The sequence below is a fragment of the Macrobrachium nipponense genome, chromosome 17 (genome assembly GCF_015104395.2).
Source record: "Macrobrachium nipponense isolate FS-2020 chromosome 17, ASM1510439v2, whole genome shotgun sequence".
Classification (NCBI taxonomy): domain Eukaryota; kingdom Metazoa; phylum Arthropoda; class Malacostraca; order Decapoda; family Palaemonidae; genus Macrobrachium; species Macrobrachium nipponense.
The window spans coordinates 81,965,768-82,023,267 of record NC_087210.1 but is presented as its reverse complement, the minus strand read 5'-3'; the positions used below and the strand labels follow the sequence as shown (position 1 = coordinate 82,023,267).

Sequence of the window (57,500 nt, the reverse complement as noted above, 5' to 3'; positions counted from 1 at the left end):
TGAAACTTAACTATTATGAGATTGCGTTCCAATATTGTAGCACCAGTCCGCTTATAGTAGATTCTCATCAGCCGTGCCGTGCATCTGATGTCTAGGCCAGTCCCTTACGACGCTCCTGATTGTCTGTTGATAAGCCAATGACAGGGCTGGAAACTCTCAGTCTCTCTCGAGAGAGTTCACATAGGCAGGATGTACGTAAGTTCCACCTCTCCTGGGGGATACTTTTGAAAGACGTACCCTCAGGAGAGGTGGAACATACATCCTACCCATGTGAACTCTCGAGAGAGATTGAGTTTCCAGCCCTGTGATTGGCTTATCAGCAGCCAATCAGGAGCGTCGTAAGGGACTGGCCTAGACATCAGATGCACGGCTGATGAGAATCTACTATAAGCGGACTGGTGCTACAATATTGGAACGCAATCTCATAATAGTTAAGTTTCATTAAAGACAATTTACATAATATGAAAATCAACCTACAAGCGCATAATTTAGGCCAAAGGCCAAGCACTAGGACCTATGAGGTCATTCAGCGCTGATATGGAAATTGGCAGAAATAGGTTTGCAACGTGTAACAGGAGGAAAACCTAAAAGCAGTTGCACTATGAATCAAGTGTAAGGGATGGAAAGAAAGCTGGAAGAAAGAGAATATGAATGGAGGCACAGTAAAAGGGACGAATGTGGTTGTAGCTAGGGGCAAAAGGCACGCTGCAAAGAACCTTAAGTAATACCCACAGTGCACCACATGATGTCCACTGACGGCACTATCCCACTAAGGGGATTATTATTATTATTATTATTATTATTATTATTATTATTCAGTGGAGGAAACCTATTCATATGGAACAAGCCCACCACAGAGGGGCCAGTGACTTGAAATACCAGCGTCCAAAGATTATTATTATTATTATCATTATTATTGTTGTTGTTATTACTAATATTATTATTATTATTATTATTATTATTATTATTATTATTATTATTACTACTACTACTACTCAATACTTGAAACCTATTCATATGGAACAAACCCACCACAGAGGCCACTGACTTGAAATGCCCCCTTCCACAGATTTTTACCATTATTATTATTATTATTATTATTATTATTATTATTATTATTATTATTATTATTATTACATTGACCAAGCCCACCAAAGAGGCCAATGACTTGAAATTCAAGCTTCCAAATAACATGGTGTTCATTAGGAGGAAGTAAGAGGAGGTAAAGGGATATGCAGAAAAATAACAAATAGGACAGATTTAAAGAGTTTAAAATTAGCTTGCCATCACCAACAACAAAATAAAAAGCCCATCAATTTTCAACTTGGAAACAGCACAGGTGCGAGATCAGCTGTCCTGCGGTGTCGCAAATGGTCCACTCGACCTCTGTCAAAGAAATGGATTTCACCTCTGTTCCTTTCTGCCAACAGTTTTTTGACAGGGTGCACTGTTCTCTCTCTCTCTCTCTCTCTCTCTCTCTCTCTCTCTCTCTCTCTCTGTTGAATTGCTAAGTACAAGGAAGACAAGATAAAAATGTAAAATATTCTTACCTTAAAGATGTAAGGTCTGTAAAGTAAGAATATTTTACATTTTATTTTGTCTTTCCTGTGTACTTAGCAATTCAACATCATGCGGTCCTGTGATTTCAAGCATGCATGCATATTCATACACACGTACAAACATATAGTACACACACACACTATATATATATATATATATATATATATATATATATATATATATACACACACATATATATATATATATATATATATGATGTATATATATGTATATATACTTACATAGCTATATACAGGAAAGCGTGATATATATATATATATATATATATATATATATATATATATATATATATATGTATGTGTGTGTGTGTGTGTATACTTATACAGGTATATGCAGAAAAGCGTGAGAAAGAGGAGCTTCACGCTAAGTCATACACCTATTTCTGCACCGCGGCCGCAACCTCTTTATTTAACCGAGCTTTATATATATATATATATATATATATATTATATATATATATATATATATAATATATATATATATATATATATATATATATATATACCCTTACCACTAATCATCTTCACCTGCGCTTTTTTTCCATTCTCCCTCTTTCGCTCTCTTTTATAGCCGTGACTCAAATGGCTTGAAAATATTACTCGGCTAAATCACGGGGAAAACGCTCGTGGTTTCAAGGCTGAGAGAGAGAGAGAGAGACGAGAGATGAGAGAGAGAGATAGAGAGAGAGAGAGAGAGGAGAGAGAGAAGAGAGAGAGAGAGAGACTTTTACTTGAAACGAGATTACACAAAAACAACAACAACACCACTTTTCATCTTTTACGAATAAACGAAAATGCAAATTGTTTGAGACCTTAAAAGTTTTATATATTTATATATATATATATATATATATATATATATATATATATATGTGTGTGTATGTATGTATGTGTGTGTGTGTTCTAAAGGATACTTAAGAGGTGAGGGCCATCCTAAAAACAATGAGCGTGAAAACTAAATTGAGGACTTTTAAAAATAAACAAAACACTGAAAATACATACTTATAAGAAGAGATGAACAATCTATTATATATGAAGGAGAATCAACAAGACACTAAAAAATGACAAAACTGCATTTTTATAAGGAGAAAAAAAAGAGAGAAAAAACGGGACTTCCATGAAGTAAAGTTCAATTTGAAAAAATTAAACCATCCTGCCCAATACAAAAATTTTTTTTTTTTACATTTATGAGTATGAATATAGGTGATTTTTAAACTGCTGGCATAAAAAAATTCGGTAATTTATTCCCTAATAAAAATAACAGCTGTAACTATTATTGCGTCATCTTAGATAAAAATTCATATGTAATTTTACTGTTTTTCAGCGAAAAAAAATCAACGATTTCAATAAACTCAAATGATGAATCCTCACACGATAAGTATTTCCTAATTATTTCAACAGAACAACACTCAATTTCCACAAAATAAAAAAAAATAAATAAAATACTGTCTATCACGCCATTACCTTTGTATTCATCTCGATGGTGAAAGTATAAAGTCTTAGGGGAGATATAACTGCAAATAATTACGGCTGTAAAAAAATAAATAAGAACTATGGCACAACTAAAGAAATTCAACGAACAGATTTCTTTAAAAAGAATTCAGTACCTTTAAACTGGTGTGTGTGTTTGTGTGTGTGTGTGTGCGTGTCTGCACGCACACACACACACACACATATTATGTGTATAGTCTAATAAATATATATACTAACACAGTTGTGAACTTAACCATTTTGGCGATTATGAGACTGACTAATAATAATAATAATAATAATAATAATAATAACAAACAAGCGCCAAACAAATCTAAGAATCAAGTGTCGAGTCTCAGTAGAGAATAAACCACTCGACCCTTATGAGAAATTCTCTCTATTTAAACCTGAGGTAATGGATTGAACTTGGCGCATTATAGGCTGGTGAGAGTCACTTCTTAAAATAGAGGGGGGAGGGGAGGGGGAGAGAATGTTCTTGGCCTTTCTCCTCCTCCTCAGGCGTTCTCTGGCCTAAAATTCTCACGAACAAATGAACTACGCTCCCCCTTTGCCACGTATTTAGCGCGAGAGAGTTGCTTACGGCAGAGTAATGCAATGACTAAATTACCCGCGCGAAAATAAATATACATGAAGGCGCGAAAATTATGACTAACAATCGCACGCGAAAATAAATATACATAAAGGCGCGAAAAGTATGACTAAAGAACGGGCGCGAAAATAAATATTCATGAAGGGGCGAAAAGTATGAATAAAAAACGCGCGCGAAAAATAAATATACACGAAGGCGCGAAAAGTACAAAAGTCTAAATATGCTAACACGAGAATGTACTATTGTGACTAAAATTTTCTGTCAAATTAAAAAAAAAAAAAAAATTCCTCGCCTCTATGAATTGAATTGTTTTCTACACTAAGGGATTCATTTTTCAACTCGGCAGGTAAAGCGTCAATTAAGCAGAGACTGGTGTGTTTTTTTTTTTTATCTCAGGAGTGAGTCATCCCTATTAGCGGAGTCGTGATATTAATCACACAAATAAATAAATATATACACACACACACACATATATGATGTATTTAATACTTTGCCTATAATATTACTACTTGTATTTGAAGACTGAGCATATATATATATATATATATATATATATATATATATATATATATATATATATATACACACACACACACACGCCCCTATAATATTAGCGTAAGTGCGCATGCGCGTGTGGAATAATTAAAATGCCACATCTCTGCGTTTGTGTGTATATATATATATATATATATATATATATATATATATTATATATATATATATATATATATATATCAAATGCTCACCCCTTCCCTTTTCTGAAACATGGACAATTCTCTATCTAAATATATTACACGGCTCTCCCTCTTTGTCTGTATAACAGATGTCCTCTCTCTCTCTCTCTCTCTCTCTCTCTCTCTCTCTCTCTCTCTCTCTTCTGTGTGTGCGTTCGCGCAAGCAGCAATCTAAAAACAAACAACGTCCATATCCCCGATACACACATTTCCTCAACAAAGGAGGCGCTGCACAACTTCGGCGATAAATGTGACGCCTCGGAGGGGACCGGCCATGGCGGGCCAGAAATAAACGGAAGGCGGAATTCTCTCTCTCTCTCTCTCTCTCTCTCTCTCTCTCTCTCTCTCTCTCTCTCTCTCTCTCCTGTCCGCTTACAGACGGACGCAGCGGATGAACACGGAGAAAAGAAAAAAGAAAAAGACATACAAGACATGGAATATTATATGGGAAAACATTTCAGAATTCCCTCTGTCCGCTAACAGACAGACGCGACGGATGAACACGGGAGAGAGAGAGAAGAAAAAAAATAAACACAAGACAGGGAATAATATTCAAGAAAAATGTGAGAATTCTCTCTGTCCGTTAACAGACAGACGCAACGGATGAAAACGAGAGAGAGAGAGAGAGAGAGACGAGTCGACGAGAGAGAGAAGATGAGGAGAGAGAGGGAGAGGAGAGAGGAGAGGACAATCCTCCCCCCCGAAGAAAGATAGGGAAGATTATATGGGAAAAATGTGAGAATTCTCTCTGTCCGCTAACAGACGGACACAACGAATTAAAACAGATAAAATAAATACACACAAGGGAAATTATACGAGAAAAATGCAAAGAATAAGGCGCCAAGTTATAAATAAAGCGGACGAATTAAGTCACAATCAAGACGATGAAAAAATTAAATAGGGTGACGCCCAAAAAGAATGAGAAAGGAAAAATAAACGAAGGGAGACAATCTGATAAAAATACGAACATAAAACGGAAAACGTCGAAATTGGGAAATAAAGGATACAATAAATTAAGATCAGTTTCTTACAAAATATTACAAAAAACAAAAAGGCAAAACGCACCAACACAAAGTAATGAAAGCGCAGACACAGGGAAAAATGAAATAAAATATAGGCAAACACAAAGCATGAAAATATATATAAAAAAAATATATGGTATAAAGAAGTCCAAAGATATTTAATTGGGGTTTTTACAATAATAATAATTAAAAAAAAAATTTTAATGAAACATGGGACACAAAATATAAGCAAAATAATTAAAATCGTAACATTACTCAGAGGTAAGAAAATTATATCAAAATAACACATGACTAAATAAAATACGTAAATTAAGTTACTAAATTTTTTTTTTAAATAATAATAATAACTTTTTTTAATGAAACATGGGGCACAACTAATTAAAATCGTATCATTACTCAGAAGTGAACATTAGATGAGTGAAAATTATATCAAAATAACACATGACTAAATAAAATACGTAAATTGAGTGAATCAAAATTTATAATGTAATACTACCTAAAATATCCCAAAAAATCAATATTCAGTAACCGTTAAAAAGAATGAAAAAAATAAAATATTCCAAAAATGAAACTTCATGTGGCCATAAAAAAAATAAAATATTCCAAAAATTTAACTTCAGGTGGCCATAAAAAATAAAATATTCCAAAAATGAAACTTCATGTGGCCATAAAAAAACAATATTCCAAAAATGAAACTTAATGTGGCCATAAAAAATAAAATATTCCAAAAATGAAACTTCAGGTGGCCATAAAAAAATAAAATATTCCAAAAAATTAAACTTCATGTGGCCATAAAAAATAAAATATTCCATAAATGAAACTTCAGGGGGGTATAAAAAAAATTCCAAAAATGAAATTTCATGTGGCCATAAAAAAAAATATTCCAAAAATGAAACTTCAAGTGGGCATAAAAAAAATATTCCAAAAATGAAACTTCACGAGGCCTTAAAAAAATAAAATATTCCAAAAATGAAACTTCAAGTGGCCGTAAAAAAATACAAAAATGAAAATTCAGGTATCCGACAAAAATGATACAATATTCCAACAATGAAACTTCGGAGAGCCGTAATAAATTATAAATGATATACGTTATTCCAAAAAATGAAACTTTAGGTATCCGTAAACATTAAATAAATAAAAAAGGACAAAGAACAACTGGATGCCATTACATACATTTTGAAAGAGAGAGAGAGAGAGAGAGAGAGAGAGAGAGAGAGAGAGAGAGAGAGAGAGAGAGAGAGAGAGAGAGAGAGAGCTGAGGCTCGTCCCCGCTAGACCATTTCTCTTCAAAGAAAATAAAAGCAGCGTGATTTATGAACCCGAAGTCCGACAGTTATTAGCGTTTGACGTCTGCTGGATATGTATGTATGTATACTCCTGCTGACTTAATTACGGGCAATATTTTTTTTTCCTAACATATTACATTTGTTCTTTTGTGTGGTCTTTAGTGTTTTATTCATTTTACATACTTTTTAAAATTTATTAATCTATTCTTTTTTAATTAGTGAGATCTCTTCTTACTTCTTCCTCATTAACACCTTATTCTTCTTTATTCTTTGGCAGCTTGAATTTCAAGACAATGACCCCTATTGTGGGCTTCTTCCATATGAATAGGGTTCATCTTCTGAATTTATAATAATAATAATAATAATAATAATAATAATAATAATATAATAATAATAGGACTGCGTCAACATCGAGAACAGAGCACTGGGGCAATATCTGAAAACCAGTGAAGACGAGTGGCTAAAGAGTGCATGGGAAGAAGGACTAATAAAAGTAGACGAAGACCCAGAAATAAACAGAGACAGGAGAATGACAGACAGAACAGAGGACTGGCACAACAAACCAATGCACGGACAATACATGAGACAGACTAAAGAACTAGCCAGCGATGACACATGGCAATGGCTACAGAGGGGAGAGCTAAAGAAGGAAACTAAAGGAATGATAACAGCGGCACAAGATCAGGCCCTAAGAACCAGATATGTTCAAAGAACGATAGACGGAAATAACATCTCTCCCATATGTAGGAAGTGCAAAACGAAAAATGAAACCATAAACCACATAGCAAGCGAATGCCCGGCACTTGCACAGAACCAGTACAAAAAGAGGCATGATTCAGTGGCAAAAGCCCTCCACTGGAGCCTTTGCAAGAAACATCAGCTACCTTGCAGTAATAAGTGGTACGAGCACCAACCTGAGGGAGTGATAGAAAACGATCAGGCAAAGATCCTCTGGGACTATGGTATCAGAACGGATAGGGTGATACGTGCAAACAGACCAGACGTGACGTTGATTGACAAAGTCAAGAAGAAAGTATCACTCATTGATGTCGCAATACCATGGGACACCAGAGTTGAAGAGAAAGAGAGGGAAAAAATGGATAAGTATCAAGATCTGAAAATAGAAATAAGAAGGATATGGGATATGCCAGTGGAAATCATACCCATAATCATAGGAGCACTAGGCACGATCCCAAGATCCCTGAAAAGGAATCTAGAAAAAACTAGACGCTGAAGTAGCTCCAGGACTCATGCGAAGAGTGTGATCCTAGAAACGGCACACATAGTAAGAAAAGTGATGGACTCCTAAGGAGGCAGGATGCAACCCGGAACCCCACACTATAAATACCACCCAGTCGAATTGGAGGACTGTGATAGAGCAAAAAAAAAAAAATAATAATAATAATAATAATCATATTAATATTAATATTTTGTCAACAAGGCAATGGAATAATTTGATTAAAATAAGGAAATAAATAAGGCAATCCAAATATCATTATTATTAAAAAGACAAAAAAATTAATAATAATAATAATAATAATAATAATATAATAATAATAATAATAATAATAACAAATTTTAATAAGACAATGAAATAATTACATAAAAATAATAAAATGAATAAGGCAATACAAATATCATTATTATTAAAAAGACATAAAATAATAATAATAATAATAATAATAATAATAATAATAATAAATTATAACAAGGCAAAGAAATAACTATATAAAACTTAACAAATGAATAAGGCAATCCAAATATTATTATTAAAAAGAATTAAAAAAAATAATAATAGTGGTTTCTTCACCTTTTAATACATCGTTCTATTTGGACTGCATTATTCTTTTGTTTATTTCTCGGGCATTCTATTTGGATTGCCTAATTAATTTTCTTTATTTTTATATACTTTATTTTGTTGCCTTTTTAAAAATATTCTTCGTACATCAACTTCATTTTCCAGCTTTCTATTTGGATTGCCTTATTCAATTTTTTTCATTTCGCATGATTCTCTTTGGATTGCCTTCTTCAATTTGCGGGGATTACATTATTCAATTTTTTTTCTTGTCACATCATTCTCTTTGGATTGCCTATTTCGATTTTTTTTATATCTTTCTACTTAAATTGCATTATTCAATTTCTTTTTATCTTTCTTTTTGGATTGCCTATTTCGATTTTTTTTATATCTTTCTACTTAAATTGCATTTTTCAATTTCTTTTTATCATTCTCTTTGGATTGCCTTATTCGATATGTTTAAATCTTGTACGCGGATTCCATTATTAAATTTGTTTACCATTATTTTTGGATTGCACCATTGAATTGTTTCTTTCCTACATCATTCTACTCTGAATGCCATTTTTTATCCTCCTAACCCCGTCCCCCCAACTTTTTTTTTTAAACGTTTCTACCACCTGATTTTAATAACAACTTCAACCATAACTCCACCGGAAGCTGGGTGACGTGAAGGACCTTTGATGCTGTGACTTTGGTGTAATTAAAAGAAGTAGGGACTTTTATATAAATAAAAAAAAAATAAGTCAACCCATGTTCGTCCTTCTTTAGCGTCCCAGAGGAGGGTGTCTGTGAGAGAAAATAAATTGAATAAAACTGGGGAAACAAATTCTCTGGAGCTGCAAGGCATAAAACACCTTCAACATGGGATATGGATTTATATGAAAATAGTATTATTATTATTATAATTATTTTGTTAAAAGTAATTGCTGCCTCAGCTGCGTTAACTTTATAAAGGTTCCTCTGTATTTTTCTAATCATAACAATAATTAGAAAAACAGGGAAGAACCTTTATGAAATTAACGCAGCTGAGGCAGCAATTACTTTTAAGAAAACATATTTAAAAGAGGGTTTAACTCCAGAATATTATAGTTATTATTATTACTAATAATTATTGAGTCGCTGCCGCTTAAATTGCAGATAAACGAACGGTGTGGATTTTCGATTAAATCAGATATAGTCGCGGTCACGTGATACAAATGCCCATACAGCTATCTGTTCACTTAACGAACAAAGCATCTATATTTAATATATATATATATTATATATATATAATATATATATATATATATATATATATATAATATATATATAGCAACAAAGCCTAAATCTATCCACATTCCGTACCGCAGCTAATCCTTGCCAATACCCACGAATGAATCCTTTGGGTACATTCGAGTACAAATATCCGAGTAACTTCTTGAGAGAGAGAGAGAGAGAGAGAGAAAAAAAAATCTACACCATTCTCATCTGCGAGGTCATTCCTAAATACGAAGCGCCCGACGACAAGGAACTACCCACAATACAACTCGACTGTGGGCGAGAAGGCCTTTCATTCCTTGAATACCCATTTCACAATCATAACACCGTTCCTAAAGGGTACTACTATAAGTCCCAGGATTAGAGAAGTGTGTGTGTGTGTGTGTGTGTGTGTGTATGGGGGTGGGGGTGGGGGGGGGGAGCTGAAGTTCGCACGCATAGTATGGCCTAACCAGGCCATCTTATCACCTGACACTCTGCTGCAGGGTTAAAGGGGAGGGTGAGGTGGAGGGGAGGGGGGTGGGGTGTAGAAGGGGGGGGGAGGGCGGATCTTCTTCGCCCGCCTTTTAGCGGGAAACATTCCTTTTAGCGACTTTTCCCTCCGGATCACCACTTCCAAGGTGTAAGGATGTGGAGTCCTTTGTGGGTTTGTGAACCAGATCCTGAGGAGGAGAAGGAGGAGGAGGAGGAGGAGGAGGAGGAGGAAGAGGAGGGGGGGGGTGGTTTAACAAGATTCGAAGATCTGAGAATAAAAATAAATAAATAAATAAATAAATAAATAATAAAATTCTGTTTTTTTTTAAAGCTATTATTCACACAGCTCTGTTTTCAAAGTTGGCATGTATATGTGTATATACACATATAATATACACACATATATAAACAATATCAAGCCACTTCCCAAAAAGGGTTTCTAATGGAAGAAAGACGAGTGCATGATGCATTCGGGTTTTCTGTGCCTTAGATAAAAGAAAAAAAGAAAAACCTTTGGCACCGAACCAAAATGCACAACAATGGCTGCAATCGCAAGCACTTGGCAAGCACAAAACGTTCGAAAGGAACTTACTTCACTTGCGGGTGGGAGAAGGGAGAAGGGGGAAGGGGGTGACAATGGAGCTGGATACTAAGAATATATGTTTAAGCTAATACAGAGCTTGGGAAGGATGTTGAAAAAATACTTGGAAATGTCTTCGAAACAGGCACTGCTGCTAAAAAAAAATAAAGAAAAAAAAAAGAAAAAAAAAAATTATATATATATATATATATATATATTATATATATTGAAATAATACCCTTAACAGAGGAAGTACGTAGAAAGTATGCTTTAAAATCTGTTCAAAATAACCACTAGAACAAAAACAAAAACAAAAAAATTCTTGAAATAATAAATACCCTTACAGAGCGACAGACAAGGAAGTATATTGAATATATACTTTAAAATGTGTTTCAAATCAAGAACTAAAAAAAGGAAAACAAAAATTGACATCTTGTTCTTAACACAGTTGACAAATTTTAAGTTTTAAAAGGGCAGGCTTTTTAATTATTCCAAACTTATTGCATGACATCAATACTACTGAACAAAGTCTAACATTAATACACAGCTACCCATTGGGTATCGATGACAAAAATTCTCGTTGCACCTTTAAAAAAAATATATATATATATATATATATATAAAATATTATATATATATATATTAAATTATATATATATAAAAAATTATATATATAATTTATATAAAATTTAAAGAAATAAAGTTTTACGCGACACAATCTAAGTGTCACCTTGAAAGATATCCTCTTCAATATCAGTATAAACAAAAGCCACATATTTTATAAAAAAAATGAAAAATTAAAAAATAAAAAAAGAACCAGCGCACGTTACAGCGAGGCAAAAAAGCAGAACAAGTAACAAATAGCTTCGGCGAAATCGAGTTTTCTGTATGAGCGGCGGCCCATGAAGCTTTCAGCCTCGACCGGGTGGTGGCCTATCTTTTAGACGTACGATTACAGCTAGCTTTAACCTTTAACCAAATAAAAAATATTGAGGCTAGCGGGCTGTAATTTTGTATGCTTGATGATTGGAGGGTGGATGATCAACATACCAATTTGCAGCTCTTTAGCCTCGGTAGTTTTTTTTTTTTATTCTACAGAATAACTGAAAAAAAACGCGAGAGAGAGCACTCATCTGAAAGCGGATCCCGCAAAGATAAAAGTGTCAGCGACAGTCCATAAAACATCTCTCGCAGCGTCGTCTATATCCGGAGAATATGAAAACGGACAAAGGCTTTGCGGCTTATTTTACGACATTTTATGCCTCAATAAACGAGAGGACGGGGAGATCAGTTCCCGTGGCACTCGCGCGGCACGGAGGGAGGAACGCCAACGCTTCCCCATAATGCATCTGATCCTTGCAGCTGTAAGGGCGTCATTAGATTAAGGACAACTTTTCGTACTGGCACGGGCTCTTGCTTCGCAGCAGCCCGTAAATGCTGTGTGTGTGTGTGTATAAGAAATTATTAAAAATAAGAGGGTATAAGGGACACGCTGTATTCTATGATGATCCGAACGAGATTTGACAGCATTATTCAGAGCACAAAATTCACACACACACACACACACATATAAATATAATATATAATATAAAATAAAGGTATAAACCACGAAGGAAAGTGAAACACTGGAGTAGCTCCAAGATCTTTCGACTCACGTCTGTTAAGTAAAGGACGTTGAGTCGAAAGATCTTGTAGCTAATCCAGTGTTTATCTTTCCTTCGTGGCTTATACCTGTATTTATGCATATATATATATATATATATATATATATAGTATATATATATCTATATATATATATATATATATATAGTGTGTATAACGTATAAATACGTGCATATATATACATAAATACATACATACATACATATATAGATATATATAAATATATAATTTACTGTCTTCAATGAAAAAGCAAGCAAAAGACCTTCCACAATATCAAGCACAGAAAACGCCCTCATAAAAAGGGCCAAAGAAGGTAATCTCAGTCTCTCTTCGTTGGTCATAATAATACATCGAGGTCACTTCCTCCCCGGAGTTGTTTCATTTACAAAGTTCCTTAATATTATGGCTACAATGGAGAGAGAGAGAGAGAGAGAGAGAGAGAGAGAGAGAGAGAGAGAGAGAGAGAGTATGCATGAAATTTGGGTCGTACGGCCTAGTGCTGACATTTTGGGTGTGTGTGTGTGTGTGTGTGTGTGGGGGGGGGGGGGGGGGGAAGGGGGGGTAAGGGGGGGGGGGGGGGGGGAACAGTCTCCTCGACGTTTTATTAGAAATTTACTGGATTAGTTATAAAAAAAATGGCTAGTCAACGGTAGAACAGTTTCTTGTATTTTTTTTTACTCTTGAGAGAGAGAGAGAGAGAGAGAGAGAGAGAGAGAGAGAGAGAGAGAGAGAGAGAGAGGTAACACCTGTCCCTTACTTTCGCCCACATAAAAAAAATAGTTTTTTTTTTCTTCTAAATCTCTCTTTATTACTCTGGTCTTGAAAAAGATATGAATCTCATTACAGAGACTGTTCTTTGTTGCCTGACTTACTAAATGAGAATCCACACCACAATCTACCACAATCACGATATCATGAACTAACTTCTATAGTTCCTGAGCGTACCTGAGGCGGACGTGAATACGAATTTATTCTTGAAAGTTTTGGTAATAAATCTAAACACCGGGGCACCTTTAGTGCTTAAGATAGTGATAAGCGGGGAGTTGGAGGGGATTGACAGCAAACTGGAAGAAAGGAAGCAGGAACGGGGGTAATGTAAAAGACTGTAAGCTCTAAAACCACTTAAATACCAAACTCTTCTGCGTTCCTACTTTTATCTTCAAGTGCCAGTTAGGATAAGGGCCTTTAGATTAATAATAATTATGGAGATCATCCTTTAATGTCTAACAACCACTAAAAATTAATTATCAACATATGAACTATTAAGATCAGCCAATTTCGTTTATTTCGAATCCAATATCAAGGATCTCAAAAGCTCTCAGTATTCACCATCTTGATGAACATCAGCGTCACATTCTGAATTATTATTATTTTTCAGAAGATTAACCCCTACTCATACGGAAGAAGTCCACCAAAGAGGCCAATGACTTCAAATTCAAGCTTCCAGAGAATATTATGATGTCCAAGAGAAGGAAGTAACAGGCAGTAATGGGAAATACAGAAAGAAGAGGTAGTTTATTAAAAAATAAAAAAATAAAAAATTAACAAATACTGAAATAATACTATAGGTAAATTATCAAAGAATTTATATTTTGATTATTACTCACAGGTCCTTGACACAGATCATTATCATAAGACTTGGGATTCATTTTAAGGATTTAAAAGTCCAATAAAATCGGAGTGCTTATAAACATAAAATTTAAAAATATAGAGGAATGATCTTAAGCAAACATCCAACCTTTCCCAAACATTAAGGAAAAACTCATTCACACGGTTTCAGTATTCTTACGAACAGACAAAATGACCGAAAAAAAGGACAAGACACTCACCTAAGGACAAACCCCTCGAAGAATTGCACAATTCTTCCAAAACCTTTCCTCGTGCCAGACGAACGAACAAACCTCGAAGACGCAACCGCGATCCAGGCGGATGTGGAAAATATGGCAGTGGAGAATAACCCTAAAATATATCGTTGTGGCCAACATGTCTCTAAGTACCTCTTAATATTCATGAAATGAACAAGATGAAAAAAGTTAAGGGGATGGATCCACTTGCACAGATCTGGGGGGGAGGGGTAGGGGTAGGGGGGTAGGGAGGGGGTAGGTACGGCCTGGAGAGACTGAGGTTGGTTGAGATGGCCGTTGGGAGTGGGGTAGGGGGGGGAGGGGATGGGCGGGGAGGAAGGGCTTGGGGAAGGGGAGGAGGGGTTTGGGAAGGGGTAGAAGGGGGGGGGGAAGTTAAAAGTAGTGGAGGAAGCTTTCCATTAACAAAAATCCCCGGAGCCTTGTGGGGCAAATCCTTGCCATTTCCAATACTGCTACATTACGCGTCTTTTTTTTCTTCTTCTTCTTCCTCAGCATTTTCCTCCTCCTCCTCCTTCCTCTCCCTTTTCCTCATCTTCCTCAGCCATTGGATATTGCTGCACTTGAATATTTAGAGGTGAATTACATTTTGGCATCATGTAGGAGATCGCCGGAATGTCTGTCGTTCAAAGACTCTTTCTTGAGGCGGTTTTGGGTCTTTTTTTGGTATTTTTTTTTCTTTAAAAGGCACATTGTTTACAAAATTATCTATCTATGACCTTTCACATTTGCTAAATACATTCATAATATTGTATATATACATGCATATACATACATACATACATACATATATATATATATATAGTATATATATATATATATATATATATATAATATATATATATATACATACATATATATATATATATATATATATATATATATAAAATATATATATATATAGATATAATATATATCTATAGATAAGATATTATCAAATACTATTTTATATATTATATATATATCTAAAATTATGTATATATATATATGTATAATATATATATATAGAGCTTATAGAAATAGATACAAATTACAAAATTTTCTAAACTTGAATCAATTGTCAAAATTAAAATAGCAATTACTGCACGCATTCTATTTCCTAAAAGAACCGTCGAAAGAAAACTGAAAAAAAGCACCTCATCTCTTTTCCCTGTGCTCTCTCTCTTCTTCCTCTTCTCTCTCTCTTCTCTCTCTCTCTCGTCTCTCTCTCATCTCTCAAGGAAATAAAGAAGCCTAGTCATTTAATTATGGCTATAAGGAGGACCTGAATATCCTTTCGCATAACCTCCCAAGTCTCGAGATAAAATCCATTGACACGAAAGACGGGAAGAAAATTCTGTCAGAAAAAAATATGTCTTTTTTTCACTTATTTGTTCGTTTTTCTCAGCCCTAAAATGCTGATTGAAGATACAATAATCAAGGACGCGGTCTTCTGCTGAACCCAAACCTTCAATAAGTCACGAATTTCTGTAGAAAAGTAATTTTTTTCTTAAGAGTGCCTGTAGAACGAAGATCTATCAAGAGATTCCGACAAGATGGGAGCTAATGGCCCTCCATTGTGGCACTCTAACGATCCGAAAGCATGTTACTCACACACCGCTGAGAGAGAGAGAGAGAGAGAGAGAGAGAGAGAGAGAGAGAATTTCTAAGTCTCGGTTTTACGAAACCTTCAAAGCAAGCGAGAACCTGACAGACATATTTACATAGAAAGAGAGAGAGAGAGAGAGAGAGAGAGAGAGAGAGAGAGAGAGAGAGAATTCTGAAGCTTCTGTTATACAAAACCAGGAGAGAGAGAGAGAGAGAGAGAGAGAGAGAGAGAATTTTGAAGATTCTGTTATACAAAACCAGGAGAGAGAGAGAGAGAGAGAGAGAGAGAGAGAGAGAGAGAGGAGAGAATTTTGAAGATTCTGTTATACAAAACCCAGGAGAGAGAGAGAGAGAATTCTGAAGCTTCTATTGATACAAAATGAGAGAGAGAGAGAGAAGAGAGAGAGAGAGAGAGAGAGAGAGAGAGAGAGAGAGAGAGAGTCGTCACATTTCACTTTCATATTCGTATCTACCAGTACATTTCACCTGACCTCGTGTCATAAACTCTCATCGCAGCAAGCAATGGCCGTAAGTTTCGTGACAGCGAATGTATATATACAAGATGAACACACACACACACACTCACAAACACAAAACTTACGTACATTCATTCGCAGCAATTTAGGCTTGTTGTAAGGGGAGGGGTGGGGGGGGGGGGGGGGGGGGGGGGGGGGGTGGAAGAAAGGGGGGAAGGGAGAGAAATTCCAGCTGTGACAACACTGTCATATGTGAAGCGGACAGTAAAACATGATCAAATCAATTTCGGGAATGTCGTCTGCCCAGCGGGAACCATTATATAATTTTCCTTTACAGCTTGATATTCATATGACGTTCGTGTGTGTATATATGCACTAAAACACACGCACACACACACACACACACACACACACACACACACACACATATATATATATATATATGTATATATATATATATATATATATATATATACTATATTACAATATATTCATTATTCCGAGGTAGAGGGAATTGGACAATAAAGGACATTTAGATATATATTGTATATATATATATATATATATATATATATATATATATATATATATATATATATAATGTAGTATAGTATAAATATAAAATGTTCAATTCCCTCTACCTCGGAATTAAATATATATATATATATATAAAATCATACTCATATAATGCGTGTGCATCCTTCAAGGATGAGGCTGCTAGCCTCACACCTTCATCCTTAACCCCAGCACAAATTGTTACCCATTTACATCTGGGTAAACTGGTGTGCGGTAAGCAAGGGGGACTAGTCATTGAAATAGCAAACGTCAATATATGTAAATATGTAAAATAAATCTTTGAATCTTCAAGTTTAAATTTACAATTCTTCCGAATATTAGACTCATGGATATATATAGGCGCATAAAAATTAAATATTGTATGTATATTATGTCTGATTTTCTAGGATTATTGACTTTATCCACCTGTATTACCCACAAAGCTGATACTAGGAAAATTCTAAATTTTATTAAAATGTTACAATCAATATGGCAAAAAATAAATAAATAGGTAGATAAATAAAAAAATAAAATAAAATATAATAAAAAATATAGAAAATGGTGAATTCGAACAGCAATAAATTAAGTTTTAAATGTTTATTCTTGTAGCCCAAGTTACGGCAACCATCCTTTCCTGAACCTTGTAAAATATACGTTTGCTTTACGACAGTTACTTCGGAAAAAAAGAAAAGAAAAACTGCACACAATCTGTAACACTTTACTACCCAAAGCCTGGAGTGTTCTAGTATTTATAAAGGCTTCATTTTTCTGAAAGAGATAGTTCCTCGCTGGACGAGTGGTTTTCGCGCTCGGCTGCCAATCCGGTGGTCCAAAGTTTGAATCACGGCTAGGCCAACGTGGAATCTGAGGAATTTATTTCTGGTGATAGAAATTCATTTCTCGATATAGTGTGGTTCGGATCCCACAATAAGCTGTAGGTCCCGTTGCTAGGTGACCCACTGGTTCCTAGCCACGTAAAAATATCTAATCCTTCGGACCAGCCCTAGGAGAGCTGTTAATCAACTCAGTGGTCTGGTAAAACTAAGATATACTCTTCTGGAAGAGATTCTGCCTCTGAAAACGAAGACACACACTTGCAGTATTACTTCCAGCCACAACTAAGTTCGTGAGTCAAAAAAATAATAGGAACCACTTCCGGGAGATTAATCTGCCATCAGGCCTTGGTCCTCATCATGATGACTTCTATGGAGAGTCAAGCTTGAAAACAAGCTCTTTAGTATTCATTATATAAGGCCTAACGAGGCCTATCTCGAATGGGGTACTTAATTTTATCTCTCCTTCCCCAGACTCTTGTTTTGTCCAATTATGAGGGACTGCGGAGCCAAATCTTGATGACCTGAGTTGTGAGGTAAATACAGAATCAGGTCATATACACATACATACATTATATATATATATATATATATATATATATATATATATATATATATAACACGTATATATAAATGTGTGTACGTACTTTCAGCATTAGCCCGTTCCTAATAACAGGAGATGGCCATATAGAAAAGGCAACGCAACTATCATCTTTTACTTGCTGAATCGGGCGCGAAATCGTTGTGTACTCGTAAAAATTCTCCCACCCCAACCGCACTAGCCTCGATCTATCCAGTGCCTTCAAGAACATACTCTTCTATTAGACAATGAAGAGTCCTTTCATTCTTACGACATATCTAAACCATCTTTAACGTACAACTATTTTCCTGTAAAGGAAAGTTGGCTCAACAATCCCTTCATGCAGTCCTTTCTTTCATTTCATTTGCACTTACAGTATCTTTACAATCTTTTGCTCTCACATGCATATCCCTCCCATTTTTTTTTTATCACAGTCCTCCAATTCGACTGGGTGGTATTTATAGTGTGGGGTTCCGGGTTGCATCCTGCCTCCTTAGGAGTCCATCACTTTTTCTTACTATGTGTGCCGTTTCTAGGATCACACTCTTCTGCATGAGCCCGGAGCTACTTCAGCCTCTACTTTTTCCAGATTCCTTTTCAGGGATCTTGGGATCGTGCCTAGTGCTCCTATGATTATGGGTACGATTTCCACTGGCATATCCCATATCCTTCTTATTTCTATTTTCAGATCTTGATACTTTATCCATTTTTTTCCCTCTCTTTCTCTTCACTCTGGTGTCCCATGGTATTGCGACATCAATGAGTGATACTTTCTTCTTGACTTTGTCAATCAACGTCACGTCTGGTCTGTTTGCACGTATCACCCTATCCGTTCTGATACCATAGTCCCAGAGGATCTTTGCCTGATCGTTTTCTATCACTCCTTCAGGTTGGTGCTCGTACCACTTATTACTGCAAGGTAGCTGATGTTTCTTGCACAGGCTCCAGTGGAGGGCTTTTTGCCACTGAATCATGCCTCTTTTTGTACTGGTTCTGTGCAAGTGCCGGGCATTCACTTGCTATGTGGTTTATGGTTTCATTTTTCGTATTAGCACTTCCTACACATGGGTGAGATGTTATTTCCGTCTATCATACTTTGACATATCTGGTTCTTAGGGCCTGATCTTGTGCGCTGTTTATCATTCCCTTCAGTTTCCTTCTTTAGCTCTCCCCTCTGTAGCCATTGCCAATTGTCATCGCTGGCTAGTTCTTTAGTCTGTCTCATGTATTGTCCGTGCATTGGTTTGTTGTGCCAGTCCTCTTTTCTCTGTTCTTTCTGTCTTTTTTCTCTGTCTCTGTATATTTCTGGGTCTTCGTCTACTTTTATTAGTCCTTCTTCCCATGCACTCTCTAGCCACTCGTCTTCACTGGTTTTCAGATATTGCCCCAGTGCTCTGTTTTCGATGTTGACGCAGTCCTCTAATATAACTTAGTAGTCCTCTCCCTCCTTCCTTTCGTGTTATGTATAGTCTGTCCGTATTTGCTCTTGGGTGTAGTGCTTTGTGTATTGTCATTTGTTTCCTGGTTTTTTGATCTATGCTGCGGAGTTCTGCCTTCGTCCATTCCACTATTCCTGCGCTGTATCTGATTACTGCACTGCCCATGTGTTTATGGCTTTATCATATTTCCGGCGGTTGAGTTTGACTTGAGTATCGCCTTGAGTCTCTGCATATATTCTTTCCTGATCGTGTCCTTCATCTCTTGGTGTTTTATATCTCCTCCTTCCATTATTCCCAGGTATTTGTATCCTGTCTCATCTATGTTGTTTTTGATGTTGCTCCCATCTGGTAGCTTTATCCCTTCAGTTCTCGTTACTTTGCCTTTTTGTATGTTGACTAAGGCGCAATTTTTTCTATTCCAAACTCCATCCTGATGTCCCCAGATACAATCCTTACAGTCTGGATTATTAGGGTATCTATTTCTTTGATGCTCTTACCATACAGCTTGATGTCGTCCATGAACATCAGATGGTTGATTTTGTTGCCTCTTTTCTTGAGTTGGTACCCGGCATCCATCTTCTGTAGTACTTTTGTCATGGGAATCATGGCTACTACGAAGAGTAGTGGGGACAGTGAGTCGCCCTGGAAGATCCCTCTCCTGATATTAACCTCTGCTAGTCTTATTCCAGAGCTTGTAAGTATTGTATTCCAGTTCCGCATTGTATTTTTGAGGAAGCTGATGGTATTTTTCCTCTCTGCCCCAATATATTTTCAGGCATTCTATTAGCCATGTGTGTATCATGTCGAAGGCTTTCTTATAGTCTAATTATTATTATTATTATTATTATTATTATTATTATTATTATTATTATTATTATTATTATTATTATCATTATTATAAGGTACACCTATGTTTATATATACAAACTTACAGGAGCTATTTACTTGAAATTCAAGTTTCCAACTCATACGATAATTTATTCAATGAACTAAGTCATTGAAGAATATGCTAATCAAAGTTGCATGAATGCTGTAGCAACCATCACAGCAACACTACTATTACGCCCGGTAGCAAGCTGATACACAACAGAACGACAATAACATAAACAACCACAACAGCAACAACAACACAGTTAACAATAACGAAAGCAGCGTCGAGTTTATCGTCCACATAATTTCTGCTTCGAAAATGCATGATACAATACCTGTCACAAGAGGCCGCGGTATTCCGAGACATAAATTGCGCGGGACTGTTTCGATTTCCCGAAACCTGTCACTCGGGAGGAACCAATTAAAATATCGGAGGAGGAGGAGGAAGGGGAGAAGGAGGAGGAGGAGCAGGAGTCCGGCAGCGGCGGTGAGCATTGCAAATGATAAGAGAAGTTGCACAAGATCATTTTTAAACTTTTCAAATACAAAATATAAATTGTTACTGCTTGAGACATTTTTTAAGGAGGTATATTTCTGCATATATGCACTTAGGAGTAAAGGAAAAAAAGATTTCAGAAAAAGAAAATGACATTTTATAAAAAAAATTTCTATGATTTCAGAAGTAGAAATTATATTCTTTATATATATTATTATTATTATATTATTATTATTATTATTATTATTATCATTATTATTATTATTATTAATATCATTATTATTATATATTCAGAAGACGAATCTAATTCATATGGAACAATTATCACTGAGGCCACTGACTTGAAATGCAAGTTCCCAAAGAATATGGTTGTCCATTTGAAACAAGTAACTGAAGGCGATAGGATATAAGGAAAGAAGAAATCAGTTATTAAAAAAGCGAAAATAAATGACCAAATTATTTTTTAAAAATGCCAAAAAAATGTAAATAAATGAATAAAATACAAGGAGGATTCTTAAGTAGAAATGCACGGCATCTTTGCTTGAATTTTGAGGTTCGAACTAGTTCAGATTTTTTTTTTCTCTCCTCGAATCTTGGCTAAGACACCAAGATGATGACACCTCCAAAATCACTTCACGACCATTTGGTAAGAGAAGATTATTTCTCTCTCTCTCTCTCTCTCTCTCTCTCTCTCTCTCTCTCTTCTCTCTCTCTCTCTCTCTCTCTCTCTCGATGAAATATAACTGTACAAGCTTTTGTCATTGGAGAGTACTTTCCTTTTAACAAAGTTAGGACTCGAATAACCCTGACACACTGCAAAAATTATCAATCATGCAGCCAACTTCTTTTCTGTTTTAAAATCTTTAATTTTTTCAGTGCCCTAGAAAAAAAAAACTCACGATGAGGATTGAAAGAATTGTTCCCTCAGTATTTTAAATTTCCATTTCATATTCTTTAGAATGAATATATATATATATATATATATATATATATATATATATATATATATATATATATATATACATATATATATATATATCTAACTAGTTCGGTTACACCTGCAACATACAACATGGGTTAAACAATGCATACAACGAGAGAGAGAGAGAGAGATAGAGAGAGAGAGAGAGAGAGAGAGGTCGATCCGCCCACCGGACGAGTAGCAAAAGGAACCTTCAACCGCTCACAATCTAAGGGTTCCACGACCCGTTGGGAAAACCTGATTAGGAACCTAATTAACCAGCTCTTGTTAAACATGCTGGGAGGGGGGGGGGAGGGGTTATTTGCGTTCATTAAATCAACAGTATTTAATCACTGCCGCGTTCATTAGACCGATGGCATTACAACAGACCCTTTGAACTTATAATTACATATGGAGGGGATAAAAGATGGTGGGTGGGGGGGCCGGGGGAGGAGAGAGAGGGAATAAACAGGAGGGAGGGAGGGGGAGCGGTATGGGGGGGGGGTTTGAATCAAATAAGAAGGGAATGAGTAGGGGGAAGAAAACCACAGACAGAAAAATATTTCTATTTGGTTGACTGACATTTCATTTCTTTGCTTTTGAAACTTCCAAAGTTCAACTTTCCGAAGGGACTGTCATGAAGAGTGATGTTTTACACACACACACACACACACACACACACACATATATATATATATATATATATATATATACGTGTGTGTGTGTGTGTGTGTGTGTGTGTGTGTGTGTGTGTGTGTGTGTGTTGCTATTAAATGTATGTCTAATTAATGTCAAATTCACGGCACAATTTCGTAGTAAGATGAAAACCGTTGAAGCAGTAATCATTACATACGACCTTCGCTGAATTATTTATTCCCTGGATGAATGAACGAGATAAAAAGTGAATTTGAAATAAGAAAAGTATTAAAAAAAGGCTGTAGAAGTATATTACCCATAAATTAGGTGGATGGATCCAGAAAAAACCGTGCTGGGGAAGGAATATGAATGAAAATGAAACGACCCAAAATGAGAGTGATGACGGAGTGAAAAAAAAAACAGGAGAAAAGTAAGAGAATGATGACGGAGTAGAAAAAAAACAGGAGAAAAGTAAGAGAATGATGACGGAGTAGAAAAAAAACTAGAGAAAAGTAAGAGAATAATTGACAGGAGTGAAATACAACAGGAGAAAAGTAAGAGAATGATGACGGAGTAGAAAAAAAACAGGAGAAAAGTAAGAGAATGATACCGGAGTGGAATAAAACCGGAGAAAAAGATACAGAGAATGATGACGCGTAGAGAAAAAACTAAGAAAAGTAAGGAGGAATAATGACGGAGTGGAAAAACACAGAAGAAAATAAGAGAATGATTACGGAGTAGAAAAAAAAAAAGGAGAAAAGTAAAGAGAATGATTACGGGAGTGAATAAACCGAGAAAAGTAAGAGAATGATGACGGAGTAGAAAAAAAAACTATAGAAAAGTAAGAGAATGATGACGGAGTGGAAAAAAAATTCAGAGAAACGCAACGGAAATATCTATTTGATTTTCAGGAGTATTTGCTGACACGAAGAGTCTTCTGGAAACAGACTTTATAAGCTACAAACTGTGAGGCAAGACCGCGCACGAGGAACACCGGATGCGGAGATCTGCGGAAGAAGCGCTATAGGAAGGCTCCGTAACATCTAGTAGGAGCCAAGGCACAGCGCCTGCAACATAGCTAGTGAAAGGTGGGCGGGGGAGGGGGTGGGGGAGGGCGGGAGACGAGTGGAATATGTGAAGGAAGGAAGGAGGGAGGCGGGGAGGAGGATAAATGGAAGGAGGAGGGGAAAGGTTGGCATGCTGGTTATGTGACTCCTGCTGGTGATGCAGTTTGTTTGGGTGTGTGTATGTGTGTTTGTGTGAGGGACGTCACGGAAACAATGGTTAATATAACAGGAGGGTGTATGCAAATGAATGAAGCATTTCCTCCTCCTCCTCCTCCTCCTCCTCCTCCTCCTCCTCCTCCTCCTCTCCTCCTCTTCTCTTCTCCTTCTCTTCCTCTTCTCTATCTTATATTTTTATAATCAGCGCATTTCAGCAAAATACGGAATTTTTTTTAACAAGTGGTCGATTACACAGCAACGCTTCTACCTTGAATTTATTCTTCCATACAAATGTACTCCATAAAATTTACTTCGTTTAAACCTTGTCGTGAAAAATACTCCTAAAACTAAGCTTTCTTCACCAATAATCAATAGATTCTTGACATGTATTTAATGTCTCATAACATAAATATTGTGCAATTAATACCAACAGCTGTTGTGTAACCTGACCATTTTATAGAAACTCTACGTACATTATCCTCCCTGTTTCAATTACTCGTGGGTTGAATATGGGGTTTCGAATTACTCTTGGAGGAAAAAAATAAATAAATAAAACACACACACAAGTACAAAATCCTTTTGTCCCGAGCCCCCTGGAATATGTGTCGCATGGAATAAGTACTCGGTGACCTCTCCTGCGACCAGAGCGTTTCCCGTTAGCGGGGGCAGCGTTACCCTGGAATGAAAGCAATACCTTTAACACACCAACGCATCAGGAATTGATTTCGTCTGTCTCCACGCTGTACAACCTTTCGTAATATTTCAATGACTTCACAACTCCACCGGATTACGGAAAATAAGAAGCCAGAGAGAAAGAGAGAGAGAGAGGGAGAGAGCTCTGTGCGAGTGTTTATATGCGTGAAACATACTGTAGCAGCCGTTTATATAGCTATGGCCGAGCTCGAATGAAAGTGTGTGTGACCCTATAAATCCCGTTCTCTCTCTCTCTCTCTCTCTCTCTCTCTCTCTCTAGTCTTCCATCGATTTATTCTCCGCATCCTTTTGTTCTCATTTATGGTTGGAAATAAATCTTAACATTTCAATACGTAAAATTTATCTCTGAATTTTTGTTTTTCTCGTAATAACAACAAAATAGAATCCATCTTTGGTCTTGTTCTCTTTCACTGGTTTCCATTCAGCTACAGATTGTGTATATTCTGCCAAAGTCTTTTAATTCCTGTAGGTGAACTCACAATAAAATAAATTACATAATTGAAAATATAAGGCATTTAGTCTTTTCGTTGCTAAGTCAACGGATTTTTTTTAATGAAATATAAGAAATTCTCAATGAAATATATACAAATGTTTTAATGAAATATAAGAAATTCTCAATGAAATATATACAAATGTTTTAATGAAATATAAGAAATTTTCAATGAAATACATAAGGTTTCGAAAGTAAGGAAAATGTGAATAGAATAGACGGAAGTTTTTCATTAAAAATATGTATGTTCAAGAAATGAAAGCTAAAACAATCTAACATAAAGGTAAAAAGAAATATTCCAGAATATTTTAACACTGACATTCTCTGAGAAGGTCACTTTGGTTTCATACGAAATTATCATTTCAATTACGTTATCAAGATAATCTTCAATCTAATAATCATGAACAGAACCTCGAATAACAGCAAGATGAAAGAAAGAAACGCGCGCGAATCCATTAAACATTCCTCAACCGTGAACGTTCCTCTAATAATAACATCAGCATCTAACGTTAGCTGCAAGGCACAGAGTCTTAGACGATGGCAACGAGAGCAACTTAAGAGTACCAGCATTGAGGACAGTACGTGGGTGTACTACTGATGTGTGTGTGTGTGTGTGTGTGTACATGTACAACAGCGTACGCGCTAACTGGTGGCATTGTGGTAGTGTCGAAACTCGTCCGTATCTAAATCCACACATACACACTCTCTCTCTCACACACACACACACCCCGCATACACGCTCGCCACCATCACCCCACACCACAACACTCATTCTCTCATGGCGTCTGCCAGTAACACACTGCAACCCGAGGAAAAGAAGTCCTTCCTCCGACTCTTGTACCACACTACCGACTCCTACCTCCCTCCCTACCCCTCCCCGCCCTCCTCATCACCCTCATCCTCATATGCTGCTGCTGCTGGTGCTAGCTAGACCCACATCCCCTCCACCACTGTGGCCTACTATTGGATACACACCCAATCTTCACTATTGCCTCTCTCTCTCTCTCTCTCTCTCTCTCTCTCTCTCTCTCTCTCTCTCTTCCCCTCCGTCCTTCCTTCCTTCCCTGGGCTTAAACGCATATCCTGCAACGGCAGGGAGGTATGTAGGAGAGTCCTGCCGGATATAATATGGGCACTAGTACTACTACTGCTACTACGCGGAGCAAGTGAAATCGTGCGGTATTGGCAGAAGCTGCTTCTTCCTCCTTCTCGTCTTCTTCTTCTTCTTCTTCCCCCTCGAGATCGCCTTCCGTCGCTAAATCTTACTTTCACCTCTCTCTCTCTCTCTCTCCACCTAATCCTCCTCCTCCTCCCCTTCCCTTCCCCCCTCCCTCTATTAGCATATCAACGAGAACATCAAATCTACAATAACCATCGAAGACACCAAAAGAAAGAGAGAGAGAGAGAGAGAGAGAGAGGAAGAGGAACTTTGCTCCTAACCGATAACATTTAATTCTCAAACATCTCTTTTTATTTTATGACGACCGACGATATCCATATGAACACGCTCCTCTTCCTCCTCCTCCGCATTTCCTGAACGCTACTGTCAGCAGGAACGGAGTAGTACTAGTACTAGCAGAAACAGCAGTCATAAAACAGCAGTAGGAGAACCAACAGCAGGAGAAACAGCAGTAGGAGATCCAGCGGCACCAGCAGAGGCAGCACTATCGCGCGCCACCAGCACCAGCAAAGACCGGGGCAAGAGAAGAGGAGGAGGAGGAGGAGGAGGAGGAGAGCTGGAGGAGTTGTCCGTGGCGACGGCGTAGTGGGCCATACACATGCACACACACACATACATACACGCACACGCACACACACGTACACACTCACAACCTGCCTGACGGCGGGCCTGCCGCAGCGCCCCATCAGCCCTCTCTCCAGTTCACCCCGCCAGTGCCTCGCCGGCCATCGCACCGTCAACATCTCTCTCACTCACTCACTCGCCCACGATCTCGCTCTCACTCTCCCACATCTACTCCTACTCCTACTTCCTCATCAACCAATCTCTCGTGCTTCTCCTTCTTCCTCACAGTCTCTCTCTCCTCTGTACATAGTACTACCTTCCTTCGAGGCTTTCTCTCTCCCTCTCCCTCTCTCTCTCTGACGAAGACGCCTTCCCGGCTATCGCCGGCGGGAGATATATAACCTACACTCGGTTTTGGCATGACTGGTACGGATACCAGCAGCGTTGCCTATCTATAAACCCTCTCACGGTACTCGGCTCCCTCCCTCCCAACCCCTCCTCCTCTCTCTTCCGAGGAACCTATCCCAGAGGCTACACCTCCACCTCCTCCTCCTCCTCCTCCAACTCCTCCCTGTCATCCCGAAGTTCTCCTCTTGTAATGTGGTGATGGTGTGGTGGTTGGTTGTACAGTAGTACTACTAATAGTACTAGTGTTGTTGTTGTGGTGGTGGTGGTGGTGGTGAACGGTGGGGGAGGGGAAACCATTACGATATTTAGCGTGTGAAGGGGGAAGTGAAGGAAGGGCAACGGCCCCCCCCCCCCCCCCCCTTTTTTTTCAGTACTACGGCGGCACCACACCCCTTCCTTGCTTGGCGGAGTCGAGGAAGGAAGAAGGCCCTACAACCACTGCTGCCGTCGCTGTCTTCTCTTCGTAAACCAATATCGCTAAGCACAAACCTCAAATATATATATATATATATATATAATATATATATATATATATATATATTATATATATATATATATATAATTTTGAGGAAAAACTAAGTAAAATTCTCCGAAAAACGAGTTAGAAAAACCAGAAGAGAAATGCCACAAAAGGCGCTGCATCAAGCAGGGACGAATGAACCTTAATTAAAAAAAAAAAAAAAAAAGAAAAAAAAAAAAAAAAATAAAAAAAAAAAAAAAAAGAATCAAACTCGGGAAAACAAGAGAAACAAACAAACGGACGAACGAAAGAATGAAGTGATAGGTGGTGATGATGAGGATAACGTGACAAGCTGCTGCTCTCGGTCTCTCGTCTCGCAATGCGACTAGTGCAGGTGGAAGGGACAGCTTATCCTATATATGGCTCGAACCATGAAATCGATCACTCGCTGGAGAGAGGTGCGGACGAGGACGAGGAGGAGGAGGAGGAGGACACACATTGTTGTCCTGACAAAAGCTTCTCCTCCTCCTGCTTTTATGTTTCAGTTTCTGCTTTCTGGAAGTGACATGAACGTTCTGCATAAAATTCCAAACCGCCCCCAACTCCCCCATCCTCTCTCTCTCGCTTTTTCTCTCGTTTACGTGATTTCGTACTAGAATAGACATATCAGTCACATTAAGTCGAATTTCGCAGAAAATGCCAAAAATGTCTATGCTGAAATTAACATATCAACGATTTTAAACTCCGTTCCATAAGTCTGGTTTAGATAAGTGGAAAATTTGAATTATATATCTTAAAGAACACTCTCTAGTAAAAATATACATCGTAAATCTCAGTATTACTTGAAACTTATTTTATGTGTCTGAAAATTCAGAACCTTTACAAATCTTCGATTCAAAACTGATGAAGCACTCAAGTTTAAAAATAAATGTTTCACTATTGCAAAATTAGACAGAAACCCCCCATGAAAAGGTACCACGAATTTGGGAAAACAGTTTTGCAAGTATTGCCAGAACTCACAAACGTGTATGAATACAGACAAGTACAATAGATTGGTAAATGTAAAGTATGCATGCCTAGGCATATATCCCTACATGTATTCATATATTGTAGGTATACATACACACGTACACTATAAGTGTAGGAAATCAGCATTATAAATATCTCTACTTCTGTATAATTGTGTTTTTGAGAGAGAGAGAATGTGGTGAAAATATAAAATGAAACACTACCCAAGTAAGGACCATTTTAAAATGAAACCAATAACAATGGAAAAAATTGTATGGTTAGAAACATTGCACAGGATATATTCATAAGTGCAGAAGAGAATTAGGGTGTCGGGAAGGAATATGCTCCATGAAACGTCTTGTTCCACTTTAATAATGCTCTCTCTCTCTCTCTCTCTCTCTCTCTCTCTCTCTCTCTCTCTCTCTCTCTCTCTCTCAGTATTGTAGGGGGCTATAAATATTCAAGGCATACTAGTGACCTGGTTAGACTGACACTTCAAAAAACAAAAAAAGTCTGTGCCGCGTAACCCTTATTCATTTCATAGTGTATTCCTCGCGGGTTTTGTAATAAGAGTACTATTAAATGCATTAATATGGCTTGGGGATTCACGGTAAAATTATTATTAGATTCATTCTAAGCAGATGAAATTACGAATGTTTACTCTTAGTAAAGCGAGCACAAACACAGACAAATTATATATATATATATATATATATATATATATATATATTATATATATATATATATATATATATTCATGTAGGTGTGAACAATTGTCATATGCCAAACATAAATCCCCCCCCTCTCTTTCCCCCACACACACGCCCCCATACACAAACAATCCTCATGGCAACCGTCGTTAACGAAAACCCATCACGATCACCATCCCGCAACACCCCACCCTGCCCCCCATCCCCACCCCCCAACACGTTAGTATGATGCAACCGAGAAATGTCGTCCATATTGGAGTCCCAGGAAGATCACGAAACGAGTCCCGTACGTGTGTGTGTATACGGTGTCAATGTATTCTGGGGAATAAAGGAAGGGAGGGTGAGGGGGAATAAATTCGAGAGGGGGAGGGGAGGGGTGGGGTGAAAGAGGAAGAGCTGGGTTAGGAGGCCTGGCTAAAAGTACGGATTCTTTTTATGGGAGGGAATTGTGTTGACGTGAAGGTCTCGGCTGCGGGGATACTCAATAGACACTGCCATTATTCCGTCGGTCTCGTCACGTGAGGCGCGCACGTGCACGTGGTGGCTTTTTGATGGGTGCTAAAGCAACTAGGACAGATATCCCATGCTATTTTTTTTTTTAATACTACCCCTTTAATTCCTCGTTTTCTCTGGCACTTTGTCTTCGTCTCTTCACAAGCATGAATATTCATCTTGTTCTCACCGCCCCCTCCTTTAAATAAAGGGGTTTCAAAGAAATTATTAAAAAATATAAGAAATTAAATAAAAGGACTCCTATCCTTCTATCCATCTATCCAAGGTCCTTGTCACAGCAGGCTGAGGAAGCCCTACGCAATTAGAGAAAGGGATAGTGGAGGAGGCGGAGGAAAAGTAGGAGGAGGATGAGGAGGAAAGCAAAAGGGAAGCTCCCGCACCCCTCAAGGAATAGATGGGAGGGGGGTAGGGAGGGAGAGAGAGAGAGGTGGGAATAGCAGTAGGTTGAAGAACACTAGAGGGAAAGGGGAGACAGCAGAGATGGAGGGGTGGGGGGGGGGGGGGGGGGAGGGTAGAGGAGGGTTTAGAGAGAGTGACGGTAGCATTGATTCTGGCTAAGAAAGAGGAAGAACTAGCTTAATTGGTGAGAGCGCAGGGGAAGAAGGGAGGGAGAGGGGGAGGGGGAGGGATGTGTGTATAGGACTCCCTGAAGATATTTCATAGGACACAAAACTCATGTGAGTCAAGGGCTTCCGTGAAATGACACGAATACCCAAAGCAGACACACAACACGAAATAACTGGCCCCCACTCCCTCCCCCAAAAACCAAATCTGGGAAAAAACAAAGCCCTCCTAAAAAGGAGACGGGGAAAATGACACGACCAGTGACCAAGAAACCATGTGGTGTGTGTGTAAGTGTATGTGTATCGCCACCGCGGTATAATAATCGGAGAATGGGGGGAGGAGGGGGGGACGAAGGAAAGACGTTCCTGGCGATCAGCTGAGCGCAAGAACGCGACCATGCGATGCTAGAGCGAGTGTATGTGCCACACCTACCCACCACCACCACCACCACCAGCAGCGGCAGCGGCAGCAGCAGCAGAAACAGCAGGAGCAGCAGCAGGAGTACCAGCCAGCAGCTAGCAGCAGCAGCTCTGATCCCCTTATTTGACTGAGAGCTCCCCGAAAAGAAGGGAAGATATAGTGTGGCGAAAAAGGAGGATCAAGTATCGCTGCTCGTGCTATCGCTACTGCTGGTGTTGGAGTTGGTGTTGGTGCTCCTGGTGGTGGTGGTGGTGGTCTCTCTCTCTCTCTCTCTCTCTCTCTCTCTCTCTCTCTCTCTCTCTTCCCGACGTCACATGACCGCTCTGCCGGAGTGGTGAACGGAGGGAAATTTTTTCCCGTGCGAGAGCAGAGTGGTGGTGCGGAGGTTAGGGGCCGAGAAGTGGAAGCGATCAAAACAATACGAGGCAGAGATAAGGCAGATAGAGAGATAGATAGATAGATAGATAGAGAGAGAGAGATACAAAGTGAATATCATATCAGTGGAATGATGTGAACACAAAACATACTCTGGAGAAAATTTGATTCAATTTGTGAAAGCTTATGATCTTAATACAGTTTGGCGATTAGTGTTTTATTTTTATTTTTATTATTTTTTTGGGGGAGGGGGGAGGGGCAACATTGACAGATGATATCGCTGGCTTTCCATGGCTCACGTGTCACAACTGGATAAGTGGATCGGAAAAATGAATGGAAACAGAAAAAAAAAATACTAATAAAGCAGAAACGCCCCAAAGTGTGAAATATCCATAACAGGAATCAAGATTTCGAACCGAGTTATTCAGGAAGGAGAAGCCATTACGATGCAATTGCATAATTGCGGCGGCTAAACGGCCGCAAACAGTGAAGATAAAAAATAAAGTGATCCCATTTGAGCACAAGCGAGGAACGAGCGACCGAGAAGGGGAAAGAGAGACAGAGAGAGAGAGAGAGAGGGGGGACCCATTTATAGCCTTAGAAATATAAGCGGCCGAGACTTGGCTATATTGAGGCGGTGTGGAAAGTGACGGGTGGTGGGTTCAGTGCCAACGCGTGGTAGCGGTGAACTGTGCCAGCGGGAATGACCAGCAAGACACACAAACGTATTTTTTTTTTCACGCTGGTCACTGCAGTGAAACGTGATACGGCGTGACATCTCTCGCTGCTGGGGCGCCCTTCAGTGCGTTCAGTGATTTATCTTTAAAACTGTGCGACGAGTGTTTGAAAATCACTCATTTGTTCCAAGGTGCCGTTTGCCATTGCCTGTGGCAGATGAGGAAAATCAAATGTGGTGAATTATTCATAGCCTTGTGCAATGGAATCTACCGAAATGCTAGCTTTTATAATTGTGATACGGGAAAATTGCAACCTTCAGCGAGTGTCATATTTTATAACATTTATAATGTCCTGTTAACAGAAATCATGGCGAGTGGATTTCGACATAAAATTCATTCTAATGACAATTCAACTCATAGAGTTACTAATGGTATTAAATGAAATGTAAAAGAATATGCTCCTTAATACTCGGTGACGAAAAAATAAAATAAAAAATAAAGTGCTTCGAAAAGTAATGAAATCGTGCCGAAACCGTGTCTGTGTATGTGTGTGTAATTGAGTGTAGTGGAAAATATAAAGCACAGATGGATTTACAGATTTAAAGAGAAGCTCTCGCACGCGTTGTTTTAAGGCTAAATACCGACGACGTTTACGCCGTTATTGCCAAGCTAAATGGCGGAAGAGGAATAAATTAGAAGAAAAAAAAGTGTAAAACCACCACGCAATAAGTCTCAACCCCCTCCCCTCCCTCCCTCTCTATCTCTCTCTCTCTCAAGAAAAGCATCTATTAGTTCTCAAGAGGACGTAACCCAATATCGGCGCAACCAAATAAGAAGAACTTCAACCGCAGGGGCTTTGGTTGAGAGAAGAAGGAGGAGGAGGGAGGTGGAGGAAGGACGAAGGAGGGAGGAGGAGGAGGAGGAGGGAGAAATGCTCGGCTGGAGCTGGTTGAAACCGGGCCAAATTGTTTATTGGAAGCATTTGGTCCCCTTCAACCAGCTGTAGTCTGCATTGTGTGCTGCAGCAGCAACCCCCGTCATCGCATGATTCTACGGCCTCTCTCTCTCTCTCTCTCTCTCTCTCTCTCTCTCTCTCTCTCTCTCTCTCTCTCTCTCATTAGCAGTGTTTTTTAAAAGCCTTGGCTACTGTTTCTGTGGATGTTTGATTATGGTCTTTAAATCTGTTTATACATACATGTAACAAATTTGTACACACACACACATGCACATACGCAGTATACATGCAAATACATAAGCACAACACAATACACAGAAACACAAATGTACATAATACAATCATATAATATATAGTATATTATATATATCAATTGATTATAATAACTGCAAATTATGTTTTCCAAAGTACACAACCAGCTATATTTCTTGTACTGTTGTAAATCTGCGCAATGTGTCAGTATCTTCAAATTGTTGTAGAAAAAAAATAATAAACTGGGCTATATTTAGAAATAATTCATTAAACCAAATCTTAATTATTCATTGTTATTTGCACTATTTTTGCAAGCAAACGGAGACTATAAACCAACTCGATAAAACTGCATGTTAAATAAAATAGGACGATCCAAAACAAACAAAATATTTGTTTACGCAAAATAAGAAAAATCTACAATTTGCAAACACGTGAGAATTTACTCGGTGGTAACAGCTGATGCCAATATATTTCGAAAATACCAAATGGGAAAATCAAGGTATTTATCAAGTTCTTGGCAAATGGTGAACAAAACCAGTGATAAACTCTACGGAATTATTTACTCAAGTTTCAGTGCAGACGCAAAAACTTCCAAGAGGTTCAATATATCTAAATCAATTGATCTTGTTTCCAAAAGATTCAACATATCTAAAGGAATTGTACCTTATTTCCAGAAGGTTCAATATATCTAAATTAATTACTATTATTTCCAAGAGGTTCAACGTATATAAATTAAATTAATCTTATTTCCAAAAGGTCCAATATATCTAAATTAATTTAATCTTACTTCCAAAAGGTTTACTGCCTAAATTAATTTAACCTTATTTGTAAAAGGTTCAAAACTTCTAAAGGAATTATATCTTATTTCCAAAAGGTTTAATATATCTAAATTAATTTAATCTTATTCATAAAAAGGTTTCAATATATCTAAAGGAACTGGATCTTATTTTCAAATGGTTCAACATATCTAATGGAATTGTATTTTATTTTCAAAGGTTCAATATATCTAAGTTACTTGAACGTTATTTCCAAGAGGTTTAATATATCTAAATTAATTGTATCTTATTTTCTGAAGGAATTGCATCTTATTTCCAAAAAGTTCAACATATCTAAAGGAATTGTATCTTGCAAACCAGAAAATTTCGGAAAGGTTCAATATACTTCAACGAAATGTATATTCCAAGGCTGACAATGGAATTCAGAATGATCAATCCTTCTCTGCCAATTCAAAATTGTAAACAAACGTATAATTCATCTTTTGATTAATTATGAAAAAAAATACCACAATAATTATATATCCAGTTGGTTAGAAATTTGCTCGAAGCGAAAAGTTAATGATATGAGAACCTTTGCCTGTTAATGTTAAATGAACAATTATCGATTAAAATATGAATAATTATGATTATTACTGTAACGCATATAATAAATGACGACACCTGATCCTATGTCTAAAATAATGACATAAGGAAAGAGGCTAGAAAATTCAACTCGATGCAGACCACCTTTGCTTTAGCGTTAACTTCTACGGCAAGGCAGAGACCGTTCCCAGCTAATATTTATAACGGTGTGGCACGGCATGGCATGCAGCTAATATTAGGGTAATAAAAAGATCATATAACCTTTAGAGAAACATTTCACTTCACTCCGACATAGTGACTGTTTTCCTTATCTACAATGTAAAAGGGTAAACGATACAGTTAGAGGAATATTTGGAATGTTTAAGGAATTCTACTATTATGTACGAATAGGGAGGAGCTACGGATAGCAACATTGAATTAGAAACCAACTGAGACTAATAATAATAATAATAATAATAATAATAATAAAATAATAATAATAAGTACGACGACGATGATGACGATAAGGAAAATGTTATAACAATATTAATAACAATGTAAATTTAAAGACAATGATAATCATAATATCATGTCGAATATTAAAAAAAAATTAGACAAAATCAGGTTGAATATTTTAAAACCATAAAATATCAGGTCGAATATTTAAAACGCTCATACAATATCAGGTCGAATATTAATAAAACAGATACAATATCAGGTCGAATATTTTAAAAACTGATACAATATCAGGTCAAATATTTATAAAAAAAACTTATACAATATCAGGTCGAATATTAAAATAACTGATACAGTATCAGGTTGAATATTTAAAAAAAAGCTGATACAATATCAGATCGAATATTATAAAAACAGATGCAATATCAGGTCGAATATTTAAAAAAAAACTGAGACAGTATCAGGTCGAATATTAAAAAAAAACTGAGACAATATCAGGTCGAATATTATAAAAACAGATACAATATCAGGTCGAGTATTATAAAAACAGATACAATATCAGGTCGAATATTTAAAAAAGCGCAGACCCACAAACGATGCAAAACTGCAACACTGTTTTCATCCACATCATGAGGACCGAATTTAGAATAGTATAAATAATGAAAAATAACGGAAATGGACGTGAAGATATTAATAAAAGATACCAATTTATTGATTCTTAGCTAGTAGAAAATTCTGGAGAGGATAAACTGACGACATTGTGACATTTAAAACACAGTTGTCAATGAGCGGTTAATAAGTCACAGGAAACATTCGTGTCTGTGTATGAATCGTGTGGAAATGGAAATCAGTTTATTTAACGTACGTTGACAACAAACATCTGGTAAATGATAATACCGAGAAAAAATACTACTGTAAAATATGTCGGCATAAGAAAAATTTTATTTAAAATCGGAAACTAAGTTTGCAAAATTAAGTTATTTGTCAACTTACCAAACAAGCATTTGTAAGATGAAACTTATAATTTATTTAGGTTTTGTGAAACATACATTGTTTTGAGGGTGTCTTGAGTATAAAAATAATCAACTAGAATATTTTATATACAATGTGTATCACAGACATTCTTTCAAGTTACAAAAAAAGGCGTGAGAATCTATAATCAAAAAGCTATAACATAAACTGCTCAAACATTAAATGAGAACAACTAGATAAATGCTGTTACCGTATTAATAAAAATTCTCTAAAAAAGGGATAGATCAGAATTTCCACTGTAATTCTATAATAATTACTGAAAACCTGTCCAGTTACAGTAACATTTTTAAGAACTATTTTCAATAACTGAGTTGATCTGGGTCCCTACTGTAATAATTTCAGTTGTGGAGAGGAAAACTAAATCACTGATAAAAACCTCCCTCAGTTTAGTCAAAAATGGAAAAGACAGAAACTCCACATTTTATTATCAATAATAACTCTGGTCCTCTCTGCAACGTCTGATCATTCCTGAATCTGAAAACTATACAGTCGATCTATAGAGAGCTGACTATGCCAACTATAAATGGAGAGACTGTACTAAAACAATGGCGGAAATAAATCTCATAAAGCGATAAGTACAAGATGCTGCAGTGATGGTCTTTGAAACAGTAAAAGAAAGTTGAAACATAGTGAAGGGAAAAGAATTAAGACTGAAAAAATGGGTTCCACATTCCAAACACTATGCATTCAATACTTGGCTATGTTGTATGTATAGATGAATAAGGGACAATCATAGCGAAAACCTTACAAACTTCAAAATCCCATATGTTACAGAATTTTGGGTATGAATCGTACTTCAAATAAAAAATGTATGAGCTTTATATAAAAATTCCAACAAAATACAGTGATTTTGTAATATATTTTTAAAAAAGCTTTTCCACCACAATATTTTTTAAAGATGAAATTCCTATCCCTGAAAATAATAAACATCAAATCTGAAAAAGATGCATTTTATAATCCTTCGCCCAAAAAAGGTCAGGGACTTCAAACCATATATATATAATTAACGAAAGACAAGTAAATTGCTTTCATTTTATATTTGAAAGAATTCTACATAAAGAAACTCTAGTGAGCTGGATGTTGAAAATAAAATCTCCCGAAGTAAACTATTTAGCACAAAACTCAGAATAGCGGGTAGTTAGTTAAGGCCAGGTGAAGGAACTGAATGAATAGTAGCCTAAACATCCTAAAGTCTGTAATGGTTTGAAATAACAATTTAAGTAAACTGAGATAAGTATATCCAACTGATAAAAAATAAAAAGGTTCCTAATTGGGATGATGAAAAGTATGCCACGTAAACAATTAAAACATGTCTTATTTTTTTTGGAGCAGATTAAAATAGCAAAAATTAGAAGCAACGTGACTAACCAAAATATGAATTGAAGTGAGAAGGTCTACTGGAATGGAATAGAGAGTTTAGGCCAAAGGCCAAGCACTGAGACCTAACAGGTCATTCAGCGCTGGAAAGGAAAATGAGGGTAGGATAGGTTTTAAGTTGTAATAGGATGAAAACCTCAAAGCAGTTGCACTATAAAATAATTGCTGGGAGAGGGCTGATAAGGAGATGGAAGACAAAGAATATGAATGGAGGTACAGTAAAAGGAACGAAAGGGGTTGCAAAGGTCTTATATTTTCATCACAGTTAGTCGAAGAGTGAAAATGGTAGGACGGACAATGATAGGGAGAGAGACGTGTTACTGAGTTTTGGGTTCCCTATTTCTATCAATTCAAATGGTTATCATAACCTGTAACATGAGAGGACGGAGCTGAGAGATACATAGAGAAATATGGAGCAAAATCTGAGAAATTCAAGGATGATAATGCTGAGACGCTCTGGTACAAGTGGGGAAGAGAGCAGATATTGCGCCGTCAACAACAAAAATAAAAAGCTACGAAAAGGGTTAGCAGACTGAATGAATAAAGCCAAAATCAGGACAATTGGTAAATAAAGCTTTATATATTACATTCCACTAAATGTCTCTGAGACACCAAGAGGGATGAAAACTGATTCCCAAAGGAAGATAATCAAATATCAGTGAAAAAAGTAAGGTCACCGGTAGGTCTTCCCTTATGGAAGCAATGGTGGTAATCTGGAAATGATAAATCTGAGTTGAAAGTGTTAAAAAAATGAGCTGAAAGGCGTTTTTAGTATTTTAGCAATGAAAGACTAAGTAATAGAAAGAATTAGAGCAGCCAAGAGTCTTAGGTGTACCCTGACCAGTGCGGTGGTCGGAAGTTCGATTCTCGGCTAGGCCAACGCGGAACCAGAGGAATTTATTTCTGGTGACAGAAATTCATTTCTGGATATAATCTGGTTCGGATCCCATAATAAGCTGTAGGTCCCGTTGCTATGTAACCAAATGGTTCCTAGCCACGTAAAAATATCTAATCCTTCGGGCCAGCCCTAGGAGAGCTGTTAATCACCTCAGTGTCAGTGGTCTGGTAAAACTAAGATATACTTACTTTTACAGTAATATGCATAATTGAAGGCTTCAATAACAAAAATGACAGCAGACAACAGGGTAGGTCTGTCCGCAGACTACTCGAAGACTCGTCTTTGATTATGATTTAGGCATAACCCTTTACTAACCTTCACAGATGTGGGAGCCTTACTCTTAGAAAATACTGGGATCGCCTAGGACTACGATTTAGGCAGGCCTCTTTGACGACCTTCATAGATGTGAGAACCTTTCTCTAAGAGAATGCTGAGATCGGCTAGGAATACGATTAAGGCGAGACCCTTTGGCAACCTTCACAGATGTGAGAGCCTTTCACTAAGTGAAGACAGGGATGCCATAGGGAGAGGTACGGATAAAAGAAGAGGGAAAGGAGCAACAGACCCACTTGCTGGAAAATCAAGAGCTGAAGAACGTGGCTTTGTCTCTAAGACACAGAAGAGAACCAAAGTTACACTAGCAAAAGTTGTTGTGGAAAACATTATCAGCAAAGGGACAAAAAAAATTTGTTTCTGGCGGGGTGCAAGAAGACTTCTCCCCTCAGAGAACTGTGGTACAGCAATTCCTAGCAAATAAAAGAACAAGGAGAGGCAAAGAATACTTATTATTCTAGGCGGATTATAAACATTCACATACAAACACAATACTTTTTAACCACTGGCCTGCAGTGGGAGGCAGAGCGATGTGCCAGGACAACATAAAAGTAGATCAACTTATATCAATTGCTATATCACTTAGAAATGGTAGCGAGGGAAACATCAAGGTTAAAGGAAGTAAGGTCTACATAAAGATAATCGGGTGGTAAAAATGACATCCTTTTCTGGCGTGTAAACCTCTATGCCAAGGAACCTGGCACAAGAACATTCCTCCGTAGTTTCGAATCAATTTCACGAATCTGTAAAGGTACGAAAAACAATACCACGACTTTTAAAAAAGGGGAAATATCACTCGCTTCTAAATACAGAGAACAGTCCCACGACCGCCACAATTATCTGCAATACGCACATTAATTATTCGCAGACATAAAATTCTAAATAATAATACTAATAATACATTCCTCCATAAACAATTCTGATCAACAAAGATATTCTCGTAAAAATAATGCTGACGGATAAAACAAACTTTTCAGTTTTTTAATGATTTAAGTCAGCTAAAAGCGAAAGGCATTCTGTTCCTATTTTCAAAAGATAGTAACGATTCGACGATGATGCAAAAGTCTTGAAGAAAGGTTTTTTTATTTAATTCATTTTATTTATTTATTTATTTATTTATTTTTAAGGCTTGAAGAAAAGTTATTTTATTTATTTATTTATTTATGACGATGCAAACGTCTTGAGGAAAGGTATTTTATTTATTTCATTTTATTTATTCATTTATTTATTTTTAAGTCTTGAAGAAAGGTTTTTTTATCTATCTAATTTTATTTATTTATTTATGTTTTATTTTTGTTTTACGAAAGAAAGAGGGACATAAAACATTTCATTTTCACGTTACTTTTTTTTTTCAAGTTCACTACAACACGTCGCCAAAGTTTATGACGAAAATAATGACGATAAAAGGGACATAAAACGCTTCATTAAACGAGGACAAATCGCCAGAAGAGTAAATCGCACAAACAATAGACACGGCGGGAGGGAGACAATTTGACGGGTCGGTAAGCGGGAATTACAAGAGACCACTTCAGCCAAGATAAGTCTGAGGATTCATAGACGGCTCTTTGCAGAGAACCCGCCCCCCCCCCCCCCCTTTCCCCCCCTTTCCTTCCCCCTCCCCCCTTCCAAATCCCCAACAACACTTTTCCTTGAACAAACATTCGACTTTTATACACCGTAATTTTCTCTTCTCTTCCATCTTTCTTTTCTCATTGTTTTCCTCATTCCTTATCACACACTACCTCTGTCAACAGTCCTCCACGTCGCTGGCATTTTTAATCTACATCAATGTTCCTCTTTCGCCATCAAAGAATGCTATTTTCGAGTCTATATATCTCATTCCATTTGAAAAAAAAATGCCTTTATGCCATAAACTACTATCTATCTCTTTCTAACACTTCCCCAACTATAAGAAAAAAACTAAATTCTTTACCGATTTGAAATTCGTCTTCCTATATAAAAATATAAAACCCTAATGAACTCATATATAACCCTTCCTTACCTAAATGTTCTTCATTACTTGCTTGAATGTTTTTCTCTCCCCCTGCCATAATAATAATTTTGTTCCCTGCAAAAATATGACTTACTTCTTCCCCCGGCCGTAACATTCATTTTTTCCTTACCAATACATTCCTACTCCCCTATCAGGATATTCCTCCATACCTTACTGATATCTGCTCATATTCAGCCGGGATATTCCTCCTGTTTCCTACCTCAAAATATTCCTCCATCCTTTCCAGATATCTACTCCTATCCAGCCGGGATATTCCTCCTTTTTCCTACCTCAAAATATTCCTCCATCTCGAATATACTTCCTTTCCTATCTTGATATTCATCTCTCCTTACCTTCAGTATTCATCCGTCCATACATCCCTACTAACTTATGCAACATCGGCCAATCCATGTCAATTACTGGAATCATAAATCAGTGCAGTTGAGGCTAATAACTTAATGGGAGTCGTTATTATTTTCCAATGACTATCAAAATCTCATTTAAGCTTCCCCATTCCCATACAAAATTCTATTTACCAACTGAATAAAATCACGAATGAAAAAGTTTTTTATTTTTAAATAAAAAACAGCATACATACTGAATATTACTTCCAAATGAAATAATCAACTTAACAGTTAAATGAATGAAAATAAAACTTCATTGTTCACTAATAATTTTTGTATAATTCATCGATACATGACCAATTATAATTACCGGATTAATGTAAACAAAACAACGATTTTACCGGCTGAATCTATCAGCTATATATATATATATATATATATATATATATATATATATATATATATATATATATATATATATATAATATATATATAATTAAGTACTAAACAACCAGTATCCCGTTGGGTCACTTTAATGTTGAAAATTTTTTGGGGTGGGGAGGGGGGATGGCAAGGGTGGAAGGGTGAATGAGAGGGGAGGGGAGGAGGAGGGGGAGGGAAAAAAAGGGGGGGGAGCACTCAACGAGCAGTATCAGCCATGTTTAACTTCCGGTGTGCAAACAAACAAATGTTTCAGTATCATAATAGATACACACTAAAATTACTAACGAACTTTGGTCATAACATCGTCCCTATCCCTTCAATCAATCAAAATCAACCGTGGAAACTAATTAAATCAGGTCGTAACGATTGGGTTTAATTACTGACATAATTATTTATTCAATTATTCACGGTTCTGTCGCCATAATTCGTCACGATCCCCAAAAATCAGAACATAGACGATTATACTGAATAAAAAAAAATATTCGCCTCGTATTTTATTCAATGATTTATATTTCATCTATTTTTTTTACTAATTTACTCATCTATCATATTTATTTCCTAAAAAAATTATTTCTCCTTTCTGTATTTCCTGTATTTTTTTTCGAATGAACACCGAGTTCTTTGGAAGATTGAATTTCAAGTCAATAGGCCCTGTACGCTCTCCCTTTAAGAAAATTGAGTTTATCTTAATAATAATAATAATAATAATAATAATAATAATAATAATAATATAATAATAATAATAACTTTAATTAAATTAAAAATAATGGCTACTTCAGCAGCGTTACACTTGTAGAGATTCTTCTCTATTTTGCGAATAGCGGCTTTTTCCGTGCTACTTAAACAGGCTAGTAGAGCGCCTACAGAGGACAATACAGGGTCAAAATAGGTGTATATATTTGAACTATACAATGCAAATATATACACCTATTTTGACCCTGTATTTGACCATGACCTCTATAGGCGCTCTACTAGCCTGTTTAAGTAGCACGGAAAAACCGCTATTCGCAAAATAAAAGCGAATCTCTACAGTGTAACGCTGCTGAAATAGCCATTACTTTTAATAAAGTATGCTTGAGAGAGGGTCTGCTTCCTAAGTACAATAATAATAATAATTTAATAACAACAATAATAATAATAATAATAATAATATTGAGACGAATTCAGAAGCTACACAAATTAAATGCCGTAGAAGCTGCTACTATTTCAACGCTACTGCCCTCAGAGAAGGTCATCTCCCTAATAATAATAATAATAATAATAATAATAATAATAATAATAATAATAATAATAATAATAATAATAATAAAACAGGGAAATTCACCGATAATCTTTCGCGTCTCGCAATATGAATTGGTCTCAGCCGTGATCCAAACGGTATTAGATAAGATAAAAATTGTCCACATGACATTAATCACTATCCCAATTAGGCCATGATTTCATCGAGAAGAATTTCGCCCTAACTCCCCGAGACTCTCTCTCTCTCTCTCTCTCTCTCTCTCTCTCTCTCTCTCTCTCTCTCTTGCTTAATCCGACAATCCGTTCTCCAAGCTTTCATTCAAGAGGCTGATTTCCTACAGCTTGTATGTGTGTATATATGCATACACACATACATACACACACAAACACGCTTATATATAATATAATATATATATATTAATATATATATATATATATATATTATATATATTAATTATTAATGGTAACCCATTCTTAGGCACGAGGATATTGGTAATTCATTTGTTGGATCCCACATTGTTAAAAATGAAAATGGTATGTCTCTGAGACATGCCATTTTCATTTTCCTATGTGGCATACAACTGAAATATATATATATATATATATTATATATATATATATATATATATATATATATATATTATATAATAATATATATATTATATATATATATATATATATATATATTATATATATATATTATATATATATATATATATATATATATATATAATATATATATATATATATATATATATATATATATATATATATATATATATAGAGAGAGAGAGAGAGAGAGAGAGAGAGGGCACAACGAATAACAGTTGCGCTCTCAACAGAATGATGAAAAATATAAGCTCAAACCTAGAGATAGAAATAACAAAAAAAAAAAATATAACAAATAAATAAATGGCATTGCAAGGGGGAGGAAACGAAGTTAATAAATGCGAAAGGATGCAAACTGAATTACTTCACAACCAAAATGTCTAGAAGGCCACGAGCGATTAAAAGGATACTCATTGACACATTGAGGACGAAGGTCGAAGAAATGAATGATTTTCACAAGGTCTTAAAGATTGTCTTGATTGGACGGGTAGTCTCTTTTCGAGGAGGAGGAGGAGGAGGAGGAGGAGGAAAAATTAATCGTTAAACGAAAATAAATGTTAAGACTTGACGCGTCGATCTTTCCAGAAAAGAAAAAAAAAATCAGACGCTGTTACTTGAAAACAGAAATATCTGACATTTGATAGACTTCCCCGCTTCAACCTAAGCTCCCTACTCACATTTACATATTCTGAAAGCATTCTGTCTCTTGTCATCCGACAAACTATCAAGCAACGGCTCCAAATCTCCTAGCTACTACCTACACCAAGTGCTTTTGTGCATCACTTGTTGACGCCTTTGAATTCACTCAGAATCGACCTCCCAATCCCCACGAATTGCAAAATCACCTGACGAAGTAACAGTGATTCCTTTGCACGGGGAGGTTGTTGTCATCTGCTCCTGAATTCAGAAGTCCTCTGCTGTATTCAGCTGCCTTCTGTTGAATACATAAAGGAGGCTTCATTCACTTATGCATCTAGCGAAATCTGCAACGAGTCGGTAAATTAAGTCTTTCAATAAGCATCTGGCGTTGAGGTTTCGCTCACTCTACGTTAGTCGAATGTTGTTCGTCCATCTTCATTCTAAAACAATGTTTGTTTGTATTGTTTTTGCTTGTATGGTGCTTTTACGTTGCATGGAACCAGTGGTTATTCAGCAACGGGACCAACGGCTTTACGTGACTTCCGAACCACGTCGAGAGTGAACTTCTATCACCAGAATTACACATCTCTCACACCTCAGTGGGATGCCCGAGGATCGAACTCGCGGCCACCGAGGTGGCACGCCAACACCAAACCAACCACGCCACTGAGGCGCTATCTCCAGCTTTGGGAATGGCAAACCACTCACCAAAGTTAGCCAGGCCACTGGCCCAAATATGAGTGATATAGAAAAAAAGAGGAGCTACAAAGAGAACTTTAAGTAACGCCTACAGTGCGCCGCATGAAGTGCACTAACGGCACTGCTCCCACTACGGGAAAAGACAAAAACCACATCTATACATTAAAATTACATGTCAAAATATATTACATAAATCTTCATGATATTTCAACCCACCAGATTACTCGTGAATACCTTTTTATATATTGCATCACGATGTAATTATTCTTCAAAGGCAACTTGATTCTGAGATACCTTTTCAAAGGAATCAAACCAAGTCAGTCTCCACATAATTTATAAATTACATCACTTGAAAGCAAATAAATTTACTCTAAAAATAATCCTGAAATGACATCACTTCAAAACGAATAAATTCAGCCTTCAACGTAGTTTACAAAGTACACTGTTCTGCGATCAAATGAATTCAGCCTCGACATAAATCATAAATGACATCACCTGAATTTAGACAAATTCAGCGTTCGACATAATTTACAAAAGTTACATCACTTGAAAGCTGATAAATTCTTCAGTGCACAACGAAATCCCCAGCGACCATCACGGCATAGGTTCCACTTTAAGTGAGTTGCTGCAACAGAGTATCTTTCGTAAAAAGAGAGAGAGAGAGAGAGAGAGAGAGAGAGAGAGAGGAGAGAGAGAGAGAGAGAGAGGAGCGTCCATGGATTTTCCCATCGTATATTTAATTACTGGAAGCACTTTAAAAGTTAACAAAGCCCATTACCATGGAAAAGACAGCAGAGGCTCTTAACCCATTCAGAACGTAGGACAATGGAGTTAAAGCATCGCTCACGCATTGGGTACGTTGTTTAAAGGTCTCTATGAGTCGGGGCGCGGCGTTTTAATGCAGAAGGCCGATGGGGGTGGGCAACTTAATACCCGCCGTAAGACTAAGAGTCATGTATATACGGAGAAAGTAAACACCAGACCCTTAAAAAAAAAAAAACGGAATGTTTACGGAATTTGCCGTCATTATAAATAGTTTAATTGAATAATATTATGACCCGTTTCAGAAACAAGTCTGTCATGACCTATAAAGCCAACTGGCATTATTGCTGCATTTTTAATTAAATAGCTTTTTTTTTTCCTTAAAGTGGGTCATACTTTCCCTGATGTATGTAGCTTTCCTTTTCCAAGAGATCAATGTATATTAATTTTCAAATTTATCCTCGTGACCTTTAATTTTTTTTATATATATCTTGGTATCCTTGTCTTATCTCTTACCATTCCTATCTCATATTTTTTTCATTTTTATCATCACAGAAAAATATGGAGAGAGAGAGAGAGAGAGAGAGAGAGAGAGAGGAGAGAGAGAGAGAGAGAGAGAGAGAGAGAATTTAAACCCATTATTTTAACAACCAAAAGAAAATGTAATCGGTGAACATAATTATTATTATTATTCAGAAGATGAACACCATTCTATGGAACAAACCCACTTGGAATTCAAGCTGCAAATGAAAAATGCGTTTATATGAAAGAAGTAACAGAAGGTAATAAGAAATAAATAATTAATTCAGTTGATTAGAAAAGAAAAAAAATAAATGAAAAAATAATAAATAAACATATAACATTTAATCAAATTTAGGGAAAAACAATAGAATAAAATAAAATAAAATAATAAAATCACAATATAGCGTGCACGTCTTACAAAAAACTGACACGGATAAAATGTCTCTATAGGAATAAAAAATGAGAGAATAAAGTTTTTTTTCTTGCCCACGTAACTGATGGGAGAAATGTATAAAAAAGGCGTAAAAATTCCGGTTCACACAAGGAAAACAGGGTGTAAGTCCTCTTTTAAAGAGAGAGAGAGAGAGAGAGACAAAAAAAACTGGTCCTTTTGGACAAAAAATATATCCGTCATCTCAAAAAAAAAAAAAAAAAAAAAAAAAAAAAAAAAAAAAAAAGAAAAAAAAAAAAAAAAAAGAAAAAAAATCTGGGCTTTTACAAATAAATTAACATTCCTCTTAGAAAAAATACCAATCCTCTTAAGAACAATTATTATCAATCCCCTTAAGAAAAATATCAGTCGCCTTAGAAAAAAATCAGTCCTCTTAGATAAAATAATATCAGCCCTTTAAAAAAAAAAAAAAGATGTAAGTTCTCTAAGAGAAAAACAGCAGTCCTCTTAAGGAATATGAATAGTCTTAGAAAAAATAGTAGTCTTCTTGGAAAAAATCATTCTTCTTAAAAAAACATATCAGCCCTCTTAGAAGAGATATCAGCCTCTTGGAAAAAAAGATATCAGAGGCCCTCTTAGAAAAAAGATATCAGGCCCTCTTAAAAAAAAGATAAGTCTTCTTAGAAAACAAGATATCAGTCCTCTCAGAAAAAAGTGTTCATTCAAAAATGGAAAACCAGACACAAAAGGGCATCAGCTTTTCCTTTGAGACGAGAACAGTATGACAATGAACATCGATGTATTTGTCCTTATGATAATTCACTCAAAAAATTCCATATTCACTTAAAAGCCAGTTAGCTGAGTTGTATCTATTCCATACAACACAACTGGATATAAGTGTAGTAAACCTGTTTCATATTCCATCTAGCTAGAAATGGCTGAATTCTTTGTCTCTCTCTAAACGTCACAAGTAGTAAGCCTTCCATTTGCATCTGTCTATAAAGTTATCTTGTTTTTAGAGTGGCGTGCGGTACGAAAATAGCAAAACGCCTCTCACGCTCTCTTTTAATATTATACTTCGACAGGCAGAATGGCGAATCTTCCTTTTCTCAAACACATCGCACATTCTTAAATGAAAACTGACTGACTTTTCATTCCCGTCCGGATCTTACTAACTTCCCCCCCAGGCTATGTTTCTCTTTGAAGTATCAAATGTCTTTTTTTTTTAATTTTTTTTTTTTTATTTTTTTTTTTTACTAAAGGAAAATTTCATTTTTTATTAGAAGTATGTTGAAAACAAGAGTTTCCTGAACGATTCGAAATTCAGTTCCCTTAACATTTCTAGGTAAATTGTTCACTATGTGAATGCTCAAGCTTTTGGTTTTGTTTTGAATCAAAGGTTTTCTTTATTTTCTTCACAAAAAAATAAGGATAAAAAGTTACGAAGTCACATTCAGAACAATTAATCAATTTATTTTTCGTCTAGATTAATCTTCAACGTCCCCCACTTAAGGATGATTTTCTTCTTGATAATCAAATAAGAAAAAAATATTCTTTCCATTGCCAGGGACCAATTAAGATAATTTCTTTCTGTACAACCTGCTTTAAAATTACGAAAATTAGTCAAAACTACGTTTGTTCCTTCCGGCCTCAATAATAAAATAACCTTGAACCCTGATCCAGAAGGTCATTCAATATCCACATTATTCTTAGAGGAAAAAAAATTACAGATAGGAACTAGGGGGAAAAAAGAAGAAGAAAAAAGCGTCCTCACTCTCAAAATACGCCGTCCCAATGTTCTGAAGTGGGTCGGTCGTGCATCGCAAACCCCCCCCCCCCCCCCTCCCCCCCCCCAAACCTCCGATCCCAGCAGATGTGTCTGATTCCGACAATCAGCCAATTCGGTCATTTCCTTAACGATTTTGATAAGCCCTGCCACGGCTTTCCCGAACTTCTCCACCAAACTCCCTTGTATGTTATTTCCAGAATTGGTTCACACAAACTTCTTCCGAAGTTGGAATGCCCGGAAATTTTTCCACCTTCCCCTCAGAGATGACTGATAAAATTGGAAAAATAGCTGCCACACACACACACACACACAGAGAGAGAGAGAGAGAGAGAGAGAGAGAGAGAGAGAGAGAGAGAGAGAGAAGCAGAACCATAAGGGAATTCTTGATCCCCTATATTTTGATTACAAGAGCAATGGAACGGAGACAGCGAATATTTCTGATCCTTATAATAAACAGAAGGATATTGGTGAATGAAAAAGAAACATGAAACACGAATGGAACGATTAATAAATAACCCAAAAATGTATACCGAAATCAAATTCATCTACAGTGGACTGATAAAGCGCCTTGCATTAATACACGTTACAGTGAAATTACAGCTGATATTTTATAATCTGACTTTGCACTATAAGATATTATTAGTGGATTCAGAATATCCAGAACAAACAACAGCTATAATAATATAATAATAATAATATAAATATAACTAATAATAATAATAATAATAAAATAATAATAATAATAATAATAATAATAATATGTATTTTGGTAAAAGACCCTCTTTTAGACAAATGCTTTTAAAAAGGATGGCAGAATTAAGCGAGTTGATTTTATATATTGTTTTTTCTATTTTCCTTACAATTCGCTTCTCAGGCTCAGCGATGTTTCTGAGTAACTGGCCAATATTCATATTGGGAATTTTCAAAAATTATAAATGCTGAAGGAATCTTTTATTAGAACAAGATATCAGGTCCAGGTCAAGCAGGGGTCGTCGTCAGTGCCGGTATTATTCCGTAGGCGTAGTTCAGTTCGGGCTGGGGTCGTTCTTAGGTTTAAGGCTGGTATTGGTGCTGGTATAGCTGGTATTACGTGGACGTTTCGACCTTCTCGGTAGGTGGTACTTCTGACGAGTCGGTTGAAGAGACTGTAGCAAGAAAGTTTCGCGGAACGGTATTTTATAGCGGTTCGGACCTAGAGTTGCATTCTCATTGGTCGGGCCGGTCTTGGGCGAGATCCACGGCTTCGCCCAAGACCGGCCCGACCAATGAGAATGCAACTCTAGGTCCGAGCCGCTATAAATACCGTTCCGCAAACTTTCTTGCTACAGTCTCTTCAACCGACTCGTCAGAAGATGACCTACGAGAAGGTCGAAACGTCACGTAATACCAGCTATACCAGCACCAATACCAGCCCTTAAACCTAAGACGACCCCAGCCCGAACTGAACTACGCCTAAGGAATAATACCGGCACTGACGACGACCCCTGCTTGACCTGGACCTGATATCCTGTTCTAATAAAAGATTCCTTCAGCATTCATAAATTTTGAAAATTCCCAATATGAATATTGGCCAGTTACTCAGAAACATCGCTGAGCCTGAGAAGCTAATTGTAAGGAAAATAGAAAAAACAATATATAAAATCAACTCGCTTAATTCTGCCATCCTTTTTAACAGAATAATAATAATAATAATAATAACTATAATAATAATAATAATAATAATAATAATAATAATAATAATATTCTAAGGGGTCCACAATAATAATAAATGTTGCGAGTTCGTGTATAATTATAAAACTCTTGACAAAAAACTTTCGAACCCTTCCCAGGGGGTTTCATGGCCTGAAAATGAACCCATGGACGGGCTCGAAAGCTTTTTGTAAAAAGTTTTAAAATTATACATGAACTCGCAACATTTGTTAGTATTGTGGACCCCTTAGAACATTATATATACTCTCGCCATAAAGAGTTTTTCCCCAAAAATACTAATAATTATTATCATTATTATTATTATTGTGATTTCAGAAGATGAAATATCATCACAGGAACAAACACACAGGGGTCACCGACTTGAAATTCAAGCTTCCAAAGAATATTGGTTCCAAGTGACTTCCAACCTCCCTCTGCAGGCTCCACACTGCTGCAGTAACTGACCATGATACAGAGCGCGAACCCGCGACATCTGAGTGGCATTCCATGGCCAGCTAAAATCTCGTACACTGAGAAGGGTAACTCAAGGACAGGCAAAAACCAACTAAAAAGACATGTCAGTTTTAGAGAAAACCAAAAGGAACGCTGATAATTCTCGCGATCTCTGCAGAGGTGTACACTGTACAGTGTAGTACACCCACACCCTTACCAAAATCTGGCGACCCCGGAAGGAGGTGGGAATCTCATCTTCCAGGGACGTGAATCCAATAGTCGATGTTATTCGCCCTAACAGCGGATGGGTTTTGATTCTCGCTCTCAACATAGAAAAAAATGAGTTTAATTTACATCTTAATAGGTGAACAAGACGCCTTGCGAGAACTCGTATCACTGATGTCTGATTATGAATGAGGAAAGCTGTTTCCTTCCTCGGTACTTCCGGTACACGAGGAGCGCGACATGAAAAAAGGGCGCGCACTTCGGCCTGAAAAAAGGGTGCCCACTTCGGCCTGAAAAAATGGCGCGCACTTCGACCTGAAACAAGGGCGCGCACTTCGGCCTGAAAAAAGGGTGCCCACTTTAACTTGAAAAAAGGGCGTGCACTTCGGCCTGAAAAAATAACGCGCACTTCGGCCTGTAAAAATGGCGCGCACTTCCACTTGAAACAAGGGCACGCACTTCGACTTGAAAAAAGGGCGCGTACTTCGACCTGTAAAAATGGAGAGTACTTCCATTTGAAAAAGGGCGCGCATTTCGACTTGAAAAAATGGCGCGCACTTTACCTTGTAAAAATGGCGCGTACTCAGACTTGAAAAAATGGCGCGCACTATCTGATAAAAGCAGCTATGTCCCTAATTAGCTTTTGTCTAATTACAACAAAAATGGGAACGCTGTATCATTACACAATTATGCGTGCTATAAGGGTATTAAAACATGAAGCTCATTATTTCTACTAGGACCCGAAATAAACTAATTAAGTAATACGGTAAACAACAAATGCAATTTTATTTTTCATCGCCAAAAATGATCCCTGGCGTATTTTATCCTCTCAGGCCAAATAGTAGTAAGAAATATTCGCGATTCTTCCTACGCGCTTTTAAATAAACAGTCTAAGCATAACTGCATGATGAATCTTTCGATACATTTAAAATAATTGAGCATTTACGTATATCAGAGTAACAGCGCTGAACATTCGAGTATCTGTTTAAGCACTTCTGAGTAACCTTTATGAACATTCGTGTAGTTCTCTATACACTTGTGAGTAAACATTCTGAAACTTTGTATATCTATTTATACCCTAAAGCTAAAAATTCGTGTACCCCTCTGTAAACTGATGAGTACACATTCTAAACACCTGGGGTATCTATCTACACACTTTCGACTAACCATTCTGAAAATTCGAGTAATTATCTATATAGTTATGCGTAACCATTCCATGTGTCAATGTGTGGACAAGGGCGAATGAACCTACTACCAAATGCTTAAGCATAATTAATTTTTATGAATTTCCATCTCTACATAGTATAGAGAACCTTATTAACATAAGGTGCAGCCAAAGACGGTCCCTTACTTAAATTTTATTAGATTCAAGGAGCTGTCATGATAAGGTCATTGCATATAAAACCAACAAAAGTGGTTAGAAAATGATAACTTTCTCTCTCTCTCTCTCTCTCGCAAGCACACACATACATAGGTACATGTTACTCTTGCTTCTTAACAATGTCTCTCTCCCTCGGATGGCCTAACAAGTCTCTGAAACATCCTAATCCTTGTAACTTCTTGTAGTCTTTCTCTGACAAACACACACACACACACTTACACACACAAGCATATATTCCTTTCTCCAAAACAAAGACTCTCTCTCTCTCTCTCTCTCACACACACACACACACACACACACACACACAGCACATATTCCTGTTCTCTCTCTCTCTCTCTCTCTCTCTCTCTCTCTCTCTCTCTCGCCAGACTGACAGACACACACACAAGCACATACTCCTTTCTCCATAACAAAGACTTTGTCTCTGTCTCACATGCACATAATTCTTGTTCCTCCTAGCAAACTCTCTCTCTCTCTCTCTCTCTCTCTCTCTCTCTCTCTCTCTCTCTCTTCTTCTTCTTCTTCTTCTTCTTCTTCTTCTTCTTCCCGAATCCGTGGCATTTCTGGCCAAAGCAGCTTAGAGAGATTTCGTCTCCCTAAACATCATCGGCTCCAACGAGAAAATAACCAGAAATCCTGTCTCGGCTAAATAATCCAAAACCAAACAAAAGAGAGAGAGAGAGAGAGAGAGAGAGAGAGAGAGAGAGAGAGAGAGAGAGAGGCTTCTTCGGAAAGTCTTAGCTCCAGGAGGTTTTAATTATGATCACAAACTGGAACAATTAAAATTTAGGCCAAATGGCAACAGCTGGGATCAATAAGGTCATTCAGCGTAGGAAGGGTAATTGACAGTAAAATGGTTCTAGAGGTGTACAGGAGGAAAACCTTGTAGCTGCATCATGAAGCTATTGTAAAGATAGGGTAGAAAGCAAAAGTGGAAGAGAATATGAACCGAGGTACAGTAAAAGGAATGAAAGGGGTTACATCCATGGGACCAAAGGACATTGCTAAGAACCTGTAACTAGAATATAAAGTTGAGGGCAAATGCCAAACGCTGGGGCCCAATGAGGTCATTCAGCGATTCTTTAAAATGTTGAAACAATTGTTACAAGAGGGCGGAAAGCAAGATGGTAGAAAAAGAATATGAACGGAGGTACAATAAAAGGAATAAAAGGGGTTGTAGCAAGGGGCCTAAGGGACGCTGCTAAGTGTATTAAAAACGGGAAAGAGGTACCTACGATCGATCATCACCAAAACCTGGCAATTATGAGTTAAACCTTGATGCACCTAAGTGCTGAGAGTGTCAATGGCACTCAGATAATTCACGAAAAATAACGGTTTATTTGCGTTAAAAAATTATTGTTTCTAACCATCCAAATAGAAACACAATGACCATAAGGTTGTTGAACCATGACAAAAATACTCCTATATTTGAAACAGACTTTATTTAGTATTTTAATGCCTAATCTTTACCGCCTGGATAAAAAAAAAAAGTCAGTGCAGTTTTCTAAATTAAATGGAAATAGCAGGTAACATGGGCTATTACCAACTTGGTGGCGAATTCATAATATGACGTGAAGGAAATTGATTTGGAATCCATTCCTTGCTTATCGACACGACATGGTTAGGTTTCAAGGACCTGGTGGCTAGCCTATTATTATTATTATTATTATTATTATCACCATTCAGGAGATGAACTCCATTCCTTATGGAACAAGCCCACAGGGGCCATTGACTTGAAATTCAAGCTTCCAAAGATTATATGAATCCATTTCACAAATTTTCATGAAAGGTATAAGTAGAATACAAAAACATACATACTATATACATGCATAACAGCATAAAAGCTTTTCCGTGGAGAACGTCAACGTTATACAGCAATAAAGAAAAAGAAAAAAAACCCAGAAAATTGCATACCTTTAAGATCAAGCCTTCCACAAAAAATTTATAAACCGAAAGAGAGCAAAACATGTATGTATTTATCACGCACACGCACACACACACACACATACACATACATATATATATATATATATATATATATATATATGCATGTATACACATATATATATTCGTGTACATACATATATATGTATAAATATAAATATATACTGTGCATAGTTACCATAAACAAGACTAGAGCACTTCAAATCAACACGTTCTGTACCGTCCCCCCCCCCCCCCTCACACACAAAGAAAGCTTTAAACTGAATCCATTATATTTCCACGAAACCCCTCCCCAATTCCGCTCGGGGTTCTGACGCATTTTCTCTTCCGGTGAAAAGCTGTCAATATTCATCTGGCCTCGGCTCCTTGATAAACCAACCTTTAAAATCTCAGCACCTCGCTTTTTCCTTCTTTTTTTTTTAACTTTCATTTACTCTTGAAAAAAAAGTCTCCCTTTACGAGCCTTCGGACCTTTTTTTTTTTTTTTTTTTTAACGATTTTCGTAATATTATATCATTGAGATGTGGACTCTGTAGCAAGAAGCATATTTTCTCTTCAAATGTCATAAGACAGAACAATGTTTCTATTCAAAGGACTTTGAAAAATAGTTATATCTGTTTAAGAATTAGAATCTCACTTTAAGAGCAACCTGATTTTTTTTTCTTTTTACGATGTTCGTTATATTATTTCAGTGAGATGTGAACTCTTTAACAAGAGATTTATTTTCATAAGATTTCGTTCAAGAATTAAATTGCACCTCGAAAGAACATTAATTATTGCAAACACCATCTCCCCGTTAGCATAATTCGGGCCAAAGGCGACCAGGTGACCTTCCCGACCTAAGTACATTAGCACTGACCTCGACGCTCACTGATAAAAATATATTACAATGCAATTCATTCATACTTTTTTTTCTTTAGGACATAAAAGCACTATCGCTTTTCAATATATTCTTTTTCGCACCTGAGTGAGAAACCAGTAGTATTTGCTGCGATAGTATTGTATATTATGTAGAATTTCATGGCGCACAATTCAAAAAGTTATTCTAAACAAAATTGAAATAACCAGGCCTAAACAAAGTCAGGTTTTTATTATCGCGCTGCAATTGCACATAAAGTTATCCTATAATGAAATGAAATATAAATAAAAAACTAAGTCACTTTGAAGGAACTGCCATTACTCAAAAATAAGCGATTAACTGATTTGAATAAACAATAGAGGCGTTTATATATTACTAGTCTAACTGCACATAAAGTGATCTTATAATGAATAAAAAAAATCAATAAAGACTTAAGTCAGTTTGAAAAGGATCTAAAGTTAATCGAAAATAACCAATAACCAGAATACCCGACTTGAATGAAGATATTAGGAGGAATTTACATGTTAAACCCACGAGACAATAAACTAATTAAGAAGCAACAATACTCCAATCAGGACAAGTGTTTAATTACCATTTCCCTCATTTTTATTTTGCGTAATAAATTACATTCACACAGATCACTCGAATGGGAAATAACGAGTAACCTGCAGCTGTATTAAAATACTTGAATCGAACGACACGAGGGTTGAAAAATGTAAGGAAGAGCAACATAAAACATATTAATTGAATTTATGACATCACCTGATAAAGTTCTAATAAAAACAATGAAAGAAAAAGGCAAACTATGAAGGGAGGCTTATTTGTATTACCGATCGGGAAGCAATTCGACAAAAAAAAATCATTTCACAAAGAGAAACAAAATCGAAGGAAGATTCAATGTTGTATCGCTACAATACAAACAACCAAAAGCTCTGAAGAACATATCACTTATTTATTCAGATTTAACTTATTTGGGGACCGGTGGAGGAGGGGGAGCCGCGGTACCACTATAATAACTAGCTATGTTGGTTCAAAGGTTATGCATAATATATCACTAAAACTCCCTATACTAACCCACGCCTGAAATGTTGGTTCAAAGGTTATGAATAATATATCACTGTAACTCACTATACTAACTCACAACACTAACCCAGGCCAGAAATTTTGGAACAAAGGTTATGCATAATTGAAACATACAAATAAACAAACACACACGAAATATATTGCGATTATTAATTTTGATTTTAAAAAAAGCAGTAGAGGAAAATGTGAACATTACTTTCAGTAAAAAAAAAAGTCGAGAAAAATGAGAATATTACCTTCCGGTAATAAATCGTGCAGTGTGCATATTACTTCCGGTAAAAAAAAACAGTTGATGACAATGTGAATATTACTTCCGGTAAGAAAAACGATCGAGGAAAATGTGACTATTACTTCCGGTAAAAAAAGGGCAAAATGTGAATATTACTTCCGGTAAAAACCAGTCGACGAAAATGTGAATACTTCCGGTAAAAAGAGTCGAGGAAAATATGAATTTTACTCCCGGAAAAAAAAAAAGGGGGAAAAAGGGGGGAGGGGGGGGGAGGGGGGGGGGGGGGGGGGGGGGGGGGGGGGTGGGGGGGGGGGGACCGAGACGAAGCGAAACACCAACAGAATTTCTGGCCTGAAAACGACGACGCCCTCACATATACGAATTTCAATCCTCTTCAAAATAATGACGCATCATACCATCATCATCATCCCCTTGGGAGGGAGGAAGGCATCTCCCGCCGCTCAGCATCTCGTGAGAAACACCAGTCAGTCAGCCTCCCAGAAATGAGATGCTGTTTACATATGCGCTCCTATGAATTTACCGAATAGAATAAACAAAATGAATTCCGGGAATAAACACCGCGGGATATTATCTCGTATGTCTCGCAGAATAAGAGGGAATTGCGATGCCTTGTCCAAAAGATCCTTTCATATATAATAATAATATATATAGATATATATATATATATATATATATATATATATATATATATATTATATACATATACATTTTATATATACATACATACATATATATATATACCTGTGTGTGTGTAATAAGAATACGTTTTATACACACACACACACACACATACACACACACACACATATATATATATTATGCATATATTATATATATACAAATAATATTCTTGTATTTATTTATTAATTTGTTAACTCAATCAAACTTTGAATTTTCAGGTTCTGTCAAGGGGACTATACTGGGAAGTAAGTGTGTGTGTGTGTGTATGTGTATGTGTGTGTGTGTGTGTGTGTGTTGGGGGGAGGGGGAAGGAAAGGACTATTTTCCCGCTATTGAAAATCCTATATATTGCACAGCTTCCTCATCTGGGTTATCAACTAAATGGAGCTCACACACACATACTGACGCACCAACAGTTTAAGACTTGCAACACCATATACCAAAGGTCACTAGTCATCAAGTAGCCTATCCTACCGAAACTGACCTTGACCTAACAACGACCTGACTGAAAATGCGACCCAGTTTTCGTCCTCTTCGGATGGGATGACTGACATGCAAGAGTAATAAAGGTGACATAGGTATAATTGCAATGCGAACAATTTACGGTCATTTCGGCGACATAAATTTTTTTTTTCTCAATAAAAAAAAACAACAACAACAACAACTCACGACTGGGATCGAACCCCGGATTCTCAAATGAAAGTGTCCGGGCCGTTTGTTACCAACTGACCAACATGATTTTTTTTTCTAAAATTCCTTAACATCGAAGTATTTCTCCTGGCTATATAAAGTC

General features: G+C 36.8%; 1 protein-coding gene across 1 annotated transcript; it reads right to left on the bottom strand.

The window, feature by feature from the left end:
• Window positions 1-24,049: 24,049 nt before the first annotated feature.
• LOC135195968 (polycomb group RING finger protein 6-like) lies at window positions 24,050-26,966 on the bottom strand. The gene is made up of 3 exons (XM_064222471.1): window positions 26,808-26,966; window positions 24,559-24,664; window positions 24,050-24,174 (listed from the first exon to the last, which is right to left on the bottom strand). Exons 1-3 carry the CDS (start codon window positions 26,964-26,966, stop codon window positions 24,050-24,052), a joined length of 390 nt encoding a protein of 129 aa, XP_064078541.1.
• Window positions 26,967-57,500: the final 30,534 nt, after the last annotated feature.

What these genes read in the sequence shown, in the direction of transcription:
- LOC135195968 (XM_064222471.1), bottom strand. Translation starts at nt 26,966, where the DNA reads ATGGCCCACTACGCCGTCGCCACGGACAACTCCTCCAGCTCTCCTCCT. An exon ending in CTACTGCTGTTTCTCCTGCT is followed by an intron (nt 24,665 to 26,807) that starts GTTGGTTCTCCT and finishes CTTTCATTCCAG; the next exon opens with GGTAACGCTGCCCCCGCTAA. An exon ending in GCTCGGGACAAAAGGATTTT is followed by an intron (nt 24,175 to 24,558) that starts GTACTTGTGTGT and finishes TAAAAATATAAG; the next exon opens with ATAGAGAAGAGGAAGAGAAG.